The sequence below is a fragment of the Ruditapes philippinarum genome, unplaced genomic scaffold, assembly GCF_026571515.1.
Source record: "Ruditapes philippinarum isolate M1 unplaced genomic scaffold, ASM2657151v2 ctg10029_1_1_1_1, whole genome shotgun sequence".
Lineage (NCBI taxonomy): Eukaryota > Metazoa > Mollusca > Bivalvia > Venerida > Veneridae > Ruditapes > Ruditapes philippinarum.
The window spans coordinates 1-63,377 of NW_026857993.1; the positions used below are offsets into that span (position 1 = coordinate 1).

At 32.7% G+C, this 63,377-nt stretch overlaps 1 protein-coding gene, 1 long non-coding RNA gene and 1 pseudogene across 2 annotated transcripts; 1 reads left to right on the plus strand and 2 right to left on the minus strand.

Moving 5' to 3' along the window:
* Positions 1-22,033: 22,033 nt before the first annotated feature.
* Positions 22,034-26,093, minus strand: LOC132751705 (uncharacterized). The gene is made up of 4 exons (XM_060741919.1): positions 25,971-26,093; positions 25,325-25,461; positions 24,550-24,727; positions 22,034-23,360 (listed from the first exon to the last, which is right to left on the minus strand). The coding sequence occupies exons 2-4, from the start codon at positions 25,448-25,450 to the stop codon at positions 23,308-23,310; spliced, it is 357 nt and encodes a 118-aa protein (XP_060597902.1). The 5' UTR covers positions 25,451-25,461; positions 25,971-26,093; the 3' UTR covers positions 22,034-23,307.
* Positions 26,094-28,625: 2,532 nt separating this feature from the next.
* LOC132751706 (uncharacterized) lies at positions 28,626-48,256 on the minus strand. The gene is made up of 5 exons (XR_009628722.1): positions 48,069-48,256; positions 43,448-43,611; positions 30,049-30,164; positions 29,535-29,652; positions 28,626-28,948 (listed from the first exon to the last, which is right to left on the minus strand). It is a non-coding gene; the product is annotated as an uncharacterized LOC132751706 (long non-coding RNA).
* A 10-nt stretch (positions 48,257-48,266) lies between these two features.
* Positions 48,267-52,966, plus strand: LOC132751704 (uncharacterized; annotated as a pseudogene).
* The last annotated feature ends 10,411 nt before the right edge of the window (positions 52,967-63,377 follow it).

Here is a 63,377-nt window from a genome sequence, read left to right on the forward strand (position 1 = left end):
TTTTTTTTACAAATGCAATCTTGTTTGAGATAGATACCTTTAAAAACTAAAAAAGTTATAGTAAAAAATAACATTTTTCTAGTAAAAAAATCTAAGTTTATGGGGAGATAATTCTTGCAATATTGGTGCTAGAGTTATGAACCTTGTCACATAAGATGTGGATGGTGATAAGGTACATATATTTGAAGTATGAAGTTGATCCCTTTACAAATAAATAACAGTAAAAAATAATATTTTTTAAGGAAAATTCTAAGTTCAAGGGGAGATAAATCTGAAAATATTGGTGCTAAAGTTATGAACATTGTCACATAAGATTGGGATGATGATAAGGTACATATATTTGAAGTACGAGGTTGATCACTTAAGAAATAAAGAAGTAACATCATGATTGAATTTTGATTATATTTTCTTAACTCTGTCATTTATTTATGGAAAGAATTCACAAGTGTGATTAAACAGATCTGTTAAAATTCAAAACAGAATTAAAAAAAAAAAATTTAATCTCCTTTTTAACCATGTATTTGTTTGCATTTAGAAAAAGTAAAAAATTTGAGTGTTGCCCCAGCCCAGCACTCTGAATTTTACCCTACCAATAACGTAAAACAATATTGTTGAAAACACTACCTAAGAGTTAACCCTCAATAAGTCATATTCATTGTCCTTTATCTGCTGCTGGCAATCTATTTTACACTTCATATCACTATCCACATTTAAATTTGAAGTTATTTATTTGAGAATTGAAATTCTGCGTAAATTTTTTACCAACATTTATTGTAAAATAACTGAATTATACATGGCAATTGTATATTTGAAATTTCAATAGCAAGATGGGTGAGTAAAAAGTGTGTAGTTTTTGAGAAGAGCTCCACATAGTTGTCACAATAGCAGTTCAGTGTATGTATGTGCATCTGACTAGAATGATGCTGGTGATCGGCATTATCTCTGTCATAAGATGGAAGAATTTCAAAAACTTCACACAAAAGTTCACAATAATGAGATGGTAAGTCTTGCACAAGAAGCGAGTTGCTAGGTCAAAGGGAAAGGTCATACTTTAAGGTTAAATGCAAAAATCTCAAAACAGCTTGTCGGCACCATAACTCTATCACTATCTGGTGGGATTTTAAATAACCTGGTACTAATGTTTATTCTAACACTATGAGAGATTTCTCTTACATGTATATACTAACAAAGAAGGCCTGAATAGTGATATATTAAGATTAATATGTTAGTAACAGATAAAATACTCTTAATGTAATGAAGTTCAGTTTTACATGTACAATCCTTTAACTTATCTAAGAATAATGAAGTTTAGTTTTACTTTAAGTAAAGGATATTACCCTGTTTAACATACTGAAGTTATGGTTAACAAGTAAGTAAAGTATGTATACTTCTCACAAGTTTTTATTAAAAGATGTCATCTATTTTGATTTTCAGATCAAGAAAAACAGCAAGAAAGAGAAAAGTTAAGCAGTGATACTCACAACCAAAGTGCAATTAAAGAAACCATATAGACCTACTTCATTTGATTCTTGTGACTTTATGAGGTGTGCTGAATGAATCCTATGATTTATTTTTTGTAAACAAATGATTTGCATATGTTTTTTTTTACTTTTTAGCCCACCTGTCACAAAGTGACAAGGTGTGCTTTTGTTATTGCAAATTGTCCGGCATCTGTCTGGAAAACTTTTATCTCCACTTCAATTGCTAAGCAAATTTCATCCAAAGTTTAAAGGAATTTTCCTTGGGAGGTCATTTTTTAAAATTGTTAAAAGAATTGAGTTCCATGCCATGCCAAGCGAAAGAAAATTAAAAAAAAAAATCATTTAAAAAACCAAAAGAGATAAAGCTTATAGCATGAAACATCTTACAGAGGTGTTTACCAAGTCTGTTCAAATAAAAGCCCAAAGCCCAGGGGGTCATTGAATTTCCTTTAATGTGCAAGGACTAGTATATAGTAAAAAACTAAAGAAACAACTTTTCTATTGAACTATAGAGGCTTTAATAGCTTAGATATTTGGTATGAAAAATTGTCTCGTTACGGGACCTGTACAAAAATTGTTCAAATTATAGCCCTTGGGTCAGATTAACTGGCCCTGTCTTGGGAAACATAGATTTCTAATACGCATATGGTAAAAACTTAAAACAATTTTTTCTCTCAAACTACAAGAAATAAATAAAGCTTCGTTTTTTTTCCTTGAAACATGATCTTGTATACCTCTACTAAGTTTGTTAAAATCATAGCTCAAGGGGTCTTAATTTTCCTTATACTAGCAAATACTTATATATCTCCTTATATTTAACATAAAATGTAGTCAGGGGAACCTCAACAAAAATTATTCAAATAATAGCCTTGCAGTATAAATTGGCTCCACCCTGGGGGAACATAAATTTTTCTTCTATTTTTAGCCCTGGCGTCAACATCCGCATCCAGATTAATGTTTTGGTGCAGTTTTTTTTCACTATAACTTTTTAGCTCACCTGTCACAAAGTGACAAGGTGAGCTTTTGTGACACTGTGTTGTCTGTCATCCGTCAGTCCGTCCGTGAGTTATCTTTTTCATTCAAATGACTTCTCCATTACTGCTTGGCCAAATTTAATGAAACTTGGCAGGTATTTTCCTTGTATGAAGCTCTACCAAAGTTGTTAAAGAATTAAATTCCTTGAAGAAGGTTTATCTCCCCATGAACTTAGATTTTTTAATTTCTTTTCATATGGATATTATAAGAGTTATAAAACGCAAGCTCATGTATTCCCAGAATTATCTCCATTAAATTTTTGAACTTCGAATTCATTTGTAAATTGATTTTTTTTTAGTATTATCTTTGTTATTATAATTGGTATCTACTCTAGACTTATATAGGAAAGATAATTTTTCTTTGTCATTACTCACATCATGCATGACAAGGATCATTACTCTAGCAACTTTTTTCAAGAGTTATTTCCTGTTGAAACTTACAATTTTACTTCAAAAACTTTAAATTATTTTTGCTGTTCCATTTAAGCATAGAAATGTCTGTTTAACATTTATTGACAAGGTCATAAGCATATTATGTTGTGCAAATATATAGAACATTTGAGTGTTTTCTTGATACGGATACAGAAATTTATTCATATCATAATTGATCTTTCTTTCATAGTTTTGTCTTCCTTATTGTGTCCAGTATTTAATAAGTCAAGCTTAGCTGTCTCCTGTGACAGCTCTTGATATGACTTCTCATAGCAACCAGTGATTTTGTATAGTAACTATTGACCCCCCCCCCCCCCCAGTGGCCATTGACATTCACTAGCAACCATTAATTTCAATAGCAACCACTGACGTTCATAGGAATTGAAGGCTTTCCAAAGCAACTAGTGACTTCCCATAGCAACCTCTGACTTACATGGAACCAATGTCTTTTCATAGCAACCACTAACTTTCCATAGCAACCAGTGCCTTTCAATAGCAACTGTTGACTGCCATAGCAACAAGTGACTTTTCATAGCAACTAGTGACTTCCCACAGCAACCACTGACTTACATAGTAACCAATGCCTTTTCAAAGCAACCAATAACTTTCCATAGCAATCATTGACTTCCATACCAACCATTGACTTTCCATAGCAACGTTAGACTTACATGGCAACCATTGAATGTCTACAGCAACTAGTGATTTCCCATAGCAACCACTAATTTTCCGTAGCATTCAGTGACTTCCTTTAGCAACCATTGACTTCCATAGCAACCAGTGACTTCCATAGCAACCATTGGCAGTCCAAAGCAACCAGTGATTTCCCATAGCAACCATTCACTTAAATAGGAGACATTGACTTCATGGCAACCATGGACCTCCCATAGCAACCAGTAATTAATATTTTAACAATTAACTTTCCATAGCAACATTTGACTTCCATAGCAACCATCGACTTTCCTTTGCAACCATTTATTCCTGTAGCTCTTTCTCTTAATAATCTAAAAAAAACTGTGTAGATGGTTAATATGTTAAACATTAATAAAAAAGAATTCTTTGACACGAAGATAGTTAACTTGTATACATTTATGAAGATGATGTTATCTATGTCTCGGATATATTTCATGATAGGTTCAATTCCTGACAGTTAAAAAGGGAAAAAGAATGAAGAGTGGTTGTTTCATTATTTCTATTTATTGTGTTGTACATACATGTATATATTGTTCTTAATATTTTACTTGTATTAATGTCTTATAGGAATTGTTAATTTCAAAATAAAACAAGATTGTAAATGAAAGAAAAATCTTTATTGAACTATATATTATTTGATAAAATGATGCCATTCTACATGTATTTTCAATGCTAGATTATGTTTGTTAAACAATAAAAAGTCCTAAAAGATCAGATGTTTTAATTATTTTATTTTTAACTAACTTTGTTATGATGCTTTCCAGATGTTTCAAATCAAAGAATGATTGATACCAGTTTACATATTGAAGGTACTTTGGTAAGAAGAATACAGCACCCCTTTCTGTTGGTTTAAGCATATTTTTAAGCTCGATTGCTAAACAATTTCTTGCAACTTATATTAATCACTTTCGAGTCCTCTTCCTGGAACCAACCAGTACTGGTGTCATATGAAAAAAACATGGTCGTGACCAATGGGCTGGAACCCATGATCCCTGGGTTGAGAGGCAGACATTTTAACCACTAGGCAAACACCCCCCTTTCTGTTGACTCTGGGGATTGACTTAAATGCGGGCAGATGTACTTTTCATGCTAAACATCACTTAGAAATATAATTTTAAAAAACACATCGCCTCCTTTGCTATTTGGATACAACAAATTTAGGACAATCTGGCAACAAAATAGATGGTGTATGTGTGTATACTAGTTTCATGCACAGGAGGCCAATGTGTTGCTGCCAAAATATATGATCATATCAAAAAATTAATAAGATTATGCGCCAGACTGTGTATTTACATACATTCGGAACTTTGCCTGTTTCGGACTAAATGATGTATTTCTCTCCCCTTATCTGTTCTCGGCTGGATATGGGAACGGGAATATCCGTGCAAGTCCTCATCGTATTTCAACGCTTTCTACATGCCAACCGCCTAAAACTGTCACAGCTATGCGCTCATACAAAGTGCTTTCTCGGGTCATTAAAAACACATCAGAAATACTATCTCCTTTAGAACAAGTCATAGCTGGAGGTGAATCAAAAGACTCTATTGTTTGGACTGACGACCTAATTAGTGCGTTTTCTAATGCTCAAATGGCCTTATCTTCCAATCGCTCAATAACACTTCCCCGTCCGTCTGATCAACTATGGATTGTAACGGATGGTGTTTTGAAAAGCAGAGGTCTCGGGGCTACTCTTTACATCAATAGGAAGGATAAGCTTCATGTAGCTGGTTTCTTTAGCGCAAGACTCCGTCAGAACCAGAACCGTTGGTTACCATGTGAAATTGAGGCCTTATCAATTGCTGCCTCAATAAAGCACTTCAGTCCCTACATTATCCAATCGTCCACATCTACATGCATACTTACCGACAGTAAAATATGATAAACAAGATCGACAAGGAAAGGCGGCATTCAATGAACGCAGCCCCCACCCGACCCAGCAACAAGCGCCAGCGGCAAGGAGCCCAGGAGGACCCCAAAGAAAAACAGGACAGGGCACAAGGCAGAGTACGGGCAGGCAAACCACTACATCAGAATACATAATTAGTAACTTATAAGGAACTAAAACAAAACAAATAAAAGAATTAATATAAGGCCCATAATGTCAAAAGGCACAGGGGAAGGAGTAAGCCATGCGTTCAAGCACAGGTGGCAGTATCAGTGTTTGGACACCCCACCCCTATCTGCCCCTGGACCCCTACTACAACCCTGAAAAAAATAATTCAACACTCTAAGGCTTACTATAAGGTACCAAATACAAAACCACCGATGAAATTATATAAAAAAAATTTTTTCACCTTTCTATAACTATAATTTTGATAGTGGAAAATTTTTTTTTTTATATATAATTTCATCGGTGGTTTTGTATTTGGTACCTTATAGTAAGCCTTAGAGTGTTGAATTTTTTTTTTCAGGGTTGTAGTAGGGGTCCAGGGGCAGATAGGGGTGGGGTGTCCAAACACTGATACTGCCACCTGTGCGTTCAAGCCTTTGAAAAGCTTTGCAGAGGGGAGTTTTCATCAAGTCCAGTGTCTCTACATTTCTATCTAATGCAAGTCGCTTTCAAGTTTCAATTCGCCATGTTTCTGGAGCAGCAATCTTACCATCAGATTTCGCTAGCCGAAACCACAGGTGCTAGTGGCATTGATTTGACCTAAAATGTGTTTGACCTTGTTATTTATACAATAAAATATCAATATATTAAAAAAAAAAATAATTTTTCACTGTTATATTATTATAGACAAGGTATGCAACATTCAGGTACGAAAATTATGGGTACGCCGGTTATCTGTGTTAAAATTTTTCACCGGGCGGTAATATCGTCGGATTTTTGCATGGAATCAATGCACAATATATTTTTCTATTACAATTTACTATTTACAGATCCCCAATTAACCGCTAGTTAATGTTATAAAGCCCGAAAGTAAGAAATCACCCAGGTCCGAAAGATGAGACCGTCATGACATGTACATTGTAACCTGGTATTTACGCTTGAAATACATCAACAAAGAGATAAAACGGGTCGAACACACATGCAAACAACTGTCTATAATAATATAACAGTGAAATTTTTTTTTTTAATATATTGATATTTTATTGCATAAATGACAAGGTCAAACACATTTTAGGTCAAATCAATGCCACTAGCACCTGTGGTATATAGTAATCAGTTGATGGATACTGCATACATGTAGGACCATGTTTGTTATAAATAAACAAACAGTGACTAATTAATCACAAGTTTTTTCATATGTACATGGAATCACAGGCACGAGTATCGGACCTGGGAAGAAAAAAATATGACCAGATTGATAAAAAAAACCTGTGTTCATCTTAAAAGTGTCAAAAAAACCAAAAAAATGTATACAATGACCCCCTCCAAAAATATACTATAAGTTAAGAGAAGGCCGGAAACTCAAGATTCGAGCCTACGAGCAAGGGATTCATTTCCCGGGCCGTTGTGAAAACAATTGGCCAGACAATTAAAAGAAACATTTATCACTATTTCACGTTTGTATTCAGCTTCAAAATCAGACCGACCCCAAGTCTCTAGCCCTTCCCGTTCATGAAATATCTATCAGGAAACGAGCGAATTCGTGCTAAAAATCTTTGGTAGATAGAATTGCGGCACAAAGATTCGGTACGTAAACATAGACTAATACATGTATGTCAGCTGAGTACGGGTCAAAATCACTTGAATTTACTAAATAATATTACTAAATAAATTTAGTTGGACCACTCACAACCGTCAGTAGCATCTATGAAGAGTTATTTCTGCACTGTTAAAAATAGTAACAACGGCGTCTATTAAAGGCCAAACTCGACACCGCTGTAGTTAAAGGCCAAACTCGACACCGCTGCACTGTAATATAAAAACAAAGGAGGGGAATAGTACTGATATAATTGGTACATGATCTTATAAGAATAACAATGATATTCAGTAATTATATTGTTATTCTAAACTCTCTATAGACCTATACTTAAAGAATATAGAGAGATATGAAAATTAACAATCCTGAAATGGCTAATAGTTACCTACAATGTGTTGAGTACAGCTTTTTAAAAAAGAAAAAAAGCTGACTCATACTTGCCCTACTCAATGAATTAACATGTGCTCCATTTTTGTCATTGAGTTGGTAACAGTGTGAACTGTTTAAAACATTTATTTGTGTATATACTAACATTAAGGTTGTCTTAAAGTAAAAAAGAAATGCATTTTATTGCAACATAATTATACATAATTTTAAAGAATATCAGAGACATAGATAAGATAACAGAGAAAGGCAACTTCCTAGCCAGTAAAAATATCATGCGTGCCTGCTAAACTTAAAACTTGTAGCAAGTAAAACTTATTAACCATATATCAAAATCATTAAAATAATACATTCTCTGAAAGCTTATGCATTTGTCTATGGCTGCAGGTAAAAATATTTACAGTTCCCATTTAAGTAAATGTTACGTCAGTTTTTAAAGAGAACTACTAAATAATTTTTGTAACAAAATTATTCATATGTTCTGGCATGTTTTTCTAAGTGAAAGGCATGGAAAGTTGCCAATATTTTAACATGCAGCAATAGATAAAAGATTTACCTTTCAAATGGTATATAATATTAAAGCATCAAATATACATCTATTAAGTTTATTTGCTACAAAATGCCTATTTTTTCACGTTTTGATAGGCATGAGTGATATTTCAATGGAGTATATAGGAGCTGCTTATCTCTGTCTCTGAGAATATATAATGCTTGATATTTATTATAGAAATAGACAGCCTTAATGTGATGAAGTCCTCTTGATAACAAATAAAAGAGGAATTCATACTTGATTGAGCCCCATATAGCCTTTGCTCCATATTATTTAAACAGGGGCTCAATATCAACATATAGTATGTTATAGATTGTACCCTATATAAGAAAGAATAAAAAAAGAAGAAAGTTTGTTTATTTACAAACAGACCAGCTGTTTATTATTTACAAGGGATAAAAATATAGATAAAAGATGAAAAATGGAGTCTTTATATACATTGTAGGTATCATGTAGCCACAACCCAATTTTGAATGATCATGTACCAGGGACAATAAAACTTGGTGATAGTGTACAGTCAGTATTTAAGAAGATAATTATGTATTAAAATATATTAAAAATGTAAATAAATAAACAATAAATAGTTATCTCACCGTTTAACGGCCACTTTTTAGGACCACTATCAAAATTTAATAGAAACAATAGATTATTTACAATAAAAAGTATCTGAACTGTACACTATTACAACTATTAAAAATTTATATATGATTGAGCTCTTAACTAATATTACAAAAAGAACAACAGAGTTATATTGACAACACCCCTTGGCAGGTAATTGAAAAAATAATTATAGCTACTATATATATGTAGCTTTAATGTTTGAGTTGTCTCCCATGGACAGTTAAATAATATAAAAACAAATAGTCTTAATTAAGAAAAGTTGAGCAATACATATTATAGATCTAATATTTTGGAGGAGATGCGCACCCGAGGGAGGAAAATGACCATAAGTTATTAATTTTTTTTGCTTTTTTTTTAATTGAAATTATAAGGGTATATATTTGGTTAGATTTAATTAAACTACTAATTCTTTATCAATATCTCAATTGTATAGAAGCAGTTGGAAATTACGAATTAAACAGCATGGGAACGGGTTTTTTCCTGATGTTTGGCCAGTCCACACGCTCAGGTCAACCTGCCCCAAAACTGTTTTTATCAAAATTTGCTGGATAGACAAGGGAACCTGGAGTCAACCAGAGCCCCTGCCGGCAAGGTAGGATACTAGTATCCCCCCTCCCTGATAAAACAGGGTGCTGCCTGGGTGCCCGCGACAGTCTTTTGCCATCCTACTCCTGATGGAATGGACCTGAAGGACAGCATAGGATGTCTCTGTACCCCTGCCTTACCATAAAAATCATTTCTTTTCTTTTTTTGGATAAATTGTGATATTATATGCTCTATAGGTCTTTTTACATTATGTGACTGACAACGCGAAAATTTTTTTTCATACTATTACCAGTAATTTTCCTTTAATAGCTACAAATCTTATTATTTTCCATCTTATTATCAAATATTATGTTAAGCTTATTTAAAACAAGCTTAGACTTATACTCAAAATAAGTCTTATTGGAACCATATTATGTTTATAGAGCTTTTTTTAAAGTAAATTTAATTTGCCTATTGAAAAAACAGTATTGGTCCATTTTTGAGTTACTTCCCTTGTACTATGCATAGCCATTATTCTTCATTATTCGATTTATATATCATAGGAAAATGGCAATATCTTTTTTAATTTCCAAAGAAATTTGATGGGATTTTCTTTATCTATTCAATGAAAGATTGCACTTAATTAATATGACTATGTGAATTTTGTAAATAATGAACATTTTCTTGTGTGGGAATTTAAGTTTGTGTAGTTTTTCCTTGTTTATTGTTAAATTGACTATTTATCCAATAGTTAATGTACTATATAGGGAAATAACTATAACTTTTTTAGTAGGACACAAAACTTGATGAGGATTTTTTGTTTAGACCCTTAATGATGTTTGTTAATTGTTATTATATAATTATATGGATGTTTCAATTCCCTTTTAGTTTTATTTAGGGTTTTATTGGATCAAATTATGTCAATTTATAGATATTTCACTGGTTTTCATAAGAATCTGAAATATCTATTTATTTTATACCATATATGATAATTATACATTTGTTTTAGATGAAATAGCTATTAACCAATTTGTTATTTTGTGTTGTGAGTTATCAATTGATGTTTAAAGCAAAAGTGGAGGATTATCAACTACGTTTGGAGCTTATCAAAATTATAAGCAATGAGCACATTTATATTTATTTCATATCTTGTATGGAAGTCAAAATACAACTTTGTTTACATTTTCTTTACTTTTATGACAAATAAATTCACATTCAGCACTTCTTTGCTCAGGTGACAATCATTTAACATTCTCTAAACCCGTTTTTTTTTAAATGTAATAGAACTCATGTTTGCCCTCCCTAGAGAAGGAAAACATACTCATTTCTGAGGCATAATGGGCCTTTAACATAATGTTAGTCGGACAGAGAATCTACTTGCACCTGTTACATCTGTAGCTGCTTTACCTTCTAGGCAGACAATTGAATATTTATTATATTGAATTGTGCATTATATAAAAACAATTCATGAAATAGCTGCATAAATTTTATTTTAATCCTTAGTATTCTCATACATATGTACATCTGATACAGGATTTCTTTTCTTCTAAATAAAATTAATATTTGATCTACATTTCATCTACAGAGCAAACACAAAATTCATTATAGAAACAATTGCATTTGAATTATAACCCGACATTTAAACTGGATCATCTTGTATGAATTTTCTTAATGGTGCCTTAAGGAATCAACTTTTGTTCAAAACAACAACAATAATTATCCCTCAAAGTTAAAATTCAATCTAGAGAGGTTAAAATTTCTAATTTTAAGCAGAGTCATTTGAACTTAAATTAGAGCTCTAAATATGGCCTGTTAAAGACAATAATTTTACCAGCTTCATGCAAGACAGAAAGAAGACAGAAAACTGTTACACAATGGACAGAAAACCAAATAAGGAGCTTACTTCAAACAAATAAGCACTTGTCTTTATTTACAAAATAAAATACCTTGTCCATATCTGATTTGTTAAAGTATGACCCATCTAATGGGCACTATTTAGAACTGTAAAATTTTCGACATAGGTCATTTTAAATATGCTTTAAAGGACACATGTATGCAAAATTTGACATACGGTATACAAGTAAGAACATTTTTCTGATCTATAGCTTTAAGCTATTAGAAAGACTCTTTTTCAGGAATGCGGAAACTCTAAATAATCTCTAACAGCAACATTATGAAAAATTTTCCATATTAATCTTTTATTAAAGTTACACTAAATAAATATGTAAAAATATTTTGCCGTCGGCCTAAAAATCAAACATTCTACAGTTTCATTAACCTGTTTAATAGTTTTGTTGTAAATCTCATAAAAAATTGTTCATAAATTATGATTTTAAACGGGAAACCCCACGGTAACACTAAAGTTCGTATACGAATTTTAACATGCAAATGAAGTCTATAATGAGCTCGTGTATGCGCTACGTCACAGTTTTATAGTTGCTATCCGGAACACAGCAAATGTGATATTTTCTTGTGCAAACACACTTTAACCGTTTAAGCTTCACGGTACACTAAACCTGGGGTTCAGTAAAAGTAATCATCTCGTAAAAAGATTAAATTTGTATGAAAACATCCGTTACAATGCGGAAATATACCGTTAAATTAAGACTGCCACTTATAGTCATGTTTGTTGATTTAATACTGATGTAAGGATGATCCGAAGGCGGAGTTTCTCATGCAAACAGAAACTGTACTTCCCATTTTGCCACAATGAGGTTACCTATTTTTATGCTAATAAAACTCATTTTGGCTGTTTGAACACTAAAATAAGACTTGGAGTCGATATAAAACCCAATTTATTAATGAAATGTCGCTATTTAGTTTTTTATGAAATTTATTAAATGTAACTTTAAGAAACAAATAATAGCATTCAGCTAACAAATCACACAAGCAAAGTTATCGTTTCTGTGCAAAATGTTTGAAATATGTACAAAATTGTTACCCCAGCCAACCCATTTTAATCACTTGTTTGACCGTTTTCCTACTCATTCAAAATATCCCTTAAAATTACCAAAGTCAGGGGCTGTTTTCAAACTTTGCTTTAATTGTTTGAATTTTTACGAAGTATATGGTCAAATATAAAATACTTTTAACCGTGTAGTTTTGACTAGCATGCTTGTTCTTTAATTTGGCAATAAATACCTATCATATTTCATTATTAAAATTGAATACTTTTTTACTTTCCACAAAGGATCTGAGGTATACTGAAAAAATATAAAAAGAAAAATAGTTGACTCTTCTGGGGTTCTGGCATCAGTTTCTTTAGAGTGGACAGTAATTATGGCCAATCAAAGCGGATTAGGGGATCATAACTTAAAAAACTTGTACACAGCAAATGAACATATGATCATGTTATACAGTAAATATATGGTAAAAACAAACTGAAACAACATAAATGTTATGCAATTCATACAAATAAAAAACAACAACATTTTACACAACAACAGTCCTGTTTGTACTACCAATTTAGCAAGGCAATTGAAAAGGGTAACATTACGTCAGCACAATAATACAATTATACTAGCAAGTCTGTTAGATAGATGCAAAACAATACAGTAACAAGTAAAATGGTTTCCTGCGGGGAATATTTATAATGATTAAAAGATATTTCATTTAACTATTTTCAACATTGTTTGGGGGAAAAAATTAACGTTTGTATCAGGAATATAGTTGACAATAGTCGATCAATAGAAGAAGGTCTTTGGTCTTGGTCGAAAATAAAACAATATTTCTGTTTAAGAAAATGATTAAATGCTATAGTATGAATAATTCTGTGCAAAAAAAAATAATAAAATAAAATAAAGTAAACACACAAGTTTACGCAGAAAATATCTATCTATTATGGCAGATGCCACAAACGAATATTTTCACTATAAACAATTTATTGTTTGTAAAATTTTAGATAGATATTAAAGAAACATTGATAATTTTCAAACACATCATGCAGGTTTTTCCACCTTAAACGGTAAAATAATAATAGAAAATTAGAAATATCACGTAATAGTGTTATGTTCTTAATTAGGTGTAATTCGGACTAATTCCCTAGCATTGTGTACACCGGTCATTTTAGAATGATTCCCTAGAGGTAAATCTGTAACGTACCGGGAAACGGTAATTAGTTAGGTTTTCGCATAGGTCAATTAACCAATCATGTACGGTTTATGTCACAGGGTGAGAAAAATGTGCAGCCTGACCGGGACTCGAACCCGGGACCCTCGGAATACCGTTCCGCGGCTCTACCGACTGAGCTATTCGGCCGCTTACACATCTTCTCCCCTAAATAGTGAACAGTTCTGAACCGTGACATACTCCCCTGCTATATTGAAATTCGTCCTCGAATTTCACAGAGTTACAGAGCAATGTAAATTAAACTCTGAGCTATATCAGTCACGGCCCCACGTTTGGCGCCAAATGTCACAGGGTGAGAAAAATGTGCAGCCTGACCGGGACTCGAACCCGGGACCCTCGGAATACCGTTCCGCGGCTCTACCGACTGAGCTATCCGGCCGCTTACACATTTTCTCCCCTAAATAGTGAACAGTTCTGAACCGTGACATTTACAGATCACATGCTCCTCCATGTACCGAAAACAGGTCACGTGCTCCTCCATGCCTCAAAAATTAAATGCGTACCAATACCCTGCAGGCTCTAATTAAAATCAACAACAACACAGTAAGTAGACCAACAAGAGGGCCATGATTGCCCTAAATTGCTCACCTGAGTCAGAATACTTGTTGGGTCTTTTAAAAGAAGATTTTTATTTTTACAATATGCATATAATAAAAATCAATGAACACCCCTGGTCAGGGCCAATTTTGACCTCAGGGCTTTTATTGGAACAAACTTGGTAGACAAACATTAGAAGATGTTTCAAACTTAATATCTAAGCTCTAGCTATTTTGATTATTTAAAAGAAGATTTTTTTAAGTTTTTAATATATACATATAGTCTGATTTTATTGACCTGGCAATAAGAATACATTATAGCACTTATTTAAATATTCGATCCCACTTCGGTTCTGTATGTATAGTTTACGAAAATTAATATGGAGTATATAACTAATGTTTGGAAAACTCCCACTAGCTGAATGTGCAGCTTCTCGTAACATCCACAATAGCACAGTCGGTTAAGTAATTACTTAATGTATGAGAGGTCCGAGGTTCGACCCCTTCTTTTGACATTCTTTTTAGACTTAATCTTTCTTTATTTTTAAGTAAATTTTAATGTAAATGGTAAAGCGCTTGCAAAATTGTCTACAAGGATATGAAAAACTAAGAAACACTGCCTTGTCACGTTTTGTATTGTATTTTACGGCACTGAAATGACATTTATTGATTTTAATCCGAATGAATTTTAAATATTAACTCTTAAACAATATTTTTTACGTAACAAAAGTATAGTATTTACAAAACAATGCAAACCATGTTAAAAACAGAAAGAACAACCATAACTTCAACAATGTTAAAAATAGTTACGAATAAAAAAAACCTGGGCATACACCGTCTTGATCTTACAACACATAGGAAATTTAGAAATTATAAACGTGTACTTTACCCTACTGGGCTATAACTGTCAGTGTAACTAATTCATAGAAACAAGATGAATTTAATATCATCTTACTGAGAACATCTAACAGAATTTACCGAACATATATAGAATATTAATATATTCTGAGCATTGATCGTATAATCAGTATAGAATTGACAGGTAAATAAAATCAAACAATATAAGGGAAATCAATGACACCTGTGTTCAGGGACAATTTTTAATAAACTTGGTAGACACTCATTAGAAAATGTTTCATGCTTAACATCTAAAAAACCTCTAGCTATATGAGTGTTTTAAAGAAAATTCTTTATGTTTTTACTACATATATAGAGGGAAAATCAATGACAGGGCCAATTTGACTTGAGGGCTTTTTTTAGAAATCAATCTTGGTAGACACTCACTAGAAGATGTTTCATGCTTAATATCTAAAAAAGATCTAGATATCTGATTTTTTTAAAATAAGATTTTTTTAAGTTTTAACTCTAATACATATTAGGAAAATCAATGCTGTTTACCCTGTTCTGTTTGTTTGAGGTACATTAGTTTGCTTTATGTTATCTTACATAGATGAAAAACAATACAAGTATCATTTTAGAAATCTTCCAGACTTCATTATATAATTTTCTATTTCTTATTTCATGCAGCTGTAACACATTTCAGGCTGAATAAATTTTGCATACTCAATACCGACAAAAATTTATAAAAGAGGTCAATATTGATCCTAATTCACCCATCAATTTCAAGCACATGTCCACAGGAATTTGTAAAATCTTCAAGCAATAAATATATTTGTTTACCAAAAATTTGTCTATGATGAAATGGTAAAATGTTACTTAAATTTACCTAATTTCATGTTTTTTAACGTAGATCTTATTTGAGGCAATGTTTTTGTTCTTAACTATCTACAGATGTTTTGCGCTGTTATAATGTCAGAGTTTCTAACACTTTATATAATATTTCAATGATTTCCTCATGAAAGCCTCTTCAATCTTACTCTCTGGACCTTCCTGCCACATTTACTGGTACCTGAAAAGTTAAGTGTTTCTCTACATAATATACAACAACAAAAGTCAGCAGATTTTATTATAGAAACTGTAAAACAATTAATCATTCTGTATTCAAATTATTTTTTCACACAATGTTTTGTCGCATTGTGTACAAAATCAACTGTGTTTTCTTTTCATGTGTATAAGATTTTGCATTATTTTGTGCAGGGTACCAATATATATACTTGTAAAGCTGTGTTTATATTTGTCTTCCTCACCTACTGAAAATCATGTGCTTCATTGATATGTAAATATATGAGCTGCGTCGTGACAAAACAAACATGCGTTTGCGACCAGCATGGATCCAGACCAGCCAGAGCATCCGCGCAGTTTGATCAGGATCTATGCTGTTCGCTATCAGTTTCTCTACTTATAATTGGGTTGGTAAACAAGCAGATGGATCCAGATCAGACTGCACGGATGCTCAGGCTGTTCTGGATCCATGCTGGTGGAAAACCCATTATGTTGGTTTTGTCGTGACGTGGCTCATATCTGATCGATATCAAGTGACAACTAGTAATTTTTCCAACTTTTTCTCGCATTTGTTTTTTAACATTTCAGTCAAATTCAAAATCTTTACCCTACCAGGGACGTGTTTTTTCCCAAATTACAGTACTTTCATGATTTCCAAGTTACGTTGGAAACCCTATTGGTGTTGACTCTTTTAAAACTACCCAGATACCATATACAAATCACATTTCAAGATATCAATTAAAGCCTAATGATGATTATACTCACTGTCGTCACCTAATAAATAAATTAGTCATGAAATTACCAATTGGTGTAATTCAGCAATTTATATTATCACAGTTATTGGTAAAAATAGTTTGCCTTTTCCAGCATTGACCAACTTGGCAAATTTACATTTTGCACAATTTTATTTAATACACATTTTGGCAGTAAAAAATTAGTATGTCCCTATTTATGTGTTTAATATTTCGTAAGACAAATATGTGTCATGTCATAAATGTCAATATAATTTCTTTGTCATTAAAAAGACACAACAAAGATATGCTTGGACAAGCCAGACAAAGAGATTCGTTATCAAATATTCTGTTCTCATGTTCTGGAGAAAACCATATTCGTAAGCAAAATTCAAATGGGCAAGTGTTATAGAAAATCTGTCTTCAGATGCCATTAGGAAATAATTTAAAATTCAAGCTCTTAGACCAACATTCTCCACTTCTGACCACAACTAGATTGGTGGCATCTGAGGATCATGACCATACTAATCATACATGAATCTCATTAAAAAACATCTTCATAATTTGGTGGCAAAATTTAGAGTAGGAGTTTTGTTATTTCAAATGTAAACATATAAATCACAAACCTTATTTACAAATTGAGTCTGCATTAAGTAATTATTAAAATCATTTACCACTGGATGCTGCAGGATCAGTTTTGTTCCCAACATCTTTGTTGCAAGTCTCTATCTTGTTTTGGTCTACTACCTCCCCAGTCTCAGATGCTGCTTCAATGGGATCTAACTTTGTATAATGAAATAAATGTATGATCCAAAATTAATGTGCCATATATAAATGTATATTTAGAATACAATGTTTGGTCATTTATATCCATCTTTTACAGTCTGGGATACAGACAATTTGGATGACCCAAAATCTGGGATGATTTAGCAAGAAATCTATATAATGGCTATGCATTGTTGGGTCTCAAGCAAGATACTATGGTGTAAAATTAAAATAACCTATATATTTGAATAATTGCAAGTGGAATAAAATCTGAATAGCCTATATATTTGGTAAGACATTTAGATCCCTTGACTTCTCGACCCTACGATATTAAAATAACTTCTAGACCCCATGACACGTAGACCCCTATCTCAATTTTTGCACTATAGAATAACAGATAGGCATGAATTATCAAATAAGACCCCCAGTGAAGGAATTATGATAATGATAATAATAACAAGAGCTGTCACAGGAGACAGCCAAGCTCGACTAATAAAATACTGGACGCTGTAAGGAGGACAAAACTATGAAAGAAAAATCAATTATGTATAATTATGTATTAAGTTATAGTAAAAAAATAACATTTGTTAACAAAAATTCCAAGATCAAGGGAAATAATTCTAGAAATAGTCACGCTAGAGTTATGAACCTTGTCACACAACATGTGTGTTATGATAAGAAATATATATTTGAAGTTTGAAGTAGATACCTTAAAAAGTAAAGAAGTTATAATATTTCTTAAAGAAAATCCTAAGTTCAAAGAGAAATATATCTGTGAAAATTGCTTCAAGAGTTATGAACATTGTCACATAAAATGTAATTGATGATAAGGAATAAGTATTTGAAGTTTGAGGTAGATACCTTTAAACTAAAAAAGTTATAGTAAAAAATAACATTTTTTCAAGTAAAAAAATCTAAGTTTATGGGGAGATAATTCTTGCAATATTGGTGCTAGAGTTATGAACCTTGTCACATAAGATATGGATGATGATAAGGTACATATATTTGAAGTATGAAGTTGATTCCTTTAGAAATAAATAAGTTACAGTAAAAAATAATATTTTTTAAGAAAAATTCTAAGTTCAAGGGGAGATAAATCTGAAAATATTGGTGCTAGAGTTATGAACCTTGTCACATAAGATGGGGATGATGATAAGGTACATATATTTGCAGTATGAAGTTGATTCCTTAAGAAATAAAGAATTTACAGTAAAAAATAGTATTTTTTAAGGAAAATTCTAAGTTCAAGGGGAGATAAATCTGAAAATATTGGTGCTAGAGTTATGAACCTTGTCACATAAGATGGGGATGATGATAAGGAACATATATTTGAAGTTTGAAGATGATACCTTAAGAAATGACAAAGTTATAGTGTGCACCAAAACTTTAATCTGAAATCTGGACGCGGACGCCGGGGCGAGTAGGAAAGCTCTCCATATACTTCGTATAGTCGAGCTAGAAATGCGCAATCTGTGTATTACGTATTAATTCATATCTACAAGTTTGTAAAGATTTAGTTTATTTTTCTGTGACAAACACATGCATGTTATATTGGCAATGAATTATTTTACATGTCTACTTAATCTATGTTATATATTGAATTGACTGGTCAAAGTAGCGATGATCTCATTTTTTATGGCATTTACATTATGAATTCAAAAACAAAATACCAATCAATCAATAAATGGTTGTGATTGAAAATTCAATTAATTCTAATTTTAAAGGGATATTCAGGCAAAATAATGACAAAAATATTAAAATGTTCTTATGTACTCAAATCACGCTTTTAAATGACTTTTCTGGAAGTTTCAGCTTGAATTTTTGTTTAAATTCTATATATTTTGGGTTTGAAGCGTAAATATATCTTTATATGAGCCGTGTCACGACAAAACCAACATAGTGGGTTTGCGACCAGCATGGATCCAGACCAGCCTGCGCGGATGCGCAGGCTGGTCTGGATCCATGCTGGTCGCAAACCCATTATGTTGGTTTTGTCGTGACGCAGCTCATATGTTGTACAAATTTTAGATGCCAGTAGAATCATCAAATAGTTTTTATTTGTTTGGGTCGTCAGACCAAACAAATAATGGTAGCGAAATTTCAGAGTCTAATGTTCTTAATTGCAAATGCCGAAAGTAGTCCACTTTTTTGAAGCGGTTACTTCCCTTTTGTATGTACACTAAAGCCGAAAAATTCAGGGGAGATCACTGCGTAAAGATGGTCAAAGACAGGCGCATCAATTTTCAAGCAAAGTAATTCCCGAATGGTCGAAGATTTCTAATATTGTTTTCTGGTATTTTCTGATCGAAAATAACTAAATACAAAGCGGACATTCAATCTCCGACACAGAAGTTTATGACAAACCTAACAACAAGTAGTTCTCAAAACAGCTTAAAACTAGCGATTTAAAAGAAAGAAATATTTTATTTTGTTACAAGTATCCAACAAATTACAACGCATTTAAAGTTAAACAATAGCGTTGGCTTATAGAATTGTCAATAAATGCACAATCACAAATTACGCGGATGAATATGATTTTATCAATGAAAATACTATTTTTAGCCATGTAGATTACCGAATACTACACAAACCGAGTAGTGGAATATATAGATTCTACATGTCGGACTGTTTGGGCGAGAGGATTTTCGCTAAAATATTTACTTCAATTTTAAACAACAGGTTTACCCTGAACAAAATACCTCGAAATTAATAAGGATTACAAACCTGAATGCAATGGAAGTTCTAAATTTAGAATGACTTGATATTATTCAGACATACTGTGTATAACTTCTCCGTGGTACAGTGGTAACGCGCTCGCTTAGTGAGTGAGAGGTCTCGAGTTCGAATCCCAGTCGAGGAAATTTTTTTTTGGTTAAATTCTTTTTTTAATTGTTTTTGTTAAGGAAGTAGCCATGATTTACAAGGATAAAGTGTGGCTGTCGTAAAAAAAGTACATAAATGATTTTTTGATGCAACTCTAGTTATGCAGAATTCCGTATGTGCCTTACAAAATGAATTATAATACATAAAAATAAACTTATACAGGAAAATGCATACAGATATACAGTACGATTTAGATTGCAAATATCAGAAAATACCAAAGAACATGAAGCCCTTTGATTCTTTATAAATATACATGCTTATAGTAAGCTTCAGGATTATTTACATCTGTGTTAAACAACAGTTAAAAGTCGTTACAAGCCCTAATTTAGAATAATATGGTTTTCTTCAGGCCGTTCACATATAAATTTAACCGTGGCTGAAGGGTTTTCGGGCTCGCTTAGGAAGCGAGAGGTCTGGAGTTCAAATCCCAGTAAAGGTAACTTATTTTTTTAAATTGTTAAAGTCAAATAAACATTGGATTGAATATCAGTGTTGCAATTAGTCTTATAGCCAATTTACTACAATTAAAACGCTGGAAAGCATTGGTGGCACTAAACATATAATCTCACAACCTGCACCTTTCTTACATTCTGAGACCCAAACAAATTCAGCGCCTTCTGTGCTTTGATTAAACAAGTCAGGTGACTTGAACAAACCCCTGAAGTTACAATAACAGATATTGTGGGGATGCGCAGGCTGGTCTGGATCCATGCTGGTCGCAAACCCATTATGTTGGTTTTGTCGTGACGCAGCTCATATGTTGTACAAATTTTAGATGCCAGTAGAATCATCAAATAGTTTTTAAACAAGTCAGGTGACTTGAACAAACCCCTGAAGTTACAATAACAGATATTGTGGATATTATATGATTGAAACAAGCCTAAGTCATTCATTTGACATTTAACGTTTCCAGAGTTTCCCAAAGTTCACTTTGACAACTATTGTGAAATGCTAGCGCTCTAACCTGACCCACGCGGGTCAAGTTAGGAAACAACCATTTTATTCTTTATATGGAGAAAAGTTTTTGTTCCTTTGACTGTCTTAAGTATTCATTTTGAGGGCATTAAAAGAATAATGAATGAAAAATTAAAAACTAAGAAATGAAAATTTTGCCTGTGTCTCCCTTTAACGTATTTCGAGAATAACATGTACTATATAATAACTTACAACTATAATGTAAATTATGATATGTAGAATTGTAGTTATATTGACAAAAAATGAAAATAGTCTCAACGATTTCTTATATCATTTGTAACATAAAAAAATTATGTTAATTTCCAAATGTTTTATTACATCTTACATTCCATATACAATTTCTTTTCTGAAATATTGCCAAATAAGCTTCAACAGCAATATTTACGACAATAACAAGTTAAGAAAATTATTTAAAATCTTTAAGTCAATACATGTTCCTCTTAATCACATTATATAAATGGTGTGAAAACGTGTGCCCAATAAACATCTGCTAGTTTTCATTGGTAATTTAACATGTGTGATAAACACTCTGCCAATTACCAAAGCCATACGAAAAAGTAAGGCGGAATCCGCCTTATATCAGGCGAACTCTATCTAAAATATTCAGAAAATCTACATTTTTCTGCTAGGTTAAGGCGGACATGGAATTTCTAGCAAAGTCTGCCTAAGTTTCTGAAATATCTGCCTATATTCTCTGATTCCGCCTAGAGCTTAGGCAGAAAATATAAATGTAAAGTCTTAGGCAAAAAATTAAACTTCCTACTTAGTCATTCAAGTTTAAAGCGGACAACTCAATTTTAGCGGAATTTCCAAAATAAGTGCACATAACGCAGGTTAAACATATATATTGCGAACATCAAAGTGTTTGTTAAAGGTACATTTAACGTGTTTGGTATTGGCACTGCGTTTTTTATATTTACTTTTTGCAAATAAAAAACACACTTAAACAAACTTTTTTAAAAGATATTAACTGCCCTGTAAGTGCGCAAAAAAGTACTTTAAAAGTTTATTTTTTCATAATAAAAATAAACTTATTGAAAATGCACTTAAGTGTGCTAAAAGTTTGTGGTATTGGCACTGCGTTTTTTCTGCATTTAAAGTGAATTTTTCAACAAGTATGTTTTTAATACACTAAAGTGTATTTTTTAAGTACATTTCTTTTGTTCATTTTATGTGTATTTCTAAGTATGTTTTAATTGTGCTAAAAGTACATTTTTTGTTCGCTTTAAGTGTATTTTTTCAACAAGTATGCTTTAACTGTGTTAAAAATGGACTTTTTAAAGTTCATTTTTTATGCACTAAAAATGTGTTTTTATATTGAAAAAAAAATGCGCTAAATCAATAAAAAAGTTCATTTTTCTTGCACTAAATCTGTATTTTTTCTGCACGTAATGCACATTTTTTACTATCAAAAAGTGTATATTATCTTTGTTAAATGTTCGCTTTTAACAGTAAATGTATGTTTTTTTTTTCTAAAACAAAAATCTGTAATTTTTTGTTTTGGCATATTATTTAATATCGAAGGTAAATTTTACATACCATGCTTTCCACAAACCTTGAAGATGAAAATATGCATTTTCAATCACACCAAAAGTAAGCACTGTTTACATAAATTACTTTCAAGCTGTAAGGTGAACAGATAGAAGAAACTTTTGCCATCTTCTGTTCAATGTCAAAAAGAATTTTAAAAAGTAACAAGACAAATTATTAAGGAAAAAAACTATTTCATTAATTTTTACTAAACAAATTTATTTATTTTAACTGAACAAGTTTTTTTTTTAAACAGAATAATATAAATTAAATAAAATCTACTCTACATTTGCATTCAGTCATATAGCACATATTTACAGCACTTTCTTGGTTTTCAGTTTATTCGGCACTTAAATTAAATAACGAAATCTCGAATATTTGCATTTAGTCATATATCACATATTTACACTTTTAACAGCACTTATTTTGTCATTTTGTTTATTTGGCATTTCCTGAATACATGGCACACAGTCTTCTTAATGCACTTCGCATTTTATTTTCCACTTCCTGCACTGGAACCTCCAGTTTCCTTGAGAGGATCGACATCTAAAACAAAGAAGAAAAGTGGCAATAAAAAACAAGTATAATAACAGTGTAAAACACAAACACTTTCATTAAAACTTTCAACAGCTTACCATCCCTATTACAAGTAGAGAAACTGATAGCAAACAGCATGGATCCTGATCAGACTGCATGGATGCGCAGGCTGGTCTGGATCTATGCTGGTTGCAAACGCACTATGTTTGTTTTGTCGTGACGCGGCTCAATTATGACTTGTAAAAAACACAGAATTTTCATCGCTCATGAGAACTCATTAATTAAAATGGAATTTTAGATAGATCTACCAGATATCTTGTCATAATATAAACATATTAAAACATTATATAAACATAATATATATAACTCTTGTCATAATATAAATGGCTGAACATCATCCTATTTTATACATGTATAAATAAATAATGTTCAGGGCTCATTGCAAGGGAGTCTGCACAAATTTTCTGCATTGTATCCCCATTTTGTCTTTTGAAAGATCAAAGGAAAATCAACTTTACGAAAAAAAAATGTATTATATCACGAGCGATTATTGCACAGTGATTCTATGTGGAGAGTTGTAAACACCCATCTTCTGTTTTTTAATTTGGAAAATATCAATTAGAATTACTAGAATTCATGATTACAGGCATTGATAAAATAATTTGTAAGACAATATGGTTATTTCGTTTAAACGGTAAAAAAGTCGTAAACGTTTATGAATGAAAATCAAAATGAATTTGTTTAAACATGTAACCGTGGGGGGCATAATCAACAGTGCTCATCTAGAAGCTAGATGTATGTGACTCACAGACCTGTACAGTTAGCCAATGACTACAAAAAAGCATTCCATGCATATTTATGTATAGTTTATCAATCATAAGCTTTATTTAAATAAAGTTTCAGTTCTGGGAGAGCATTTGATTTGTATTCATGACACCACAGGTTAGATCATTAGAATAATTTCCTTAATTATTGATCTCATTTATTGAGAATTATGGCAATTTGTTTCTCACTGTTTGAATCAGAAATCATTTAGGATCAGTAGCCCGATTTTTCTAGAGAAATTGGTGATTACTGTTTAAATATCAACTTGGTGGACAGCCAGTTAGAGAAGGAACACTGAGGCATGATCAAAAAAGTAAACAGAATATTAATCAAACTATTGAAACATTTTTAAAACACATGAACTTTTTTTTACCAATGATTGCATTTCTCCTGTCTTCAGGAAGCCCTGGTCTTGGATTTGGGACCTTGCTCGTTGCCTGACCCTTCATTGAGCAACCAACTAGCTCTGCAGTTGCGAACATTCCCCTCATGGCCTTTGTTATAGCTTTTACAAGCCGTTTCTCCTCACCAACAATCAACATCACTTGTTGCTGGAAATATAGGGTAGGACTATATTTACATCAAGTATCAACAACAATTTGACGAAGTCAAATTTTAATATATCGCTCTTGTTTAACCTTTTAGGAAACTTGACTTTGAACAGCAGCAATACGTCGAATGACATTAAAATACTTAGGCAGATCTTTTCACAGGGTCACCAAGGATAAAACTATCTGACCAAAGGGCATGCTTATTTTACCTAATTCTTTGACAAACATTCCCAAATTTAACAAAAATATCAGATGAGTTTTGAAAACAAGAGTTGTTTATATGCACACTTATTTACACTCATATTTATTTTTTAATACAGAATGAAGACAAAATCAATGCTTAAAAAAAAAAAACATGTTGTTGTTTTTTTAAATTTATTTCAATTCAATAAATTTAAAAAAACAACAACATGTTTTATTCCAGTTAATGAAAAAAGTCTAAATTGATAATAAACTGATTTTTTCCAAACTGGTTGATGCACTTTTCTCAAAATTGTCAGTGAACAACCTGCCTAAGACCTATTTTTTTCCAAAACATGTATTTCAAATTTTTACTCTTATCTTAAAACCATCTGCATATTGGTATATCAATCTTACATGTAAGGAAGATGTTGGTATATTGTCCGGAGTAATTGGTCTCTGTGCTGGTCTCTGTGCTACTTCTTGCACCTGCTTTGGTACATTGAGGTTAACAGTATGTGATTGGTTAAGTTTCAGCATCATATGTCATCTAACTGAAAAATACAAATGCCATAAAAATCATTCAATTATATATTTACTTAACCTGTAGTCTAACATATACATTTGTAAATATTAAATGTCTGAATTTCCACAGAAGTGAAACAATGCCTCCATAGCACTTTGAATGTCAGTGTTTACAATTTTACAGCAAGGGATTATAGTCAACAATGCCATTTCATTGTGAATATGTTTACAAAATAAGCACAGCAAAATTTTCTTAAGTGACAGGTTAATTAGCCTTTAATTGCTTAATGTTTATAACTGAAAGGGCAAGAACAAGGAGACAACTAACTTCTTGAAACCATCCTTATTCTAGACTTTATAGAATTTTCACATATTCTGACTTTATAGATTTTTAACATTGTACTTCAACTCAGTTGAACTGCAGCCAGAATTACTATCTTGTAGTAAGGATGTCTTTGACTGTGTATGTTATGTCTTGCTGAATGAATGCAGCTTATTAGAATGTTGTATTGAGCTCATTTAACTTAGATAACTTTACCTTTGAACGGAAAGACTGTATATCCCTTTCTAACTGTTGAATTTTCCTGCAGCAGTGGTGACATGAATTGTTTGATGGAGAGTCTCCGTCATACAGTGGCTCCATTAAATCAGACAGGTAACTATAAACAAAAAAATTCAAACATGTCTCAATTAAAAAAATTCAATGTATTGTAGAAGTAGAAGAATACCAGTTACTTTACCAATAACTGTACAAATCAAAGAACAGATAAGCCTATGATATTCATATTAAAAATTTAGATTGTTTTCTTAACACTTACAACAAGTTTTCAATTAATTTCTAAAATAAAGCATGAATGAAACAAGGGTGCCATAGTCACAAAATACGCCCGTTTACGAAAAAGCTTTAGATGGAGATGGGGGCATTATGGATAAGTGTTATCTAGCAAGCAAGTTTTTATTCTTTGCACTGTGTTGTTAAATGAACCTTAAAACAAATCAATAGGGAAGATATGCACAGAATGTGTGACCTTGACCTTGGTTGCAGGGACCTGAATTTTATGCACGGCACTCAGCCTCACAATGATGAACATTTGTGCCAAATTATATTGAAATCCCTCTATGCATGTAGAAGTTTTGCTCCAGACAAGTGTTTTTCTATGAGCTTTAACTGTGACCTTCACCTTTGACCTAGAGACTTGGTTTATGTGCAGGGCACTACGTCTCATGGTGGTGAACAATTCTATAAAAGTAACATTAAAATTCCTCCATGCATGTAGAAAATATGCTCCGGACAACATCTGGATATTTAATCATCTCCAGTGACCTTGACCTTGCAAATATTAACCTAAATTAAATGTGTAACACCTGTAGTCATGATAGTTACCATTTGTGCTACAATCCATCAATAAATGATGACTCAATGGTCCCTATAACCATCTTTAAATTTTTATCTGAACTTTGACCTCTAAGTGTAACCTTGACTTTGGTCGCAGGGATTTGAATTTTGCATGCGACACTCAGCCTCACAATGGTGAACATTTGTGCCAAGTTATATTGAAAACCCCCTATGAATGTAGAAGTTTTGCTCCGGACAAGCGTTTTTCAATGAGCTCTAAGTGTGACCTTGACCTTTGACCTGGAGACCTGGATCATGCATGGAGCAATACATATCATGGTGGTGAACATTTCCATAAAGTATTATAAAAATTCTTCCATACATGTATGAGATATGCTCCAGACAAAATCTGGATATTTCACCATCTTTAGTGACCTTGACCTTGCATATATTGACCTAAAGTACATGTGTCACAGCCGTAGTCATTATAATGACCATTTGTGTTACAATCCCTCAATAAATGATGATTAAATCGTCCCTATACACATCTTCATATTTTTATCTTTTTTTAAACGGGCGTATAAAAAGTACATGTAATTTAATAACTAAAAAATTCTGATTTAAGATTTTATTCTAGGGAAATACATTTCATTACAATTCTTAATCTTTGAATGAGCTGAACTGATATTTACTTGAAAATTAAAATATAATTAAATTTCTATGAGAAAGTATTTACATTTGATAAGGTAATTACTGTATGATCTTTATGAACAAATACCAAGTCTACAGAACACCATAGTTATCACAGTTAAGAATCTTGACCAATGAATGAAACATGTGTAAATAAATGTTACATTCTTTACAACATACTCAAGTCCAAGAAAGAGGATTATTTCATGCCCTTTGATTAAATTCTATTTTTAGATCAAGGGGAGTAATTGTGTAAGTCATTTATGAACAAAGTAATAACTTTGTTGTCTCCCTTTGATTAAATTCTATTTACAAAATCTGGATATTTCATCATCTTTAGTGACCTTGACCTTGTATATATTGACCTAAATTATATGTATCACAGCCATAGTCTTGATAATGACCATTTGTGTTACAATCCCTCAATTAATGATGACTAAATGGTCCATATACACATCTTCATATTTTTATCTGAACTTTGACCTCTATGTGTGACCTTGACCTTGGCCGCAAGGACCTGAATCTTGCACGCGACACTCCGCCTCACAATGGTGAACATTTGTGCCAAGTAATATTGAAATCCCTCTATACATGTGGAAGTTTTGCTCCGGACAAGCATTTTTCAATGAGCTCTAAGTGTGACCTTGACCTTTGACCTAGAGACCTGGTTCATGTGCGCGACACTGCTCCTCATAGTGGTGAACATTTATATGAAGTTTCATTAAAATCCCTCCATACATGTAGGAGATATGCTCCGGACAAAATTGGACGCCGCCCGCCCGCCCGCCAGGGGCGTTCCCATAATACGTCCCGTTTTTCAAACGGGCGTATAAAAATTGAATATTTTGCACTGATGAAAAGCAGTTTTCATACATGAATTAGGAAATGGATATCAGTTGTAGAATATGCAGGCAATACAGGGCCGGCAAAGTCTGACTTTGTCACACTTGAAGCATTTCTTTGCTTGACCTCACAACATTTATATGAATTATGAATTGTAAACTTGTACTTATTCATGCAGGCTTTGAGACAACCTGGCAATATATTATAAAGACAATTGCTTTTGCCAACTCTGTTTATATGTAAAAGCTTGTTTGCTAGATAACATTGTCCTTACACCACAGGTTAAACAACTGCAATACTGTTTAATATAGCACTTACTTGGTGATGTGTGTTAAGGTTGAAGTAAGTCGGTTAAGCTTCTATGCTTGGTTCACTAGCAGTGGCACAAGTAACTGGTACAATCTGAACAGGGGGTTGTGGTTGAAACCCAAAGTATTGGGATGACTGAGAAACCATAGCTGGGGTGCATGTAGTATTAGCAGCAGATGTATTTGACAAGGAAAATGAAGATGGTGTAGACTGAGGTAGACTGATGCTAGTGGAAACAATGCCTGTGGTTTGGAGCGGCAAACTAGGGACAGCTAAGGGGTTGAGCACAGATTGGCATGTTGGTCATCTTTTTTTCAATACTTCCATGGCACGTTGATCTGCAAAAAGTGTGGTTGCAATTCAAAAAAATAGAACAGTAATGTTTACACTAAGCATGCTGTTTGAAATTCAAATTTGTCATAATCAAGCAAATTAACTGGAATTTCTAGTGAAGGTTTATATCAAAAGAATCTACTTTAAATATTTTATTACAACCACATCATGAAATTCTGTATCATGTTTTGCAATCCAGTATTTTTAAGTCAAAACTTTTAGGTTAACCATATATATTTCAACATTTTACATATATTACATTTTATATGAATATAATTGTTACGTAAGATTGAAAGGGATTAGAAAGAAAGAAAACTTATAAAGTTCCTCTCCCTTAAATCAAAACTTTTAATGCTTCTTTATACAATGTGACTGTCATAGGCAAATGCAAATACTATAAATGCAATGTATGCCATAGCATCAGAAAGCCTAAATAGCTGCATTCATTATTGTAAATTTAGCAAGTTCCACCTAAGTTGCCATTGTCCAGGAAAGCAATCAATAAGCATAGTGCAGAAATGCAAAGGTAGCTCATCATTTTTACAAAATGTATCAACATGGACTTTATGGTACCTCAATTTCACAACTAACCTGTTACAGACAACTCACTACTATCAAACTTTCTTTTGCCGTCATTTGATGTGGAGCTAAGGTTGGTCATCATTTGTTAACATAATCTCTGCTTGTTGATTTTGCCGCTTATTTGAATCTGAAAAGTAATTAAATGTAAGCAGTGTCCAGTATACTAAGGGCTACAGAAAAGATTTCTTATTTTAACACAAGCTTTGTTTTCACGGCACGGATATGTTGTTCAATTGTAAAATTCCCTTATTTCTGCTCTATAAGGCCTAGCGCATTTCAAATACCTTACTAAGTAAAATTTAAGCAATAATATTTCACTCATGTTTTTTCTGATGAATAAACCTGATAATGTTTTTACATAGGCTTACAGGATAACTTTGAAAAATCACTTTTGCTAATAATGATATTTCTCCGTTTTCTTTGTTTCCTCAAGCATGATTACCATTTCCTCCTGTTTTTATGAAACTATAAAACCAGTCTAGAATTGCACGAGAATTTTTGTGAAACTTGTCTTTAAACTAACCTGATACTTTACTGCTGTCAGTTTTTTTTGCTTGTTGTTTGTTGCTTTGACAGGTTCAAAATCCTCTGATTCATTGATGGCTTCTGTTCTTGACTCTTGCTGTTGAGCGAGAAATCCTAAAGACACATTTAAAACATTGAAGACAGCATTTTAAGTAGAAAAATAAAATTAAATCAATTTTAGGTAACAAGCTTTTTGTTTAAAGTTGTTTCTTTGAGGACAGTTAACATTTGTGATTCGATCTTTGCCTGTTTGTGTCTGAAATAAAGCACGGAAGGACGACTGAGGTCTTCCTCCACCAGTAAAGCTGGAATGTTGCCATATGACCTACAGACAGCATGATGTAAAACACAAAAACAGGAAAATTATGTTAACTCATTCAGTTATTCCATTGAATTCAATTACTTTATTAAAATCATTTTTCTTTTCACATTTATATTAATTCTTCACCTTAATAAAAAACTGTATTATTGTCAAAGTTTTATAGACCCATCCCCTGCATGCGATTTGATAGGTATGGTGCAATATACAGTCTTTCACAAGTTTTATGTACTATGTCTTGAAATAAATATGGAATCCCCAGATACAATCTACTCTTTTTTTAACTTACTAGCAAGGGTCATATTTTGAATATAAGTAGTGTCAAACAAAAATAACATATGTATATTTATACATTTTAATGATACATTACTTTTAAATAAGTATTTCCATAATTATTTAATGGCAGGTCTAATCTTTTACTGTAAGTATTAGCTTTTGAGTATTGAAATGTGTGTCAGTTGAAAAATAATTGTCATTGTTGCGCTGAATAAACAGAAGCTGCATTTCATTTAAACAGGATTTTCTGATTGGGAAAGAAATTGTTATAATTTTATGTAACATTCAGTTTAATTATTTTATTAAAGTATATAAACATATTACATAGAGGATATTTGTTTGTTTTGCATGTAAGATTGAAATATAATTTCACTGAGTGAACACCAGATGCAATATTTTCACCAGTGGCGTAGCCATGAGTGAAAATATAATAGCTGGTGTTCACGAATGAAATATATTTCAATCTTATACGTAAAACAAATAAATTTTCTTTTTATTTCATGCTTTTTAAGTGATTTTAAGTATTTTTTACTGATTTTGGCGTGTAACGTCGTGCATTCTCCTTTGTGACGTCATCACATCATGATGTCACATCATCAATATTGAGATATAGTTCTGTTAAATTTCTCTAATTTTGTTACATTTTTAACATGATGTATGGTGACACTCGACTTTCTTTTCCTAAAGAATCACAATTTACGTGTAACGGCATTTATTTCTGCCTGTTATTCCATTTAGTTATGATTTTCTTTTCATCCGCATTTGGATATAGTCCGGCTACAGTGAAAATTATATTTTATAAATTTCACTAGTGGTTTATCAGAATAGAATTATCTGATATATTACAATGAAACACTGGAAAGCATGAAATAAATATTTATAGGCATACAGACATGATAAGAGCGCGAGCATTGATACATTGATAACATGTATGTATAGTCTGACCTGTCAATTATGAATACATTTTAGCACTCATTTAAATATTCGATCCCACTTCGGTTTTTTCCGTTTATTTTACGAGAATTAATATGGAGTATATCACTTACGTTTGGAAAACTCTCACTAGATTAATGTAGGTTCTTGTAACATCCGCAATAGCACAGTCAGTTAAGTGATTACCTAATGCATGAGGGGTCCGAGGTTCGATCCCCTTTTTTGACATTCTTTTTAGACTTATTCTTTCTTTATTTTTAAGTATATTTGAATGAAAATGGTCAAGTGCTTGCAATTTGTCTACACGGATATGAACCAACTAAGAAACACTGAATTGTCACATTTTATATTGTATAATTACATTTATTGATTTTAATCGGAATGAATTTTCAGTATTAATTCTTAAACAATGTTATATACAAATGTATAGTATTTACAAAAAGGTGCAAAACATATTAAAAACGGAACAACCATAACTGAAAAAACATGTTGAAAATAGTTATGAATAAAAAAATACTGGCCATACTCTGTCTCGATCCTACAACACGTTGGACATTCAGATAAAATATACCAGTGGTTTACCCTATTGCACTATAACGGTCAGTGTAACTAATTCTTAAAAACAAAATGAATTTAATCACATCTTACTGCGCACATCTCACGGAATTTATTGAACATTTATCGAATATTTATATATTCTGTGCATTGACCGTATAATCAGTATAGAAATGACAGGTTAATAAAATCAAACAATAATACCATTATATTAAAATGTATCTAACACAAATGTTTTATGAAAAATTAATTGTTGGTACATTAATACTGTATTGGTATTAGTGATATTATGATTTTGCTTGTGACTTCAGTGCCAGATAAGGACTTTTTTAAAATTTTAACATTACTTTTTTCTCTCTGAAGTTTTTTGTAACTTTTCGTAATTTATCAGGCTTTATTAATGATTAAAAAGTCGTTAATAATTATTTAATTCCTTACTAATATCCTCGAAAAAATATTTTTATTTCATGTATAACAACACACGTACATGTTTTTCATTAAAATATAGTATTTAAAGAACCAAACAACCTTTTATTTTCTGATATGAGTTGTTCGATTTAAAAAATTAACAAAAAAATGCACATGGAAATAATGACAATATTTGCTTAGAAAAAGGTGAATTACCAAACGACTGATAGATATTTATATCATAACAAATAACATTTACTATTTCTATTGCAATTACTGTTATTTATGATATTATGTATACATACATACATAATACATGTATATATACTTTCTGTTTAAATGTAGTGCGTGTGTTTCTATTCTTTACATAAAATACTTGACTTGATGAATTATTGTGTATAACAAATAGCGGTTTAATATGATTTCACTTATTATTCACTTTATCTATTAGATTATATCACGGATTTATATTACAGGGATCGGACACTCTCAGTTAACCCTATATAAATGCTTAAATATCTTGTCGTGCACCCGATAAAGGTACATCGATCGATAATTTACCGGCGCTAAGCGTAAATGCGCGTTCGCAACGGATACCTACTTTACAAAATACCATACAGCTTTTCCATTTATTATCCGATTTTGGAAATTTAAAGTTTATTTTGAAGAAAAGTACTTGTTTAATTCAAATATCTAATTTAATTTTTAGAGGTACAGTTTATCTGTCCGCAACGACAATTAAAAAATTAACTTGACGAAATCCGCGGTAAATTTACATTTTTTATATAAAAAGCAGGTGGTATTTGAAACTTATTATTACGGTACCATAATAATTTCAGTTTCAAAATAAAAAAGAAGCCGATGTAAGTTATTCACAGATGATCAAACATTCAATATTTAAGATTTATTGGGTTATGTAGTCAAATTTATTCACGCACAATCGTTTTACGGTTAATGTATTGCGGCCTTTACAATTCGCTCAACACATGAAGAAAATTTATTCATTTTTTTAGTACAAAATATTGCCGAGATTGTCAATATTGCCATATTCATAGAATATTTAAATTATTCATCATTTATATCATTATTATTTTTTGTAAATCTGTTTTCAAATGTCGGTGCAGTGAAGTAGACAATCATCATAACAGTAAAGTTCTCTCGTGTGACTGTCTCGATTCCGGTCTTTTAAATGTCACTCGTATATTTTAATCCGTATATTTTAATTATTCTTTTTATATGAATGCCTGTAGAAAGATATTTATGATACTTTTTAATGTAACGCTAGAAAAACAATAATTTTTTTTACAGTTTGAGTCTGTATTTTGCGAAATAAAAGTAACTTTTGATTATTTTTTACATACCGCTTACATTTCTTTCAAGTTTTAAATTACTTTTGAAGGAGGGTAAGTGATAATTAAAAAATCTTTATTTTCAAACTTTCATTACCAGGTTACATGTGATAATTGCAACACTCAATCTTCAAAATCAAATAAAATTTGAATGTATATTTTGTATGTGGGCGGTTTTTAACTACAGTCCATGGCATGTGTGGTAAGAAAATGATTCTGAAGAGGATATATATAAATACAATGTAAATCTATTTTCTTTATTTACATTTATAAATGAAATTGAAAAAATGCAACTAAATTTGTATTGTCCTTTCATTTGACGTGAATTGTGAAGGATAACTATGAAAAAAATCTGTTTCAAAATAAAAAATAATATTATAAAACAGCATGCCAATAAAAGTTTCTTCCTTGCCAATCTAATGAATTCATCTATATTTGAACGCAAAATGTCTAGAATGATCTGAAATATATCTAATACACTAATTAGTAGAATATTTACTATATTTATACTAATATACAGGTAATCAAATAAAAAATGTACAAATCATTTGGAAATTCACAGAAAAAAAGGCACATTTCAAACATGAATTTCTTTAAAAGTTTTTTAAGCAATCAAGAAACTTTTTTTTCAATGCCACCATTAAACCATGTAAAAAATAATTATCTTATTCTGAATCGCGGTAATAATTCGTGCTTGAAGTATAAAAGGGCGTCAAAGTGTAGAGAGTATGCCTAAACAAAAGGCGGATATTTTTTATATTAGGTACTTTTTAACTAAGCGTTGCAGCGTTCTATCGGCATATTTTCATATATTAATACTTTAGTTACACAAAATAAAACTGTATCAATACATTCATATGTGTATAATTTTTCATAAAGCTGCAATAACACCACATACTCTTGTGAAAATCTGTCCTATTTCGCACTCCGCGCGTTCCGCCATCTCATTCTGTTCACTTTTATCCGATTCCGCGCATGCGCGCGACGGGACTTTAAGCTAAACGAAAGTGTCCGATCCTTGTAATATAAATCTGTGATTATATATATATATAATAATCAAACTTGTAATCAAAATTACTTTTTTTTTTTACTATATTTATGTCTTAATGCACATTATTTTTCTAAGTTAACGTCTTCAAGTACATAATAGAATAAGGGGTTGAAATGTCCAAAATATTTAAGGGGTCTAAGTGTCTTAGGGGTCTTAATATCATGGGTCGATATGACCTAGGGGTTGAGGTGTCAAGGGGTCGAGATGTCATACACAATTTTATCTGAATATTTACAACTGGAAAAAAACTAAAATTCCACATCCCTGGTCAATTATAGCAATAATCAGTGAATATAGAATGATTTGACAATGATTTGACGAACAAAATTTATTCCACGATAGACAGTCAATTGATCAAGCTTATATGAGAGGGATGTTGATTAGATAATCACATTCTACATCCCATATATGGGTGATTACGGAATCACTTGTCAACAATTGCTTTTTTGACAATTCTTAGCTCATTTACGTTCCATGACTGTACATCAAAGGACAACACAGTAAGACACTTTGTCAAAATCTATGCCAGCTGATATCAAAGTTCACTTTACATCTTAATCTGTGCACATTGTTCACATTTCATAGCTGCACATCAAAGGACAAGAAAGTAGGTCACAACATCAAAATCTAGGTCCCTGATATCAAAGTTCAATTTTACAACTAAAACTGTGCACATGGTCAAAATTTCATTGCTATACATCCAAGGACAAGAAAGTAGGTCACTGTCCCCTTGGGAAAGGATAAATTTTGACCCAAGGGTATAATTCAAAACTATCTAGATACAGGTCCACCAAACAATGTTTCATGTCAAATATCTAAGCTGTAGCTTTCTCAAATTCAGAAAACATTTTAGTTGTGTACATAATGAGAATCACTGCCCTCGGGCAGGGCAAATTTTGATGACAGGGAAAAAGTTTGTAAAACTTTGGTAGAGGACCTATAGATGATATTATATAGCAAACATCAAAGCTCTATGCTTTGTACCTTTAGACAAGAAGTTTTTAAAACAAATTTACTATATGTACATAAAGTGAAAATCAATGACACCGGCCGGGGCCAATTTTGACCCTAGGGCTATGATTTGAACGATCTTTGTAGAAGTTCAATACACAAAGTCTCATGCAAAATATCTAACCTCTAGCATTTGTCAGTTTCCAGAAGATAATTTTTTAAGTTTTTTCTATATATACATATAAGGAAAACCTATGACCCCAGGGGCGAGGCTAATTTTGATACTAGAGGCAAAATTTGATCAACTTTGGTAGAGAACCTATAGATGATATCATATACCAAATATCAAACCTCTAAGCCTTGTACCTCCAGACAAGAAGGTAATTAAGTTTTTACTATATGTACATATAGTGAAAATCAATGACCCCCGGGCGGGGCCAATTTTGACCCCAGGGCTATAATTTGAACAATCTTGGTAGAGGTCTACCAGACAATGCCTTATGCAAAATAATTTAGCTTTAAGCCTTTTGGATCTTTACAAGAAGATTTTTTTAATTTATTCTAATAATTTCTTTTGGTTGCCATGGCAACCAAATTTCTGCATGGAATGAAATTCTTTGAACAACTTTGGTTGCCCTTCACCCAAGGATCAATCCTGCCAAGTTTGGTTGAAAGTGGTTTTTTACAAGAAGATTTTTAAAGTTCACTATATAATCTTTATAACACACACACAAATAAACACACACACAGTCGAATCGCTATATGCCGTTGCATCGCAGATGCTGCGGTGGCATAAAAATTGAGTATTAATTATGTGACGTTTACTTAAATACAATTCGCTGATTAAAGACAGGAAGTAAACAAACATATACAACTATAATGTCATTAGTTTCGAAAAAGGAATCATTTTATCTCTATTGAACACTATGTTTTTACATGAAAATTAATAAAAAATTTTTTAGTCGCTATAATTATATAGATTTATAAGAACTTGACATCACTGACATGTATCATAGACGGTTTTATTTAATACAGGAGTGTTACATCACACATCCTGTCTGCAACAATGGCTGAAAAGGAGTCACGCCACTATAACATTCCACCACCTATGTTTCGAAACGTGATAAGACAAGTTTGTTGTACCACTGTTATAAGTCAGTTCGCCTAGCATGTTTTACAAACTGCTTTTCCCTCATTTTTAATTGAAATACCAAAGTATTTCCTCACACTGGAAGGAAATTTTTGCTTGTAGAATTTTATATTGGCGTGACTCGTTTTCAACCTTTAATGAAATTAATGTTTAGTATTGTTTACAGAAAAATAAACATGTTTTCAGAACTTCTGTTTATGTTTTTATGGGTATCTTGATAACAAGATTCATGGTTCAATTTGTGAATTGCAAGTGCTGAATCTCGATCGGATAAGATCGTCACTAAACCCTTGATCCTCACCCCTAAATCCTAGCCATGTATTTAAATTTCTGTCTTACTTATATACAACTTGGATACATAACATTTTCTCTTATACAAGATGACCACAATGGTCCTATATTTTCCGATCTGACTGTAGGTGCCACTTTTACATTTTCCATACACATTCTGTATAGACGGTTTTTAAACAGGTACATACAAGATGATAACGTCGTCTTCTTTCATTCGTAAATTTTTTATTGATAAGTTAAAGCGTGTGACAAGCTGTTGTTGAATTTCTAGAATTTGTACTGAATAATAGTCAAATTTCCTGTGGTCAAATACTATAATTTGGTAAGAATATGGTCAGCAAGTATGCTTATTTTCTCCGTACATGTATAATAACCCATAAATTTTGCTAGAAGTGTTTAGAAGTGGTGCAAGGTCCGTACCCCACCCAATTTCATTGCGTTGAATTGTATACTTATTACGTGTCATATCTCATGTACAGTCTGAAGTTAATTTAAGATATATAAGTGTATTTTGTGTTTATTTTAATATATCTAAAGTGTATTTTTTGTGTTTATAAAGAATACTGGACTACTTAAATCTTTGTCAAGGGAAGTAACTGCTGCAAAGTGTAAAAATATTTTTCTCATAGTTGCGTCCCTTTATTCAAATTTCATATTGTATTTTTCATGGTCATTAATTTCATGATAATTATTTCTAGAGCTAAGGCAAATGAAAGCATCTACATGTTTGTATTCAATTATTTCTAGCAGTATTGAGTTTGATATTTTTCTAGCAATACTGAATGATTGTTTTTTTTGTTTGTTTCAGTCAATCGTAATATGCCATGTGGAAATAAAAGATTTTACAAGGTTACGAATTGTAAATTTTGACATTTCAAGTCCCTGGTTTACTAGACAGTACACTGACCTAGTAACCTATTTAAGCTATTTTTAGATTTTTTTTTTCAAATCTTGACAAAAATTTGACAAATAAATGCAATGAAAATGGGACCAAAAATAAAATTATGTTTGTTTCACCTTCCCAACAGACAGAAATGATGTGACATAGTATTGTGTTTTCAAAATTTCCCAGGGGCATTGCTATGATTATTAAAGGACAAGTGGCCCAATTAAGGCCAATTTATTTAACAACATGAAAAATCAACATGGAGAATATTTGCGCTTAAGTTATATAAAATCTGTCCATATATTAATGAAGTTAAACTCTCAAATGGACGTTTTGTTTTGTTTTTTTGACTTTTGACCTCTAAATGTGACCTTGACCCTCACCTTAACCACAAACACTTGAATTTTTAGCACTTTACTCCAGACTTGATACATGTATGAAGAAAATTTGTTCCAAATTATATCTGAATCCCTCCTTGCATGTGGATGTTACGCTCCAGACACAGGTTTTGGAGCACTGACTCCCAAGTGTGACCTTGACCTTTGAGAAGCGGACCATGATTTTGTGTGCTACAAACCATCTCATTATGGTGAATGTCAGTTTTCTCAGTGTCTGTATTGGGAAGTTTATTAATACTACATTTCAATTATATACTATAGGATACCTAAGTATTGGGTCATGACCCAACAAATATACATCTTAATCCTAACAATGTATTTCACTTATTGTCTAACTTACATTTTTTTATTCAATAATTTTATTTTGTAACTTTCAAATGTGGATTGGGATTAGAAAAGAAAACAAGAGGGCCATGATGGCCCTGAAGTCGCTCACCTGTACATAGGCCCCCGGAGCAAGGCCAGTTTAAAGCCCGGGGCTTTTATTTGAACAAACTTTGTAGACAACCATTAGAAGATGTTTCATGCTAAACATCTAAGGTCTAGCTCGTTGGGATTTTTAAAAGAAGATTTTTTTAAGTTTTTTCTTTACACATATACTTAAAAACAATGACACACCTGGGGCAGGGCCAGTTTTGACCCCAGGGCTTTTATTTGAACAATCTTTGTAGACACTTACTGAAAATGTTTCATGCTTAATATCTAAACTCTAGCTATTCGGGTTTTTTAAAAGAAGATTTTAAATTTTTGCTATACTTATACCATACCGAAATTCCGTATAATACCCGGCGTTAAATCATGGCTACAGAATACACCACAATCAACAACGGACGAAATTTTAAAAGAAATGATAATAGATCCGGAATTATCCCCACTTCAACTGTCACCCTTTAGAAGTAACAATCCGTCGCCGTGCAGCAGCCACACAAGTACATCAACCAATTGCCAGGATGAAAAAGAAACACTGAATGACGTTAACATAAACATTTATTCCATTTACGGTATTTTTTCTTAAAAGTATACAGCTAAATATAGATTATGGGGTAAACCCAAAATGACATAATTTAAACTATTTTTAGAACAAATCACGTGACGTAAAGTATACCCGATTTTTGTACGTTAGACAATGATTTTTCTATTATTCTGATATTTTATAACCCTGATGAAGACTCGTGAGAGTCGAAACGTCGGTTATCATCATTAAATAAACCTTAAAACTTATCCTGTGTTGATTGTTTGTTCCACTTGTATTGTTTTTCTTGTATTTTGCTATACTTGTATAAGGAAAATCAATGTCCCCCGGGACGGGGCCAATTTTGACTCCAAGGCTTCTATTTGAACAAACTTTGAAGACACTCACTAGAAGAGGCTTCATGCTTAATATCTAAACTCTTGCTATTTGAGTTTTTTCAAAGAAGATTTTTCAATTTTTGCTATAGTTTTACACATATAGGGAAAATGAATGACCTCCGGGGCAGGGCCAATTTTGACCCCAGGGCTTTTATTTGAACAAACTTGGTAGACACCTATTAGAACATGTTTAATGCTAAATATCTTAGCTCTAGCTCTTTTGGTTCTTTAAAAGAAGATTTTTTAAGTTTTTACTATATACATATAGGGAAAATCAATGACCCCCTGGGGCGGGGCCAATTTTGACCCCAGGGCTTTTATTTGAACAAACTTGGTAGACACCAATTAGAAGATGTTTCATGCTAAATATCTTAGCTCTAGCTCTTTGGGTTCTTTAGAAGAAGATTTTTTAAAGTTTTTACTATACCGTAAAATTCCTATTAAACGCCCCCCGGGGCGTAACATTTTCCAAAGGGGGGGCGTTTATTAAAACACATTTTTTCCTAAATCCAAAAAATCGTAAAATCAAGCAATGCCAGATTAATTCATGTAAACAGCATCAGTTTATGGCCTACGTGACCTCAGTCATGTTTATCTGTCTCACAGGTGGCTCGGTGACGTAATCGATCGATAAATGTGTAGACAATGTATATTTAACAATACACATAACACTGATTAAATTTAACTGCTTAATCATGGAGCAAAAGCAACCAACACATCGATTTTATAGCGCTTCTTTTAAGTTAAAAGTTGTTGGTATTGCCGAGCAAGTTGGTAAACACAAGGCAAGCAAATTATTTAATGTTGACAGGAAACGCATTCGAGAGTGGTGTAAGGCAAAAGAAACGTTGCAAGCAGCTGCCTGCAAGAGTCGTAAACGTGCACCTGGCGGGGGTCGGCAAGTTCGATACAGAGACATTGACCAGCAGCTGTTGCTGTGGTTTAATGAACGTCGGGGGAAAGGAGTGCGTGTTACTGGGAAGGCCCTAAGACATGAAGCACTTAGATTACACCAACAGAACGGGTCACAGTCATTTAAGGCATCCTGCGGTTGGTTTAGGTGCTTTAAACGACGTCATAACATTTCATTCCGTCGCACTACCCACATTGCCCAGAAATCAGTTGAAATTACTGATGGACTTATTGACAAATTTCTACGTTTTGTTATTCGTATGCGCCAGTTAAGAAATTATAACTTGTCAGAAATAGGCAATATGGATGAAACGCCTGTTTATCTTGAAATGCCCGGGAAAGCAACGTATGACATTCGTGGACAGAATAATATAACTGTAAAATCTACAGGAGGCGAAAAAGAGAAAATCACCGTCACTTTAGGCGCCTATGCAGACGGAACAAAACTTTCGCCACTGGTCCATTTGCCTGGAGTACGACCTTTACCTAGAGGTGACATTCCATGTGGAATTATCGTGTACATGTGCGGCAGCGGTAAAAAATCTTGGGCAAATGAAGAGAGCATTTTATTTTGGTTGAAAAAACTCTGGGGCAGAAATCAAACAAGCAGGCGCTTACTTGTTTGGGACGCATTTCGCGCTCATTTGACTGATAAGGTCAAGGATTATTTACGTACACACTGCAACACTGACATGAGTGTTATACCAGGAGGCTGCACGTCACGTTAACAGCCGGCAGACGTTTCATGGAACAAACCATTTAAGGGAAAGTTTGCTGAATTATATGACGAGTGGCTGTTTTCTGGGCCTGTGGACTTAAATCCTGCCGGGAATCGAAGGGCACCCCCAAGTCTCTGATTCTCAAGTGGATTAAAACTGCCTGGGATACTGTTACCCCTGAAATGATTAGGAAATCATTTAAAAAGTGCGGGATTTCTACAGAGCTGGATGGAACTGAAGATCATCTCTTTAATCACGCTTCTGATGACGAAACTGTTGAATCTGACTTTGAAGGGTTCGATCCCGATGATGTGAACATAAGTGAGCAGGTGCTGGAAAATGTGGCTGCAGAACTGTCTGAATCTGATCAAAACAGTGATTCAGATGATCAGGTGTCTGACTGTGACAGTCCTGGTCATTAACTTTTCTAAAAACGTAAGAGTCACGGTACATTTCTATGTACATATGTACACGTGCCATTGGATATTGTACTGTTACGTTAAGTGTTAATTAATGTTAAAAGTGTTAAAAGTTTTAAAACTTTATGATTCTTTTTTGTGTTATCGATTAAATAAAGTGGATTTTGAAGGATTTGAATAGTTTTGGATTTACTTTTGAATTTTTCACTGGTGAGTAATTTTTTTTCCTTGTCAAAAAACCTGGGGGGGCCTTTATTAGGGCAGGGGCGCTTAATAGGAATTTTACGGTATGTATAAATGGAAAATCAATGACCCCCTGGGGTGGGGCCAACTTTGATCTCAGGGCTTTTATTTGAACAATCTTAGTAGACATCCATTAGAAGATGTTTCATGCTAAATATCTTAGCTCTAGCTCTTTTGGTTCTATAAAAGAAGATTTTTTTTAAGTTTTTACTTTATGCATATAGGGAAAATCAATGACCCCCTGGGGCGGGGCCAATTTTGACCCCAGGGCTTTTATTTGAACAAACTTGGTAGACATCCATTAGAAGATGTTTCATGCTAAATATCTTAGCCCTAGCTCTTTTGGTTCTTTAAAAGAAGATTTTTTAAGTTTTTACTATATGCATATAAGGAAAATCAATGACCCCCTGGGGCGGGGCCAATTTTGACCCCAGGGCTTTTATTTGAACAAACTTGGTAGACATCAATTAGAAGATGTTTCATGCTAAATATCTTAGCTCTAGCTCTTTTGGTTCTTTAAAAGAAGATTTTTTAAGTTTTTACTATATGCATATAGTGAAAATCAATGACCCCCTGGGGCAGGGCCAATTTTGACCCCTGGGCTTTTATTTGAACAAACTTCGTAGACACCCATTAGAAGATGTTTTATGCTAAATATCTAAGCTCTAGCTCTTTGGGTTCTTTAAAAGAAGATTTTTTAAGTTTTTACTATATGCATATTGGGAAAATCAATGACCCCCTGGGGTGGGGCCAATTTTGACCCCAGAGCTTTTATTTGATCAAACTTGATAGACACTCACCAGAAGATGTTTCATGCCAAAAATCTAAGCTTTAGCTCTTTGGGTTTTTTAGAAGAAGATATTTTAATTTTTTTCTTTTGGTTGCCATGGCAACCAGAGTTCTGCATGGAATTAAATTCTTTGAACAATTTTTAAAGGTGACCACCAAAGGAACATTCCTGTGAAGTTTGGATGAAATTGGCTTAGTGGTTTATGAGGAGATGTCATTTAAAGTAAAAGTTTACGGACGACGGATGGACGCCGGCCGGACGCCGGACGAAAAGCGATCACAAAAGCTCACCTTGTCACTTTGTGACAGGTGACCTAAAAACAAACCTACAATGTATCTTTAATAATTGCCTTCACCAATTATAATTATAAACATACTATATAATTTTCAATACTTACTTTGCGACTATGTACAGATTTGTTATTATAATCAAATCTAAGTTCCTGGCTCTTTTTGATGTTTTTTATGGTATAAAAAGTCAGCTATATTTCTTCTTTCTGCTCAACCACCTCCTTACTTTTCCACTTGGGAGAATCGGTACTTGCTGTGACTTGCATCAATACTGCAAGAAAAAAAGAAAACCAGTTGGTGACCGTGACAGCCTTGGCATGGTATTTCTTAGGGTGGGATTTCTTGTTTTTATGACCTTGTAATTCCTGTATTAAGATATCAGCCAAATTTAGCAGTGAATGGAAAATATTGTGAAATGATTTAAAGCAAACGCATTAATGAAGCAGTTTTAAAGAGCCAAAGAGTTGATTATTTAGTTGTGCAACATTTATTTAACTGTGGTTAGAATTAATTAATAAAGGAACAATGGTGCATTAATTTCATTAACTAGAAATATCACTTAATGTGATTAATACCCCCACAAGACTGCTTCGGAAATGAGGATGTTACTAGTAACAGAATACCTTGTAAAAGAATTAAAATATAGAGTTATGGTTGTGGGCATTTAAAGATAGTTGTGGTTCTTGTGTGTTGCATTTCCTTTCAATGTGGTTGGCCATTGATGAAGTTTTATTGAATTACTTTGTAATAAGTCCAGAAAGACAAGGAAAAGGAACAAAGGGCAATAACTCTATAAATCTTATTGTGCTTGACCATTGTATGAAGTTGTTTTGAATTCCAACCAGTACGTTTTAAGTTATGGTCTGGACAAGAAAAAGTATCAAAGGGCAGTAACTCTGTATTTTGTCAAAATAGATTTATGGCTCTTGTGCACTGCTCTTCCTTTTAATGTCCTTGACAACTGTATGAAGTTGTATTGAATTACAAACAGTAGTTTTTAAGTTATGCTCTGGACAAGAAAAAGTTACAAAGGGCAATAATTCTGTAATAAGTCAACATGGAGTTATGGTTCTTGTGAATTGCACTTCCTCTCAATGTGCTTGACCATTGTATGAAGTTATAATGTATTCCAACAATTAGTCTTCCAGTTATGCTCGGGACAAAAAAGCAATGGAAAAGTAACAAGGGCAATAACTCTGTAATTAGTCAAGATGGAGTTATGGTTCTTTTGCATGCACTTCCTCTTATTGTGCTTGACCATTGTTTGAAGTTGTTTTGAATTCCAACCAGTAGTTTTCAGGTCATACTTTGGACAAGGAAAAGTAGCAAAGGGCAGTAACTCTGTAATAAGTCAAGATTGAGTTATGGTTCTTAAGCACTGCACTTCCTCTCAAAGTGCTTGACCATTGTATGAAGTAATAATGAATTCCAACAATTAGTCTTAAAGTAGTGGTCCAGACAAAAGAAAGCAATGGAAAAGTAATAAAGAGCATTAACTCTGTAATTACTTTAGATAGAGTTATGGTTCTTGTGCACTGCACTTCCCCTTATTGTGTTTGACAATTGTATGAAGTTGTTTTTAATTCCAACTAGTAGTTTTCAAGTTACGCCCCGGACAAGGAAAAGTAACAAAGGGCAATAACTCTGTAATTAGTCAAGAAAGAGTTATAGTTCTTGTGCACTGCACTTCCTCTCAAAGTGCTTGACCATTGTATGAAGTTTTAATGAATTCCAACAATTAGTCTTCAAGTTATGGTCCGGACAAAAGAAAGCAATGAAAAGTAACAAAGGGCAATAACTCTGTAATTACTTTAGATAGAGTTATGGTTCTTGTGCACTGCACTTCCCCTTATTGTGTTTGACAATAGTATGATGTTGTTTTTAATTCCAACCAGTAGTTTTCAAGTTATGCCCCGGACAAGGAAAAATAACAAAGGGCAATAACTCTGTAATTAGTCAAGATATAGTTATGGTTCTTGTGCACTGCACTTCCTCTTAATGTGCTTGACCATTGTATGTAGTTATATTGAATTCCAACCATAAATCTTCAAGTTATGCTCTGGAAATGGAAAATACAACAGACATCTGGACCTACCGACCGACCATTACCAACCAACCACCGGGTGACCCCAAACTTAGTTTTGGGGGTATAAAAACAATTTCTAAGTAAAATTAATATTCTGCAGGCCTGGTAAAGAGATCAAATGTATAATAATTTTAAAAGTTCCTACAGGTATTAAACATGAATGACTGAGAAATTTGTGCCAGCCAATGTTAATACTGCGAATTCACTTATATTCGTGGGCATGAAATTTTGTGGTTTTATCAAAACGGGCATTTTCGTGGGTTCTTAAATTCGTGGATTTTCAATTTCTTGTAAAAAAAAATATAACCTAATGCAAAGTAATCTTAAACATAATCGCCGCGCATTATACTTACCGCATGTCCATATCTTTACGTGTCAAAAAATTTAACCCTTGCCTCTGGGCATTCATTACACACAAATCGGCGGAAAAGCGCTGATGCATGTTTGTAACATATAGAATAGAGACATGGCAAGAAATATTTGTTAGGATAAAATTTCGTCGGATCTTAAATTCGTGGATTGACCTTCCCACGAAAACCACGAAAGTTCGTGCCCAACGAATAATAATGATTTTACAGTAAATGTTAGAAGTAAAATTGTTAACACATTTATACTATTTTCATTTATATAGACTGATGTCTACAAATTATGTCTACCTTTACATGGCTGACCTTTTGTCATTTTAAAGCATATTTGTATTAGGGTGGGTATTTTGTCCCAGGACCATTATAATTTGGTTAGGCTTCTGTTTTAAAACTAGAAATGTGTCCATAGAGGGCATATTTTGTCAAACTTATGAAGGGACCTGTTCATTATGTAAAAAAAGCTCAATATGTCATAAAATTGTGAACACATGACATAATATTTGCCATTTCATGACATTTTGAAACCAGAAACAGAGTGCAATGAACCTTTGCTAATAATTTCTGGCCTGTGTAAAGTCTGCTTGGAGTTGATCCTTAAACAGTAAGGCGGTAATCCAGCGCAGATACCATTTAATTTAATTAAACTAATTTACCTGTTTGCAAATGGCGAAAATCAAGTTTTACATGAAGGTAAACAATGATAACTTTAGAAGACAAAGTCCACATATTTTGTGAAATCTCTTTTAAAATTGTGATTTTTTTTGCCGCTTTGTAAAACAAGAGGGCCATCATGGCCCTGAAGTCGCTCACCTGTATATAGGCCCCCAGAGAGGGGCCAGTTTAAACCCCAGGGCTTTTATTTGAACAAACTTTGTAGACACCCATTCAAAGATGTTTCATGCTAAACATCTAAGGTCTAACTCGTTGAGTTTTTTAAAAAAGATTTTTAAAGTTTTAACTATAGTTACACATATAGTTGAAAGCAATGAAACCCCTAGGGCGGGGCCAGTTTTGACCCAAGGGCTATTATTTGAACAAACTTTGAAGACATTCACTAGAAGATGTTTCATGTTTAATATCTAAACTCTAGCTATTTGTTTTTTTTAAAGAAGATTTTTAAGTTTTTGCTATACACATATAGGAAAATTTGATGTCCCCCGGGCAAGGCCAAATTTTGACCTTAGGGCTTTTATTTGAACAAACTTTGAAGACACTAAATGGAAGATGTTTCATGCTTAATATCTAAACTCTAGCTATTTGGGTTTTTTCAAAGATGATTTTTTAAGTTTTTGCTATACACATAAATAAAATCAATGACCCCCGGGGCGGGACCAATTTTGACCCAATGACTTTTATTTGAACAAACTTTGTAGACACTCACTAGAAGATGTTTCATGCTTAGTATCTAAACTCTAGCTATTTGGGTTTTTTCAAAGAAGATTTTTTTTTGTTTTTGAAAATAAACATATGAGGAAAATCAATGACCCCCCGGGGTAGGGCCAATTTTGACCCCAGGGCTCTTATTTGAAAAAATTTGGAAGACACTCATTAGAATATCTTTCATGCTAAATATCTTAGCTTTAGCTCTTTGGGTTCTTTAAAAGAAGATTTTATAAGATTTTACTTCATGCATATAGGGAAAATCAATGACCCCCAGGGGTGGGGCCAATTTTGACCCCAGGGCTTTTATTTGAACAAACTTGATAGACACTCATTAGAAGATGTTTCGTGCTAAATATCTTAGCTCTAGCTCTTTTGGGTTCTTTAAAAGAAGAATTTTAAAGTTTTTACTATATGCATATAGGGAAAATCAATGACCCCGGGGCGGGGCCAATTTTGACCCCAGGGCTTTTATTTGAACAAAATTGATAGACACTCACTAGAAGATGTTTCATGCTAAATATCTAAGCTCTACCTCTTTGGGTTTTTTAAAAGAAGATATTTTAAGTTTTTTCTATTGGTTGCCATGGCAACCAGAGTTCTGCATGGAATTAAATTCTTTGAACAAATTTTAAAGGTAACCACCAAAGGAACATTCCTGTGAAGTTTGGATGAAATTGGCTCAGCACATTATGAGGAGATGTCATTTAAAGTAAAAGTTTACCGACGCCGGACGAAAAGCGGTCACAAAAGCTCACCCCGTCACTTTGTGACAGGTGAGCTAAAAAGTGCAATTTTGAATTGTGAAGGGGCCAAACAGTGGCCCTTGTTATAGAAGGAAAAAATGCTTTGTCATAGGACACAGGATCTCCGGGTATGTAAATGGCAGAAACTTACCTAAATTCTTGTCCATTGTGTCGTGAGAAAAACAGGAAGCTCCCTACTAACAATTTCATGCTCACTACTGAACCTCTTCAATCTCTCTTCACCAGAAAGGACCAAAACCCTCATGGAAACAAACAAAATGTCCCTTTTTATGTACTCTTCAGCAAAAACACCCAATCCTGAAAGCAGTACCATAGGACCAAGTGTTAGATGCAGAACTTACATGTAGATCTAAGAAGTGAACATATCAAGCTTAAACAAAATCCACAGGTGAGCTTAAAGCTGATACAAGGCCTACTGTAGAGGGTAGCAAGATACTTTACACCCCAGACACTGCACTCCTCAAATTTTGAAGACATTTCACCCCTCAAAAAACCCCCCCCCCCCCAAAAAAAAAAAAAAAATCAATAAGACACTTCACCCCTCATCCATTTCTTTTCTATAAAGTAAATACATTATTAGATAAACAAACCAGTATTTACCAATTTCTCTGCAAGAGACAAGAGACAGCATGTGGGCCATCATTATAACATTCATCTGATCACTCTTAATGACAAGGACCAATTAATATTGCTAGCTATGAATGGAAACCAGATAATATGTCATATTCTTAAACTGATATCATGGTTAATGTTAAAATCTGTGCCTGAAATAGTGCAAATGTAAACAACCTTTCTAACCAATTTCCAGCATATTTGAATTGAAGCTTGAAGCAATAGCCCCTAGAGTGTTAATAAGAATTTTCTTTGTTTTGCTCTAGTTTTTCATCGTTTGAACTCATTTGACCAGTTACTGGGACAAACATCCTGACCAAGTTTTGTAACAATTGAGGCAAACATGTGACCACTACAATGTTAACAAACAAAATGTTGATGGACAACAGATGAAGGACATTTAAGCATCCTAAAAGCTAATTCTAAGCCAGCTTGGAAAGCTCAAATAATGATATAAACAATATTAAGCTACTCAATCCTGTGAAAACATCTCATTATGAATTTAGTTCACTCTAGCTTCACAATAAAAAACTAAGAAGAGCCACCACCTTAAGCAGGGACTTTTTCTTAATTCTACAGCCAAACACAACAGAAGAAGAATATTTTAGTAAAGAGTTCTCCAAAAAACATTGTTGTTTGTTAACAAATTGACCTGGATTAAAGGTCAAGTAAAAATTAAAATTAATCATCATGTCTTGTTTTTTGTCCAAGTATGAATCAAATCTGTAAATAAATTACAAGTTACCGCAAAATAAAGTGATAATCAGTGAAAATATAATAAATTGACCTTGAAAGTCAAGGTCATATATGTGTCAAGGGCATTTTTAGTTTGATGTAAACTTGAAGGTTAAAATTATGTTAATCCATTTATAGATAACAAAGTTATAGCCAGTTACAGGGAAAAAAGCAAGAAAATTTCATTAATTTTACCTTTAAAATTTTTTTTTACAAGAATCATACTGGTCCATTCACACATTATCTCCTTATGGTATGAATGCAAAAGTTTTGTACAATGTAATACGTAACTCAAATTGTCATCTTTCAAGCATATCATTCGGATGGTTATAATACATAATTGTTTTTTCTTATAATTCAAGGTTTTTTATTATTATTAATGATGAGAATTTTTGTATCACATGTGCAGTTCCATATTATATTGTCACAATATTGCTGTATTTATGTTCATGAAAGATTCTTTATTTATTAAACAAAGTTTTTATTTCCGCGTTAACATCACATTCTGTTTAGCGTATAGTTAAACAGACGCTGCATCATTTGTTATTTTATAAACGCCAATATTTTCTGAAAAAGACTAAACGTCGAAAGCTAAAATATGAAAAGCGTTTTTTTTCCATTGAACTGATTATGTGTGTTTTTATTGCAGTTTCAGAGTTATAAATATCAATTAAATTAGTTGTGTCATAGTTAGCACCATAATTTCGTGCTAGTGTATTATGTAATTGACAGGCAGATTCTAAGATAAGCCATTCGAAGAGGACTTCGTATTGTACTGTACAGGTCATATTGTGGTTTGCGAGGACTTCGTATTGTACTGTACAGGTCATATTGTGGTTTGCGAGGACTTCGCATTGTACTGTACAGGTCGTATTTTGGTTTGCGAGGACTTCGTATTGTACTGTACAGGTAGTATTGTGGTTTGCGAGGACTAAGCATTGTACTGTACAGGTTGTATTGTGGTTTGCGAGGACTAAGCATTGTACTGTACAGGTTGTATTGTGGCTTGCGAGGACTTCGTATTGTACTGTACAGGTCGTATTGTGGATTGCGATGACTTTGCATTTTACTGTACAGGTCGTATTGTGGTTTGCGACGACTTTGCATTGTACTGTACAGGTCGTATTGTGGTTTGCGAGGACTTTGCATTGTACTGTACAGGTCGTATTGTGGTTTGCGAGGACTTCGCATTGTACTGTACAGGTTGTATTGAGGTTTGCGAGGACTTCATATTGTACTGTACAGGTCGTATTTTGGTTTGCGAGGACTTCGCATTGTACTGTACAGGTAGTATTGTGGTTTGCGAGGACTAAGCATTGTACTGTACAGGTCGTATTGTGGTTTGCGAGGACTAAGCATTGTACTGTACAGGTTGTATTGTGGTTTGTGAGGACTTTGCATTGTACTGTACAGGTCGTATTGTGGTTTGCTAGGACTTAGCATTGTACTGTACAGGTCGTATTGTGGTTTGCGAGGACTAAGCATTGTACTGTACAGGTCGTATTGTGGTTTGCAAGGACTAAGCATTGTACTGTACAGGTTGTATTGTGGTTTGCGAGGACTAGGCATTGTACTGTACAGGTCGTATTGTGGTTTGTGAGGACTTCGCATTGTACTGTACAGGCCATATTGTGGTTTGCGAGGACTTCGCATTGTACTGTACAGGTTGTATTGTGGTTTGCAAGGACTTCGTTTTGTACTGTACAGGTTGTATTGTGGTTTTGCGAGGACTTTGCATTGTACTGTACAGGTCGTTTTGTGGTTTGCGAGGACTAAGCATTGTACTGTACAGGTCGTATTGTGGTTTGGGAGGACTTTGCATTGTACTGTACAGGTCGTATTGTGGTTTGCGAGGACTAAGCATTGTACTGTACAGGTCGTATTGTGGTTTGCGAGGACTTCATTTTGTACTGTACAGGTCGTATTGTGGTTTGCGAGGACTAAGCATTGTACTGTACAGGTCGTATTGTGGTTTGTGAGGACTAAGCATTGTACTGTACAGGTTGTATTGTGGTTTGTGAGGACTAAGCATTGTACTGTACAGGTCGTATTGTGGTTTGCGAGGACTAAGCATTGTACTGTACAGGTCGTATTGTGGTTTGCGTAGCTCTAAGAAGAGTGCACATGGTAAATAATTGGCATGTTGAACATGTGTAGGTTTTTGTAGAAGTATAATGAACAATTTGCTTTTCTACAGCAACTACAGAATTATATTAGAAACATTAGAACTGTCGGAGGACAGTAACGCTTGACTATTCGAAAAGTTGTCACAAGTGTGTTTCATTGAGTATAATGCTTACCTATATGAATACATAAAATTGTCCAAAACAGTACAAAGGCTTGTTATTAAGATGTTTTATTGAGTGAATCACTGCTTTATTATTATGAATGCATAAAATTGTTCCAAAAAAAGCACAAACCCTTCTGTAGTTATGGAGATACCAGCTTAAAAGCAAAAACCAAGAATTTCTAAGCCTAAAAAAGTGCATAATTATGGAGAAAAAAAAATCAGAATAAATAATTTTAAATAATCATCGAAAAATGGCCATAATTATACAAAAAAGCAAATCAGTGTTATAGGAATTGTGCCAATCATGTAAAATAATCACAGAGAACAAGTGTGTGAAGTTTCAATCCATTCCTTTCAGTAGTTATGGAGATACCAGCTTGCACGCAAAAACTTAACCAAGAATTTCAAAGTCGAAAAAGGGGCATAATTATGCAAAAAAAAGCAAATCAGAGCTATGGGACTTGTGCCAATCATGTTAAATAATCACAGAGAACAAGTGTGTGAAGTTTCAATCCATTCCCTTCAGTAGTTATGGAGATACCAGCTTGCAAGCAAAAACTTAACCAAGAATTTCCAAGTCGCAAAAGGGGCATAATTATGCCAAAAAAGCAAATCAGAGTTATGAGACTTGTGCCAATCATGTAAGATAATCACAGAGATCAAGTGTGTAAAGTTTCAATCCATTCCCTTCAGTAGTTATGGAGATACCAGCTTACACGCAAAAACTTAACCACAGGGACGCTGACAAATGGGTGACTGCATTAGCTGAATAGTCGAGCTAAAAACACTTTATCAGGTTAGTGGACAAGTCACCATTCAAACATACTTGCAAAGTTACCGGAAATGAAAGGAATTTGGGAGGTTCTGAAAAGAATATTTAAAGGTATAAGGAAGTGGAGCCTCATGGACAACAGTTGCCTGTGGTTAAAAAGCAACTTCTTTTAAATCAGAATGTTACGAAAATATAATGAGCTTTTCTAATCCAGGTACAGGCCTCAGTGTTTTAATTGAAGAAAGGTTTTATGTTCAAGTCGTATATCATTAAATTTGTATTGCATCGTCAAAAAAGATTTTTTCATTACGCTTTCAGTGCTGGTCTATTCTGATTAATATTAGCCTATGTTTCAGTCTATTGAGACATTAAATTTTTTACAGTGGATTAAATATGTACGAGTGTATTAGTTTGATTTAATAGATTTGGATTACACATAGATATCAATATAATATACATCTTAAAGATGATTTTGATATAAACTCATGAATCATATTAACAGATAACACCGGTTTACAATTATGAGTTGAAGAGATTTGAAATTAAAGTTGAGTGGGATAAAAAGAATTGGGCATCAATATTAGAGTATAGTTCGAAATCTGGCCAGGTGCAGAGGTGAAATTATTCTGCAGATTCCCATGTTGTGAAAAAAACTTGATATATGTTCCTTTTATTGGTTTTATTTGGAGTGAGGTGGAGTTTGCTTCCGAAGGTTTGATGTGGAAGCTAAGATATTTGCATTGACAATCAATTTAAAGGTGGCAGAAAAGGGTTTTTAGTGGGAGTTAGGATATCATATGCCTATTGTGCAAGTGAGTTATGGATTTGTTTTGCTTGGAATTTAGAGGAAATGCATGGAAAATGTGATTTAAATTTATAAGTAATTAGATAATTTGTTTTTAGAAAACAGTTATAAGCATTAGAGGTGCACTGCCCAAGATGAATGCATTCGGCAGGGCAAATGTAATTTACATTTGTATGTCTATTTAATTACAGATAGAAATATTAATAATCATCAATGGTTTTTTGGGAGACCAATGTGGAAGTTAATTCTTATGAAACAAAAGTTAAACGATCACACATATTCTTTTTCGTAATTTTAATGATTGTTCCAATCAAACTTATTATTTCTACATGCCTTGGAAAACAAATATGTGTTTTGTTTATTTATCATACATGCATTATACATATGGCATTTTAGTTGGAATTCGATTATTTAAATTATACATGTTTTTCGGTATTGAGAGAAAGCATGTTTAGTTCGACTAATTCTTATCTGATGTTTGCTCCATAACTATGGATTTTGATGATAGTCAAATACATGTGCAGCTTGCATACAATATCATGTGACTCTCGTTTTGCCAAAGATGTTCGTTCCATTTGAGTTAATTGTGAGAATTAACCACTGTAACTAATGTTCAAACTGACTGTGAAGGGTGAAATGCTTTTATAGCATCAACAGTTAGTAATATTTAAAATGACTTTTCAATGATAATTAATTGTTTTTCAGTGATTTTTATTTTTACTCGAAATGTTAATGAGTAAGTTGGCTAAATGAAGTTTCTAAGAATGTTTTGTTGTTTCGTAAAAAACACTTTTTTGGCTCTTTTACAAAGACATGTTTGCACACATGATAACAATCACTTGATTAATCCGTTCAATTCTTCTGTAACGGTACAATGTACTTAGGGTTCCAGAACTGGGCTGTTAAAAACATGATTTAAGAATTGTGTATCATTAATAGCATAAAATACCCATAATACTTTTGTAACACTTAATCTATATCCAATTTATTTTGTCAAAGAGCAACTTTTTCTGGCATTTTCACATTCTTTACATTATATAAGTCACATTTTTAAAATTAAACTGACATTTTCTTTTATTTCAATGCTAGGGGAACACTAAATAAATAGTTGTCCATAATGAATGAAATTACATTTTTATAATATCATAATTATATAATATATATCAATAAAAGTTACGGTGTAGAATAGTTTTCAGGCACAAGTATTCTGATATGTCTGATTAGAACATACATTTGCTGTCAAATTTTGGATAAGGACCTCCATCAAAATAGTATGAATGCTAAGAACGGGTAGAATGTTTCGGTCTATAAGTTAAGTTAAAACATGTTAACAAATAGTAAGTAAATGCTGTGAGTTGTTACACTATATCGTGCAAATGTACATCTAAATTCAGTGAAATTATAGATTATGGAAACATTACACTATTTAATATACTTGTTATTCTATATATTTGAAGAAGCAAAATTACTGTTTATTTTTACTTTTAATTTGGACGAAGTTATTATAATAAGTCAGCAGGAATTCTAAATTGATTCTGATCGTCTGCAGACGAGGTATGTTCAAAAAGTTCGTGGACTTTTGCTGTCACTTTTTACTAGGTTCATAAAACACCCTTAGTGGATATGAATCGAAAGAGTGTCTTTATTTCTAAAATTAAGATTTACTTGTATTGTAAACTTATATTTCCTTTACGAGTTATGTGCACTTATGTGCACTTATGTGCACATGGCAACGCAACATCGGCGCACGCCAAAATTTTCATGAAATGTTAAAATATAAACAAATGTTGAAACAAACTGAATGATTGTTTTATGAAGTAAAATACCAGTAATCATCTACTAATATTTAAATGACCTAAATCTGAAATTTGACGTCGTTTGGACGTTGAATAGCTGAACAAACAGGTTTTGAGTAGCAGTAGACAGACGGGTTAGTTGGGAAGTATAAAGCCCGTTTAAAAACTAGAAATTCTCTCTTTCGGAAATTTTTACCAATAAATGTGGGATAACTCTTCATATTTTTATAAGGTGATTAAATTAACAAAGAACAATGATTTGGCGAGAAAGTCTATTGGTTTCAGGTCGCGCAAGCGATTCAAATACGGCAAATTCATGCTCACAGACAGAAAGGGCGACGGAGAATTTTTAGAGGCAAATTGTTGGGACGTTTGTAACGTCAATTGCAAAAGATCTACAGAAGTCCAGACAGTATGAAAGGTTTGCGAGGTGTCCAACATTTTTTAATTTCTTCATCGGGTCTATGGATTCAATTCTGACAAAACAATTTAATTCAATTAAAATAATATTTTATTTCATTCATCAGGATATATGCGTATCTACAATAAATAATTTTTATTTGTATTACGTGTGTTTACCCGGGTCTGTTTTATAATTAATGCTAGCCGGTGTTCAGTACATTTATCGCATAGAATAATTGTCAGTTGGTAAAATATTTTTCTTTATCATTGATAATTATATTGTTTAAAGATTGGACGAAGGGGGTTTTAAGTTGAAACTATAAATCAACAATTGAATTAACTTAATAACACTGTCCGTTAAGTGTCGAAATTACTCAAAAATCCCGATAAAGAGCGGAAAGTATGCGGCACTCAGACCTTTATACGGAGAATGGAGATTACCACTTTATATCTCGGGTCATCATCACAAACAGAAAAATGGTTTTGGTATATGATCCGCAGATATTGAACACTAAAAAGAGTACTTTCAGAAACAATGACGCTGGTAAAATGTTTCATTTATATTGCGACGTCACGAACGTTATTTTGTTTTATCATCAGCGTGCGCCGGATTGTGCACCCCTTGTGATTTGCAACTGTCACAGAATTGTTATCTGTGTACATATTGAATTGATTTTTTCACTGTTTATTAAGGACATATTTTCATATATGTCTCTTGTAAAATCATATACGCAAATTAAAAGATGTGAACAGTAGAGCCGCAGTCCACAAACTTTTAGAACAGCCCTCGTATTTTAAAGCCATAATTTTACTGATAAAGACTAATTTTCTTTGGATGTTGAAAAATACATGTACTATTTAAGAGATACGAAATCTGTTTTTGTTTACATCTAAATAATGTAGTTGAAATATTTTCAATCCGTATGAAATCCAGGATGCTTATGGATAATTGTCTAAAAGAACCGAAAGTCAAATATAACATTGGAACAAGAGCCGTCACACAAGTGACGAATGCTCCCAAAAAGGTTTCTTAAGCAGGCAGGTATTATGAAAAGAAAAGAGTATGAAAGTAACTAATTGCTCAATATTGTTCTTGTGAAATAAAGTGCTATTTAAAGCAAACTTAACACCTTGGGAAAAGGGTCTTGGATGTGACACATCTTGATGTGGTAGGCTTTTATACCAAATTATTTTAAAATCCTTTAATGCATGACAATGTTACAGTTTGGAAACTAATGTGACCCTTCAAACTATTAGAGTGACCTTGACTTTTGAGGTAGGAACATGGGTCTTATACACATCACATCATCTTGATGTAATGGACATTTGTGACAAGTTATTTTAAAAACCTTCGATGCCGACAAAGTTATAGTCCGGACACAAATGTGTGTACCTATTATCTCTTATTGTGATAGCGTGAACCTTTAAAATTTAAGTGTGACCTTGATCTTTGAAAAGGGTCGTGGTTCTTGGACGCGACACAACATTGTCATGTGATTATGCACAAATGTCTAAGGGCAGGACAAAGTTACAGTCTGGACATGATTGTTGTGTAAGTGGGGACGGACAGACGGACATGAGCCTTAGACAAAACACATCGTCTTAATATGGTAGACATTTGCAACAAGTTATTTTAAAATCCTTCCATGCATGACAAAGTTTCAGTCAAGACATCAATGTGTATCTTCAATCTTTTTGAGAGAATGAGTACCTTCAAACTATAAGTGTGACCTTGACCTTGACAGGGGTCTTGAACATGCCATGTCGTCTTCATGTGGTTTACATTTTAAGTTAGTCTGGACACAAAATTAATGTGTGTACCTAAAAAACTCCTTAATTCAATGCAAAGTTATGTTTGACCAAGGGTCAAGATGTACAGCCATGGGCTTATTAAATGTTTTAGATACAGGTGATTTTGTATGACAGACGCAAGCTTTGTATTTGAAACTGTGAATTGTTTGAACATAATTTAATGCAGAATTATCTTTGATCAAAGGGTCAAGATGTATAGTTGAAGCCTAAATATCAAAAGTTTGAGATGCAAATGTTTTGGTTTAACAGACCCAAGCATAGCATTGGAATTGTGATTTCCAAGGGTCCAGATGTATAGCAGAGTGCTGATTAAAATCTTTGAATGACAGTGGATTAAATAAAGATTTAAGCTTATTTATGTACTTATGTATCACTGTTGTACAGCGTCCACCGGAAATAGCCCCTAAAACACCGAAAACGAAAGTAGAAAGCTGCGCAACGAATACACTCAAGGTATTTATGCTTTAACTTATTTCTTCAACATAACTTCATCGATTTTTCCAAACTAAACAATTTTGTGAAGCTAAATGTTTCTAGTTTAAGAGCAGTGTTTGCTTTTGTCTGCAAATTGAATTTTTTTTTATATATTGATGATAAATTACGATTAAAAAACGATTAATGTCGGGAACAAGGATTGTGATGTGAATGGTTTTTTTTATTTATAAAGGATAAAAATGTTTAATTAAATTATAAACATGTTACGCAGCATGTATATTAATTGCAGTAAACAGTTTCCGTCCTGCTAGACCACGTTTTATGCTTGACTATTAGTTAATAGGAAAAATGTAAAACTCTAAAGACCACAATTTCAATCCATATGGGTAGAACATTACAGCAAATTCTATAATTTGTCTTAAACAATATTAAACCATGCATGGTCGAGTTATGCATTGTGGAACTAAACTCGATCTAAACTTGTTTATATTGTTTTATTAGTTAACTGGTCTTAAGACTTCATTGAAAAACAAACATAATTATGTTATTGAGCTTTGGTAAAATCATTAACTACAAAGTGACCGCAGAGTTATGTACAGAACAAGGTTGAACGAAAGCTATTCATGACAAAAATAAGAAAATTCACATTTCTAAAAGGAACAATGTACCAAAGGATAGTCCATTCAAGAAAATCATAAAATTTGGCAATCTTAATGAAAATGAATTCATCTGATGTTTCTTCCACAAATGCTGACATGTATTCTACCAGCTGTGATTTATTCATTTAAAGACAGTGGTCAGCTGTACTGTACAACAAATTGTAGCACAGAAACGGTATCTCAATTATCTCAATTCTAAGTCGACTTGCTCATAGCTTATATAAGGCACCTAAAATTGTTTTATAGACAGTGCTATTATGCCGTTTTGTAGAAAATGACACTCGTGCATAATCTTTTATGTGTCTGATCAATATTATCGACCTCATGTCTTATGTGTATGTTAGTTATATATTATTAGTTATAAAGATCGTTGACAGGTTATATGGCCCTATATAAACGGCTATTTGTAAATATAACCCGAGCCGTTAGGCGAGGGTTATATTGCAAACAGCCGTTTATATACGGCCATATAACCTGTCAACAATCTTTATAACGAATTTATAATACAGCAAGCATCATTTATTTATAATACAGCAAGCATCATTTTGTGGAGAAAAAGTAAGATATCGACAGCAGCCGTGTATATATATCTATATAAACGTCACTGTTATCCAATGAAAAGCGACGTTACAAACGTGCAGTATTATAAGTATATATATAAACCCCCATTCACACCATTTTTATTCAGTGAGTTGGTCAGAAGACTCCTCAACATGTCTTATAAATACCGACAGACACTATTCATCTTATTATTGTGATGATCTGACAATAAGAATTAAATGTAGTTATATTTTAGGCTCAAAAATACTAAAGAGTTAAATTTTTACCAAATAACTCTGTATCGTCCTCTTATTTATCCATGTTTAGTCTAAAATGAGATAATTTCCAATTAAAATTAATATAAAATACTATAATTTAAAAAAATATGTGACTGCTAGCAGAGCTGCATCAGTACTAAGGGTGTAGTACTTAAGTACCAGTACCAGTACTTGGTAAATTATGCAGTACCATTACCAGTACCAGTACTAGATGTTAGCTCGGTACTGCAGTACCAGTACTTTTTTTGGTGAAGTAATTTAGTACCAGTACCATTACTTTTATATTCATCAAAGTTTGAATAAATACACAGTGTCAAACAAATAATTGCAAATATTATTCAGCAAAGACATAAAATCATATTTTACTTTAAAGTTAACATAAAATTTTTACAACTTTATAGTTTTAACATACTTTTTACAAACAATATTTACAACATATATTAATGTCATAACTTATTGTTTAGAAACCAGTCAACTGTAATACAATGCAATCATCTTTCATTTAAAACACAACAGTCTTTTGTTGCCTCTCACACCTTCACACCTCTGTTCAATTTATACCAAAGTAAATAACAACTTTTTATGGTGCTAACAATATCACTTGAAATAGGATTATTTAGAATAGAAGCAATTAATTAGTGATTATTTTGCTCTTTTACTAGTAAATACAATTAGTAGTAAGGATATTTTAGGGTAAAGAGTTACTGAGTCTGTTTAGCTCAATTTAATTTTTACTTTAAGTCTTTGGTGCTTTTTTATGATAAGTACTATGTTAACATTTGAAGGAATATTGCAGCAATTAAATTATCTATAGATTTGATAACTTTCTTTTTCACAAAAATAAAATAAAGTAATTTACAGCTTTATTTTATGAGAACAATTGATGCTATTTTTATCAAAACCAAAAGTACTGCCTAGTAATGCAGTAGCAGTACCACTTTTTAAGACAGTAATGCAGTACCAGTACCAGTAGTAGCAAAATTTTGTAAGAGTAATTCAGTATCAGTACCAGTACTTGCAAAATTGCTGCAATACATACTGCAGTCCCAGTACCAGTACCAGTAATGCAGCTCTGACTGCTAGACACCGTACACATCTACTAAACCCTGTACATTAAACTACCACACCCCGTTCACTTGAATTTGTTTTCTTTGCTAGACCCTGTACACATGGCAAGGCCGTTTTTTGTAAATTTTGTTAAAAGCAGCTCGAATTAAAGGGTGGAAACTCAAATATAAGTGGAGGGATGACTAAAGTTTGTGTTTAACAGCGAATTTTGATACAGCAAATGCGTTTTGGGCTTGATTTAGTGGTTAATATCAACATCGTTCGCAAAATTTAATGTCAACAAATACGCTACAATTTATCGCCAAGTGAACAAAAAGCATTCAATTTGCAAACAAAAGCAAATACTGCTCTAAAACTGAAAACATTTAGCTTCACAAAATTGTTTAGTTTGGAAAAATCGATGAAGTTATGATGAAGAAATAAGTTAAAACATTACCTTGGGTGTACTCGTTGTGCAGCTTTCTACTTTCGTTTTCGGTGTTTTTAGGGGCTATATCCGGTGGACACTGTACAACAGTGTGTATGGTTTAATTAGTTTTGTCATAGTTTAGCTCAAATATTTCGTGCTCAATGAACTTAAATTGTATATTATGTAATTGACAAGTGGGTAGATATGCCACTAGAGGACTAAGCATTGTATTGTACAGGTTATATTGCCACCCATCCAGCCCTTTAACTGCTGTCAGTCTAACACAGTATGTTCTGACTTAAAATAACCATTACTTTATATAGTTACATCAAGATAAAATAAATATATTAAAACTGTGGTCAGTGAATTAAGCTTGTTTTTAACTTTACTAGTAGTAAAACTTTTGGTTGTTGTTATTCATAGATATCAACATGTTAATAATCAAGATAATATAGTTTATGTTACAGGCTGTGACAGCTAGTTCAAAGGTTCTTCTTCTGAAGACATAAAGTGTTATATTTTGTATTGATGTGTATTAATGATATTGAAACAATGCGAATTTAGGCCTTCATACTATTTCAGTGTTGTTGTTTATTTTATCCAAGACTAAAGGTCTTGTAACTCTTATAAGGTGATAAGTGATTTATTTTCATTTAAACAAAGCAATTAAGAAAATAAATCAATTTTACCTGGACATTGAAGGTCAATTTAAGGTCAAGGTCATGTCTAAATTATTCAATATGTTTGTTTGATTGCAAGTTGTGTTTTGTGCAAGTTTAAAACAAATTTGTCGTAATTAACAAAGTTATGACAATTTAACCAAAATTCAATAATTTAATCTTGATGGTCAAGGTTATTAAAATTTCGTAGCAAAACGATTATTTGGGGAATGTTATTTTTTCAAAATCTTGGGCATAAGATTATAAACAATTACTCCTTCTTTATCACTATGTCCTAAATTCTGGTTATAAATGGTTAAAATTTTTAACGATTGTGAAAAAATAATGTTCCGGAAATGACCAATTTCTTACAATATAATTTTATGCCGATGTTATAAATTTTTTGGTGGGAAAGCATAAGAGTAAGACTACCTTTAAGGTAATTCCTAAAAGATTATTAATGGTCAAGTTGGAAGATAATACATTCAAAAATAACAAAGAAACAGCCACTAATAGCAAAAAAGAAATTGCAAATTAGACATTTGACCTTGAAGGTCAAGGTTATTATGAATGAAGGTCAAGGTAAGTCTAGTTTATTTCAGAGTCTTGTCCCAAGGGTTGTTTTTAAGGATTGGACAGTATCATTTGATGGTTTGACTATAAAATTTTAAGGTTCAACTTGATCATTTTAAGGATTTGACAGTATCATTTTAAAGTTCAACTATATCAGCTTAGGGATTTGACAGTATCAATTTATGTCTAAGCTATATCATTTTAAGGATTGGACAGTGTCATTCGAAGGTTCTACTATATCATATTAAGGATTGGACAGTATCATTACAAGGTTTGACTATATAATTTTAAAGGTTTGACTATATCATTTTAAGGTTCTAGTATATAATTCCAGGTAAGACTATCAGTTTAAGGATTGGACAGTATCAATTTACAGTTCAACTATATTGTTTTGAGGATTGGACAGGATCATTTAAAGTTTGACTGTATCATTTTAAGGTTATACTATTTCATTTTAAGAATTGGACACAATCATTTTAAGGTTTGACTATATCATGTTAAGGATTTGACAGTATATTAAAAAGTTCAACTTTAACATATTAAGGATTGGATAGTATCATTTCAAAGTTCAACTTTATCTTTTTAAGGTTTAATCATTTTTAGGATTGGAAAGTATCATTTTATGGTTTGACTATATCATTTTAAGGCTCGACTATATTATGTTAAAGATTGGACAGTATCATTTTTAGGTACGGCTATATCAGTTTAAGGATGGGACAGTATCAATTAAAGTTTCACCTCTATCATTTTAAGGATTATACAGGATCATTTCAAGATTTGACTGTATCATTTTAAGGTTCGACTATATCATGTTAAGGATTGGAGAGTATCTTTTTAAGGTTTGACTATATAATTTTAAGGTGAGACAATCATCATGTAAAGAATAGATAGTATCACTCAAAGGTTCGACTATATCATTTAAAGTATCTGACGGCATCATTGTAAGGATTGACTATCATTTATATGATTGGACAGTATCATTTTAAGGTTTGACTATAATCATGTTCAGGATTTGACAATATCATTTTAAGATTTGACTTTATCATTTTAAGGTTAAACTGTATCATTTTTAGGTTAGACTATATCATTTTAAGGTTTGACTTAATGATGTTAAGGATTGGACAGTGTCATTTTAAAATTCTATTTTATCATTTTAAGGTTCAGCCATATAATTTTAGGGATTGGACAGTATCATTCTAAGGTACCACGTTATCTTCTGAGGGATTGGACAGTATCATTTTAAGGTCTGATTATGTCATTTTAAGGTTTGACTATATCAGTTTTAGGATTGGACAGTATCATTTTAAGGTTTGACTATATAATTTTAAGGTTTGACTTGATCATGTTAAGGATTGTACAGTATCATTTTAAGGTTCAACTTTATCATTTTAAGGTTCAAGTTTATCATTTAAAAGATTGGAAAGTATCATTTGAAGGTAAGACTATATCATTTAAGGATTAGACTGTATCATTTAAATGGTTGCCTATATCATGTTAATGATTGGACAGTATTATTTTAAGGTTCTATTATATCATTTCAAGTTTGACTATATTTAAGTTCTATTATATCATATTCGCAGAGTTGACTATATCA

Coding starts and splice junctions, on each gene's coding strand:
- LOC132751705 (XM_060741919.1), bottom strand. CDS start 25,450: ATGATGCTGAAACTTAACCAATCACATACTGTTAACCTCAATGTACCA. Junction 24,728..25,324: donor TACCAACATCTTCCTTACAT/GTAAGATTGATA, acceptor CTATATTTCCAG/CAACAAGTGATGTTGATTGT. Junction 23,361..24,549: donor CAGGAGAAATGCAATCATTG/GTAAAAAAAAGT, acceptor TCTTTGTTTTAG/ATGTCGATCCTCTCAAGGAA.